We start from the raw sequence: 72089 nt of genomic DNA, 5'->3' as shown, positions 1-72089 counted from the left end.
AAATTAATTAACTTAATAATAAAATGCCCAGCCAGACTAATCTCTTCTGCCTGCACAATGCCCATATCCTTCATGTACCTATCCGGGATCCTCTTGATTGCCTCCACTGTGTTTGTCTTCAGCACCCTGGTATTTCTCACTTATTGTTGTGTGTTGTGTGTGTTTGGATGGCTGTATCTATTAAGTTGCTTTGTTTATCCTGTAACACTATATCAGGGCAGTTATTCTCGACACCCCAATCTGTAATCATGAGACGGTTGTGATATACTTTGTAGAACACTGATTCTAAAACTCAATCTAGTTTTCATTTACCGTAAGGTATGGTGTCAGCCCCCCCCCCCCCCCACCAGCCCGGTGACGGATTTGGGAAAGCTCTGTAAATATATATGAGGAGGTGGGGAATAAAAATTCCACCGGCGCATTGAAACGGAAACAAATCCAAGCACATCTGTACCCAGATTGTGTGGTGCTCTGGTCAGCGTCTGTCTTCCATGTTAGGGCTGGCTGAAACTGAAACCTGGCTGTAGGTACGAAAGGCAATAACCCTTTGCTTTAGCAATGGAGGGACATCCACGGAACACAGTGATATGGCCACTGCCAGGGTGTGCCTGGAGCTAGCGCTGGGCAGGGCAGTAAGCGAATCACTGATGAACAGTCAATGTTCAAAGTAGCCCACCGATACCACAGGCTGTGGCTGCTGCAGGTGTCTCTCAGGGGAGCAGTCCACTTACAACAGAGACCACTCAAGCAGCTAAGAGAAGAAAGACAAGCAGGAACTGGTTGTCAGAAGTAAACACGTTGATAATTCGTGTGTATTATCGAGTACCCAGAACTTGAGACTGATGTGACGGAGTACAGGGACAAACTTCAGCAGTTTATAGCGCGGTATCCCTCCATGCAAGTGAATGCTCAACAAATCACAGACCAATGTAGAGTGATAGTAACAAATAACTTAATCCCTATAGACATGCAGGGAATAAAACATGAAATTGCACAAGAGCTTGAAAGAAACTGACCTAACGACTACAACAATGGAAAACAAGAAAGTAATAAAGGTACCACTCCTGGAAGTGCTGATGAAAATAGAATCAGTTCAACCACTGCTCAACAACACATATGTTCAAAGTTTAAAAACTTAAAAAGTTTCAAGGTAAATTTATTCTCACATATGTCACCATATACAACCCTGAGATTCATTTTCTTGTGGGCATACTCAATAAACTATTGAATAAATACTGTAAATACTTTATTGTCACCAAACGATTGATACTAGAGCGTACAATCATCACAGCAATATTTGATTCTGCGCTTCACGCTCCCTGAAGTACAAATCAAAGTAAATATAATAAAAATTTAAATAATAAATCATAATTAGAAAAATAGAAAAGGGAAAGTAAACACAAGGAAATCTGCAGATGCTGGAAATTCAAACAACGACACACACAAAATGCTGGTGGAACACAGCAGGCCAGGCAGCATCTACAGGGAGAAGCGCTGTCGACGTTTCGGACCGAGACCCTTCGTCAGGACTAACTGAAAGGAAAGATAGTAAGAGATTTGAAAGTAGTGGGGGGAGGGGGAAATGCGAAATGATAGGAGAAGACTGGAGGGGGTGGGATGAAGCTAAGAGCTGGAAAGGTGATTGGTGAAAGTGATACAGAGCTGGAGAAGGGAAAGGATCATGGGACAGGAGGCCTCAGGAGAAAGAAAGGGGTGGAGGGCACCAGAGGGAGATGGAGAACAGGCAAACAACTAAATATGTCAGGGATGGGGTAAGAAGGGGAGGAGGGGCATTAACGGAAGTTAGAGAAGTCAATGTTCATGCCATCAGGTTGGAGGCTACCCAGCCGGTATATAAGGTGTTGTTCCTCCAACCTGAGTTTGGATTCATTTTGACAATAGAGGAGGCCATGGATAGACATATCAGAATGGGAATGGGACGTGGAATTAAAATGTGTGGCCACTGGGAGATCCTGCTTTTTCTGGCAGACCGAGTGTAGGTGTTCAGCGAAACGGTCTCCCAGTCTGCGTCGGGTCTCACCAATATATAAAAGCCCACACTGGGAGCACCGGACGCAGTATACCGCACCAGCCGACTCACAGGTGAAGTGTCGCCTCACCTGGAAGAACTGTCTGGGGTCCTGAATGGTGGTGAGGGAGGAAGGGTAAGGTAGTGCAAGTCAGGTCTGGATATTTGGAAGGTACGGCCCAGATCTGGGTCAGCAGTCTTATCACAGTTGGAAAGAAGCTGTTTCCAAATCCGGCCGTACGAATAATAATGTGGCAACCCACTTTCTGCGCAAGCGAACCAGCTCACAAATAGCCAGTGTGTGGGGGCAGACTTTGGTGACGCGCCTCTGACGTCAAATAAACTCATCTCGAAACGACTTACCGACTGTGTCTAGCACATCGCTACAATAATAACTATAACAGAATCAATAAAAGACTGGCCAACTAGGACGCTCAACCAGAATGCAGAAGACAACAAACAGTGCAAATACAAACAATAGAAACAAATAATAATAAATAAATAAGCAATAAATTTTTTACTGGGTAAGTTTTTCACGCAGAGTGGTGAGTGTGTGGAATGGGCTGCCGGCAATGGTGGTGGAGGCGGATATGATAGGGTCTTTTGAGAGGCTTTTCGATAAGTACATGGATCTTAGTAAAATAGAGGGCTATAGGTAAGCCTAGTGATTTTTAAGCTAGGGACATGTTCAGCACAATTTTGTGGGCTGAAGGGCCTGTATTGTGCTGTAAGTGTTCTACGTTCCTGTGTTTCTATGTTAAATATTGGGACCATGAGATGAAGAGTCCTTGAAAGTGAGCCCATTGGTCATGGGAACATTTCAATGATGGGGCAAGGGAAGTTGAGCAAAATTAACCCCTTTGACCCAATAGAGGTGTATGGCCTGATAGAGGTGTAAAAGATGATGCGGGGCATTGATTGTGTGGATGGCCAGAGGCTTTTTCCCAGGGCTAAAATGGCTAACACAAGGGGGCATAGTTTTAAGGTGGTTGGAAGCAGGTACAGAGGGGATGTCAGGGGTAAGTTTTTCACACAGAGAGTGGTGGGTGCATGGAATGCACTGACAGTGATGGTGGTGGATACAACAGAGTCTTTTAAGAGCGTCTTAGGTAGGTACATGGAGCTTAGAAAAATAGAGGGCTATGTGCTAGGGAAATTTTAGGCAGTGTCTAGCAGAATTCTGGGAAATTCTAGGTAGATCACATGGTGGCACAACATCATGCATTGAAGGGCCTGTAATGTGCTGTAAATTTCTATGTTCTATGCCCTTTTGTTTAAGAGCCTGATGGTTGAGGGGTAGTAACTGTTCCTGAGTCTGGTGGTGTGTGTCCTGAGGCTCCTGTACCTCCTTCCTGATGGCAGCAGCAAGGGAGAGAGCATGGTCTGTGTCCTGGGGGTCCCTGATGATGGATGCTGCTTCCCTATGACAACGTTTCTAGCAAGATGGTGGTGTGTATACATGCAGTGGCCTCTTGGGGGTTAACCAAAGGAGCTTCTTTCCTTGTTAAATTTGTTTTTCCAATAGTAAGGCTATTCTTGACGCCAGTAACTACCTGTACAGCAGGTCCACTGCATCAGTGACGTCTCTTTCATGACCCTAAGTCCCTGTTGGACATTGATTGCTGCAGGCCTGCTTCCTGATGCACCATCAATAACTCACACTGAGACGTAGGCGAGATATCGGCTTTTATTGACTGGAAGAAGGAACCAGGAGTGAGTGTCTATCATACAAGGTCCTGGAGACTGAGGCCGAGCATCAGGCCGCAGGTCTCCTTTATACAGGGGCCTGTGGGAGGAGCCACAGGAGCAGTCAGCAGGGGCGTGTCCCGACAGGCACATAGTTCACCACACTTCCCTTGTTTGGAGATGAGGCAGCATTGTTGCCTCGGAAGTAGCTAGGACTAGGCCTCAGTACTTGGGCTCGCATTGTAGCGTGGCATCCTGGCTCAGGTGGAGGTGGCCATTCCTACTGGTGCTGCCCTCCAGAGTTGGATCAGTGGAATTACAGGTTGGACTGCCGGAAACCATTTGTGTGACTTGTCACTCAGGGACTTGGACTAAAAATTAGTTTTCTTTCATGACTATGTCCTGTCTTTTCTTTCCTGTTATTTTGGATGTGTGTGTGTATGTTTTTTGCACTTGGCCTCAGAGGTACGCCACCTCATTTGACTGTATCCACGTATGGTTTGAATGACAATTAAACTTGATTTTATTTAATTTGTTTCAAGTAGATATGGTCAATGGTTGGGAGGGCTTTATGCATGGTGGACTTTCTGTAGGGTTTTTCATTCAAGTGCATTGGTGTTTCCATGCTGGGTTGTAATGCAGCTGGAGAAGACTGTCGCATTCCACAGGGAGACTCCTTACAGGAGGGGACCGGGTTTGAGCTTCGAACTCCCTGATTCCCTGAGCTGTAATAGCGTTGCGCTACCGTGGTGCCTCCAAGCCGTGCGGGTGTGCAAGCACGCAGAAACCAAAATGCTCCTGCGCTCACGGCCTTGGTTGCTGCACAGCTGGAACAAAGGCAGACAAGAAAAGGCTCGTGAAACATGATAGGTTTTCTTTGTTGTGCCATATTTCATTGACTTATTGTAGGTCCCATGACCTTGATTGTTCGTGGCAAATTTTTCTACAGAAGTACCTTGCCATTGCCGCCTTCTGGGCAGTGTCTTCACAAGACGGGTGACCCCAGCCATTATCAATACCCTTCAGAGTTTGTCTGATTGTCGTCAGTGGTCACATAACCAGGACTTGTGATGTGCACTGGCTGCCCGTACGACCATCCACCACCCGCTCCCATGGCTTTACCAGACCTTGATCGGGAGGGCTCAGCAGGTGCTACACCTTGCCCAAGGGTGACCCGCAGACTAGTGGAGAGAAGGAGCACCTTTCACCTTCTTTGGTAGAGATGTATCTCCACTCCGCTACTTTGTTGTATCTCATTGACACTGTAGATAACCACGATGGTGACTGTATTTCATTATACCCTTCAATCAAAAATTAAAAGCAAAAATATGTGATTTTCAGCCCACAATGCTGTGCTAAACATGTACTTACTTTAGAAATGACCTAAGGTTACCCATAGCCCTCTATTTTTCTAAGCTCCATGTACCTGTCCAGGAGTCTCTTAAAAGACCCTATTGTATGCGCCTCCACCACCATCGCCGGCAGCCCATTCCATGCATTCACCACTCTCTGGGTAAAAAACTTACCCCTGACATCTCTTATGTACCTTCTTTCAAGCACCTTAAATCTGTTTCCTCTCTTGTTAGCCATTTCAGCCCTATCCACGTGAATATTAAAGAGAGGAGTTGAATACAACACAACCGATGGATGACTATGAAACATGTAAGTATTTGGGATATCAAAAAGCATAGGAAATAGATCATAGTGTGATAAAGGGAAAACTTCCAGCAGAATACACTTCAAGGCTTAAGAAATTCTGCCAAACAGGGCTTAATAGTAAAAATATAATAAAGGCAACAAACACTTTCGCAATATCCATATTAATATATCCTTTTGGCTTAGTATCCTGGCCCAAAACCGATCTGGAACATATCCAAAAAAAAGAATTGAAATGACAAATTTTAGAAAACACTCTGTAAACTCGAATGCGTTTAGTTAACTACCTAGGACAGAAGGAGAAAGGGGAATTACAGAGGAAAAAAAATTACACAATAGTTATATAAAACTTCTAAGGATGTATTTCCATCAACAAAAACAGCATTCAGCACTCCAGGCAAGCAAATGCAATTCTGATAAGAGGAACGCACCACTAAATGTAAATGAAAGCACAACAGAGGAAAATGAAGAATTTATCAATACACAGGGAAAAGTTAACCGATGGAAGCTCATGACCCTCCATGGAAGACAATCCCACGATCTAAGCAGACCATATGTTGACAAGGATGCGTCAAACTTTTTGGAGACCTCTTCCCAGAAACAGAGGGGCTCCTTGTGGCAATACAGAGCCAGGTAGTTAACACAAAGATTGCCAAGAAAACCCGGACTGGGCTGTACCCACATGCATCACAAACAGCAGGTCCCAGTGCGATTCCCTGCGGAACTCCATAGTCACAGTCCTCCAGTTGGGATAAATCCTAGTGACGACTACCATCTTGTCTTACAGTTACAACCCCGACAGGACATGATTGGCAACTAACATCACAATCACCAATGATTGATGGCTGGTTACAGAAATGCCTACTGATAATGAATCATCATAGAGTTACAGATCTACATAATTTATTATTGTATCGAAATTTGTCCTCTACTGTGCCTGTTCTTGTCAATTAATTAGTTAATTATTGTACCGCCCTGCACTGTTTTGTGCACTTGTAGTCTGGTGTAGGTCTGTAGTCTAGGGTAGTTTCTGTGTTGTTTTACGTAGTCTAGTGTAGCCTTGAGTTGTCTCTCTTAGTCTAGTGTAGTTTTGTGTTGTTTCATGTAGCGCCAGGGTCCTGGAGGAATGTTGTTTCATTTTAACCGTTTATGGTTGAAATGACAATAAAAAGTGACATGACTTGACTTAGATAATCATTCTGGAGTGGTTTCAATATTAAGATGGATAAAACGGGGGTGGATGTGCACGTACTCGATGGATGAATGCCTGCATAAAAGGTGTCTTGTTTCAGGATGCAGTAGCATTAATTGAAAATAGATTCACGGTAAGTGGAAGTCATATAGATTGATGTGACTGATTATGAATGGAGGAAGATGATGGTCCTATTATCACTCAGGAAGAGAGGGTGTTACATTGAGTGAGTGGACTGGAAGTGCCAAACAGAATTTAAACAGATGGGGCACACAACTCAAATAGTGAAGAGGGGTGTGAGTGTTTTAGATAGTGGCCTGTGTATTCTAGCAGGTGCGTGACTAGAATTATCGATGTTCCGTGGAGAGCTTTCTAAATGGCTGCATCACTGTTGGGTATGGGGCACGTTGGGGTGCAAAGCTTCTGCACAGGATCGAAATAAGCTGGGGAGAGATGTAAGCTTAGCTGGGTCCTTCATGGGCACTGGCCTCCGTACTATCCAAGGCATCTCCAAGGAGCGATACCTCAAAAGGTGGAGTCCATCATTAAGGACCCCCATCACCCAGGCCATGCCGTCTTCTCATTGCTCATTGAAGGAGATACAGAAGCCTGAAGGCACACACTTAATGATTTAGGAACAGCTTCTTTTCCTCTGCCATCTGATTTCTGAATGGGCATTGAAACCATGAACACTAGCTCACTACTTCTTATAAAATTTCTAATTTTTTGCACTACTGATTTAATTTAACTATTTAAGATATATAGATTTACTGCATGAGGGGTGATTGATAAGTTTGTGGCCTAAGGTAGAAGGAGTCAGTTTTAGAAAACCTAACGCATTTATTTTTCCTGCATTTACACACTTAGTCCAGCGGTCGTGGAGCATACGGATCCCTTCTTTGTAGAAGTCGGCGTCTTGGACCTTCAGAAGTGGTCCACAGCATGGGGTGATTGATAAGTTCATGGCCTAAGGTAGAAGGGGATGAGTTATTAACTTCAAACTTTCTGTATAATCGAGTTGAACTACATGTGCATATAACAAGAGCTGTATAACTCATCTCCTTCTACCTTAGGCCATGAACTTACCAATCACCCCTGCTGTGGACCACTTCTACAAAGAAGGGATCCGTATGCTCCATGACGCTGGACTAAGTGTGTACATGTAGGAAAAATAACTGTGCTAGGTTTTCTAAAATTGACTCCTTCTACCCTAGGTCACGAACTTATCAATCACCCCTTGTAATTCACAGTTTTTTCCTCTACTACCATGTACTGCGTTGTACCACTGCTGCATGCGCTGGTGATATTAAACCTGATTCTGATTCGAAGCCCATGTCACATTGCTGTGTCATGGTAATGTAACACTTTGCAGTGTCAGCATCCTGGTTACAATCCTGCTGCTGTCTGTAAGGAGTTTATACCTTCTCCCCATGGCAGGTTATCCTGTTTCGTCCCACTCCAAAGACATATGGGGTAGGATTAACAAGTTGTGGGCATGCTGCGTTGGCGCTAGAAGCCTGGCGACGCTTGCAGGCTGCCCTCCACAGCACGTCTCTGGACCGCGTTGGTTTGTTGACGCAAATGACACATTTCACTGTGTGCTCGATGTCTCAGTGTGCACTTAACTAATAAAGATAGCTGAACTTTCTTTTAAGCATGCTCATTTACTTCCTGTTCTGCTGCTGGCGTTTCGGGCAGCAATGGAGGTCCCCCATCTCTATCTGTATAGAAGGATTCTCCATTGCTGTTTCCATAGCAATTTTCTTTGATCAGTCAGGTTGTTTAGCCCCGAGCTGAAACCTCAAACCTGGAGGACCGGTGGACCACCCTCATTCTGGCCTCTACCCTTTGACCTGTTTGGCATGGGTGACCCTACCAAGAGCCAAAGCACAAAGCCCTGACCCCAGCCAACATAGCTCAGGTCATTGAGGCACGCAAGCCTCCAAGTTTATTGGAAAAGTTTATTTAAATTATTACAATATCGTGCCAATGCACCATTACACGATATACAGGACCTCATAAAACACACCACTTATGGTTTCAAATTAAAACACAGTTGGATCTGTCCACAACACGCTCACACCTCTGAGGAGCCTCTTTCTGCCTTTCTATAACATAATTCACTCATTACGTGCCAAGTCAGATGACATGAACGATCATGAACTTCCATCTGCTGAGCATGTACTTGGTCAACCATAGTGGAAGCAGCTTTCAAGAGGGGACTGTTTTGTTGAGCAGTTTGTCTCTATCCCAGTAGCCAGCCAAAGATTTTGGTTCCCATTCCCATTCTGACATGTTGGTCCACGGTCTCACCTTGGCACTCTCGGAAAGGAGGAGCAGCTTCTTATACTTTGCCTGGGTAACCTCCAACCTGATGGCATGAATTTCGACTTCTCCTTCTAGTAAAGATATTCCCTCCCCCCTTCCTGTATTCCCCACTCTGACCTTTTACTTCTTCTCACCTGCCTATCACCTTCCCCCGGGGCCCCTCCTCCTTTCCTTTCTCTATGGTCAACTCTCCTCTCCTATCAGATTCCTTCTTCTCTAGCCCTTGACCTTTCACACCCACCTGGCTTCACCAATCACCTTCCAGCTAGCCTCTTTCCCCTACCCACCCCCCACCTTTTTATTCTGGGGTCGTCCCCCTTCCTTTCCAGTCCTGAAGAAGGGTCTCGGCCTGAAACTTTGACTGTTTACTCTTTTCCATAGATGCTGCCTGACCTGCTGAGTTCCTCCAGCGTTTTGTGTGTGTTGCTCTGGATTTCCAGCAACTGCAGACCTTCTCGTGTTTCATTTTAAAGTGTTGTAGTAGGATGAGGTCCACAGGAAAAGCCTGATAATCATCTTAATTGGGTTAAGAGGGGTAAAGTCCGGTACTTAGCCCATGAAAGGGGAACCAGTTCAAAGTTTCAGTGATAAAAATTAAAAATCGTGACGCAAGTTAATTTCTCAATGAGGAATGCTTTAAATACACAGGAGTTTCCAAAGGAGTCAAAATAAATAATTATAATTGCAAATAATAATTTTTACAATGATTAGATGTATGAGGAAAGGAACCACAATCAGAACCAGAATGAGGTTGAATATCACCGGCATATGGCGGGAAATTTGTTGTCTTTGCAGCAGCAGTACATTACAATACATGATAATAGAGAAAGCCTGTGGATTACAGTTAGTATACATATATAAAGTAGTTAAATTCAATAAGTAGTGCAAAAATAAAAATGTGAAAATGTGAGGTAGTGCTCATAGGTTCAATATCCATTCAGAAATTGGACGGCAGAGGGGAAGAAACTATTCCTGAATAATTGAGTGTGTGCCTTCAGGCTCCTGTACTTCCTTCCTGATGGTAACAGTGAGAAGAGGGCACGTCCTGGGTAGTGGAGGTTCTTAATGATGGACACTGCCTTTCTGAGGTACCGTTCCTCGAAGATGCCCTGGATACTATGGAAGCTGGTGCCCATGATGGACCTGACTGAGTTTACAACTCTCTGCAGCTTATTTCGATCTTGTGTAGTGCACCCCCCCCCCCAAAACACCTCACACTAGACGGTGGTGCAGCCAGTTAGAAAGCTCTCCGCGGTACATCTGTAGAAATTTGCGAGAGTCTTTGGTGACATACCAAATCTCCTCAAACCCTTAATGAAATATAGCCAGTGCCAATAAGAAATGGAAAATAAATAAACAGTCTAACTTACAACTAGCTGGAACCTGAGTTTGAATGTTAAGTAACTGTACATGATTTGGCCTGCCCTCAGCATCCCGTGTTGTAAACTTTAGATTTTAAAAACAAACACACTCATCGGCGTTCAGAACAGGGCTGGGAGTGTTGCTAGCTCAATCCGTGTGAGCCTTGAAGTTCCTTGCATGAAATTTTCTTCTCAGGCAGACTTGGGACCCTCTACACCCTTGAACTGTTCCTCATTCAGCTCTGACGCATGGCGGCTCGACTACCTGCGGCACTTCCCCCACGCCTGATCCAACTCAAAGACAGAGCTCTGCCTGCCCTCGGATGGAAACTGAAAGTCACTTTCTCTTCAGCAGATATCAAAGAGGAACCAAGCCCTCCCTCCTTCGCAGGGCGGATTCATTTTGCTCTCTGTCAGTCGGCATGGCAATAGGCATTGAACTCGGGCCAATGATTACAAACTCATAAATATTGACTAAATATTGTGAAGGTATTTCCCAAATAGCAGTTGGTTACATGTCTGTCCAGGTTTAAGTCAGTGGTGTTCCCCCACCCCCACACACAGCTCTTTTATGTTGCCGTTCATTTCAGAGTGCATTGCAGCAGCTGAAACCGATGCTTGGATGACAGATTAAGTGCCGGGCTGAATTGGGAAGGTCAGGTACAGGCCGAATCGGGAAGGTCGCGTACAGGCCAAATCAGGGCGATGGGGTCCGGGCCCCAGAACATACTGAGATGACTGAACCCGATGTTTGGATGGTGATTTAGGCACCGGGCTGGGCCAGCTGAAAAGGTCAGGGTGTCGGACCTGAGGTGATGGTTGGACATGTTCAGACTGCAGCTCCACTCTGCTCTGCATTGAACTACATATCTGTGGGAAAACTCTCTGTGGACTTCAGTTCAAAACGCTACTTGCTTGCATTTATTGTTTGCACAATTTGATTTTTTTTTTCTTTTCTGTACGTTGGGTGTTTGATGGTCTTTTAAAAATATTTTTATTTGGGTTTCTTTGTTTCGTGGTTGCCTGTTAGGAAACAAATCTCAAGGTTGTGTAATGCATGCATATTTCAATAATAAATAAACACACTTCAAACTTTGAACAATGGAAAGCTGAGCCTAATCATTCCTTATTGAAGAAAGAAAGCATTGAAACAGCTGTGGCTGATTAAGGTACGCTGGCGCACCATAGGTTTCCTTCATCCATTGTCCCAATGAAGGTCTCGGCCTGAAACGTCAACTGTTTATTCCTCCCTCCCCCCCCCGCCCAGCAAACCACCGATTTAACCCTGCCTAGCCCATTCACAGGACCATTTACAATGACTAACTGACCCATGGACCTGTACGCCTTGAGACTGTGGGAGGGAACTGGAGCACCTGGAGAAAAACCATGCGGTTCATGGGGAGAACATACAGACTCCTTACAGGGGATGCTGGAGCTGAACTCTGTACTCCGACATCCCAAGCCATAATAGCGTTGTGCTAGACACCATGCTACTGCACACCCCCTGCTGAGTTCCTCTAGCAGTAAGAAACATTGAAAACCTACAGCACAATACAGGCCCTTCGGCCCACAATGTTGTGCCGAACATGTACTTACTTTAGAAATTGCCTAGGATTACCCATAGTCCTCTATTTTTCTAAGATCCATTTACCTATCCAGGAGTCTCTTAAAAGACCCTATGGTGTCTGCCTCCAGCACCAGTACGACAAGTGGGGTCTGACCAGGGTCTTGTAAAGCTGTAACATTATCTCTCAGCTCTTAAACTCAATCCCACGGTTGATGAAGGCCAATGCACCGTATGCCTTCTTAACCACAGAGTCAAACTGGACAGCAGTAGGTGTCCTATGGACTTGTACCCCAGATCACTCTGATCTTCCGCACTGCCAAGAATATATTCTGTCATCATTTCTGACCTACCAAAATGAACTACCTCACACTTACCTGGGTTGAGCTCCATCTGCCACTTCTCAGCCCAGTTTTGCATCCTATCGATGTCCCGCAGTAACCTCTGACAGCCCTCCATGTTGTAATGTGAGCATTGTTTAAAGTAAGTTAATACTAACCGGGAAGCTGTTGTTAAAACGAGGCTGGTTCTGGGGTCAGCGCGGTTTCACTTCCGCTCTTTTCACTCCCGGTGTGCATTGTGCATAGTTCCACCACCCATGCCGCACGAGGTACCTGAAAGCCTCTGTAATGTAAGTATCGTTTGCTGTCCCAGATTAAGATGTTCTTTTGGCCATGAAGTTGTTGAGTGGTCCTTTTTTTAAAGTAGAAGTTACCACACTCCACACTACTCACAACACCCCCAACCTTTGTGTCATCAACAAATTTACTGACCCATCCCTGCACTTCCTCATCCAGGTAATTTATAAAAATCACGAAGAGTAGACCAGTACACCACTGGTCACTGACCTCCATGCAGAATAAGACCCATCTACAAGCACTCTGCTTTCTATGGGCAAGCCAATCCACAAAGCAATGTCACCTTGGATCCCATGCCTCCTTATTTCTCAATAAGCCTTGCAATGGGTACCTTATCAAATGTCTTGCTGAAATCCATGTACAGTACACCTACTGTTCTACCTTCATCAATGTGTTTAGTCACATCCTCAAAAAATTCAATCAGGCTTGTAAGGCATGACCTGCCTTTGACAAAGCCATGTGATAATTCCTAATCATATTATACCTCTCCAAATGTTCATAAATCCTGCCTCTCAGGATCTTCTCCATCAACTTACCAACCACTGAAGTAAGACTCACTGGCCTATAATTTCCTGGGCTATCTCTACTCCCTTTCTTGAATAAAGGAACAACATCCACAACCCTCCAATCCTCTGGAACCTCTCCCGTCCCCATTGATGATGCAAAGATCATTGCTAGAGGCTCAGCATTCTCCTCCCTTGCTTCCCACAGTAGCCTGGAGTACATCTCGTCCGGTCCCAGATACTTATTCAACTTGATGCTTTCCAAATTTATGTGTGTTCCTTGTCTATTTGGTGGCATTGTAGCATAGTGGTTAGTATTGGAGTATAAAAATATTATGGAGTATAAAACTTGTATTATTTGCTGTGTAACCAAAACTATGTAGTCAGTTTGCTATGCATGTAACTAATATGAAATCCTAGGAATGTAGAAGACAATGGTGTAGCTAAGAGATGTAGTCAGCTTTGAAGTTTGCTATTTGCGATGCATGTATCCAATTGAATGTAGACAATGGTGTGTTAATATATGTTAATGAGAGGTAGCAAAGAGATGTTTTGCTTTGAACTTGTTTGCTGTGTAACCAAAACTATGTAGTCAGCCTTGATGTAGATTATGTAGTTTGAACTTGCTATTTGCTATGCATGTACCCAATTTAGTAGAATGAAATCTTAAGAATGTAGAAGACAACGGTGTGTTGGTGAGAGATGGCTGGGAGATGTGGATTGGAACATGATTAAGTCAATGGGACGTATGTGTGAAACTAGACCAGGATTTTGCTATAAAAAATGCCGTGTCCGAGGATCGGTGGGCAATCAGTGACTAGCTCACTGACTGTCTCAGCTTTGATTTGCAAATTAAAGTTTAACCCTTCTTGAAGAATCTTCTGCGTCTCCTGGTCATTTGTGAGGGACGAAAAACCACGACATTAGCTCAACACTTTACCGTAACAGTGATCCAGGTTCAATTCCTGCTGCTGCCTGTAAGGAGTTTGGATGTTCTCTCCATGACCACACCGGTTTCCTCTGGGTGCTCCGGGTTCCTCCCACAATCTAAAGATGTATTGGTTGGTAGGTTAATTGGTCATTGTAAATTGTTCCGTGATCCTTGGTGTCCACATTTCTGAGGATCTCACCTGGTCCCTGAACTCCTCCATCCTGATCAATAAGATGCAACAGTGCCTTTATTTCCTGCGGAGCAACAAGAAAGCTCACCTCTGTCGCAGGATACTGACGGACTTTTACCGCTGTATCATTGAGAGCATACTCACCAACTGCATCTCAGTGTGGTGTGGCAATTGTCCCGTACCAGACCACAAAGCACTCCAGCGTGTGGTGAAAACTGCCCAGCGGGTTATCGGCACCCAATTGCCCTCCATTGAGAACATCTACCATAAATGCTGCCTGGGCAGGGTGAAAAGCATCATCAAGGATGCATCTCACCCTAACCATGGACTTTTTACTCTCCTCCCATCCGGTAGGCACTACAGGCGCCTCCGCTCCCGCACCAGCAGGCACAGGAAGAGCTTCTTCCCTGAGGCTGTGACCCCGCTGACCCTCACATCACAGCACTAAGTAGTATTGCATCCATATTGTACTGTCTCAGTACTCTTCTATTTGTGTGTGGTAGCACTTACATTTTATTCGCAGTTATTTTGTAAATAACACTATTCTTTGCTTTTCAGGTTAGATGCTTACAGCATTTCACTGGCTTTGTATCTGTACTTGGCACAATGACAATGAAATTGAATCAGGCTTGGGTTTCGGCAGTTGGTGTAGCTCGAGGGCCTGTTCCACACTGTATCTCAATAAACAAATCTGCTCTGTTTTCTCATTAGAAGTTTCCTCAGGTTAACGAGGGCCATGGAGAGGATGAATGTTGCTGCTAATGTTATTCTTGGCAGCTTGAGTACACATACATGTTTTGTCACTTTTGAATTAGATCACAATCATTTCTCCTATTATTGGCAAACCTACTCAAAGTAAGATAAATCATTTCGTTAACAAGAGAAAGTCTGCAGAAGCTGAAAATCCAAGCAGCGCCCGCAAAATGCTGGAGGAAGGGTTCAGATGCGCTGGACCTAACTCCTGACGCTGTACCAGGACTCCCGATGAAGGGTCTTGGCCCCTAACATTGACTGTTTACCCATTTCCATAGATACTGCCTGGCCTGCTGAGTGCCTCCAGCATTTTGTTTGTATATGGCTGAGATCACTTCATTGTTGCTCAGCTGTTGTTTAGATAAACGCAGCATTCTGCCAGGGATAGGAAAGATGAAAGAGCAGGCAACTCATTTCCATAAGCATTGAATGTAGAAGAAACAGGGATTTACACTAGGAAAAATAACCCTGAAGGGAAGTAGATGGTGGTGTGGGACTTCAGCAGGCTTCTCTCCCTCCTGCCTGAAGGTAGCTGAGAAAAGATGGCATGGCCTGGATCGTGGGGATCTTTTGACAGACGGCTTAGAAGTTTGTGCCGATTCATCGTCACGGACTGGTATAGAAAGACCAATGTCCAAGAACAGAAATTCCTACAAAAAGTGGAGACGCAGCCCAGTCTGTCACAGGAAAAGCCTTCACCACCACTGAGCACAGCTACAAGGAGCGCTGCCGTAAGAAAGCAGCAAACATCATCAAGGACCCCCACTATCCTGGCCACCCTCTCTTCTTGCCGTTACCATAAGATTTAAGGAGCAGAATTAGATCATTTGGCCCATTGAGTTTGTTCCGCTACTTCTTTGTTAGTGATCTGTTTCCCTCTCAGCCCCAGTCTTCCACCTTCTCCCTGTATCCCTTCATGCCCAGAACAATCAAGAACCTATCAACCTCTGCCTTAAATATACCCAGCCTCCACAACCCCCTGTAGCAATGAATTCCAGAGATTTACCACTCTCTGGCTAAAGATCTCACTCCTCATCTCCGTTCTAAATGGACGTCCCTCTATACTGAGGCTGTGTCCTCTGGTCTTAGACTCTCCCACCATAGGAAACATCCCTTCTCCACATCCATTCTATCGAGACCTTTCAACATTCTGTAAGTTTCAATGAGATTTCCACCCCATTCTCTGAATTCCAGTGAGTGCGAGCCCAGAGCCATCAGTCACTTCTTATATGATAAACCTTTTAATCCCGGTTGTAAGCCTACCATCAGAATGGAGATACAGGACCCCCTTAGGACATATCCTCTGAGGAAATACTGGGAGACTATTTCGCTGAACTCCAGTGTTCTGTCTACCAGAGAAAGCAGGATCTCCCAGTGGCCACACATTTTAATTCCACGTCCCATTCCCATTCTGATATGTCTATCCATGGCCTCCTCTACTGTCAAGATGAAGCCACACTCAGGTTGGAGGAACAACACCTTATATACCTGTTGAGTAGCCTCCAACCTGATGGCCCTCCTCCCCTTCTTACCCCATCCCTGATATATTTAGTTTTTTTTCCCCCTCCTCTTTTTTTTCTCTCTCTCTGCCCATCACTCTGCCCATTCTCCATCTGCCTCTGGTGCTCCCCTCCCCCTTTCTTTCTCCCTAGGCCTCCCGTCCCATGATCCTTTCCCTTCTCCAGCTCTGTATCCCTTTTGCCAATCACTTTTCCAGCTCTCAGCTTCACCCCACCCCCTCCGGTCTTCTCCTATCATTTCGCATTTCCCCCTCCCCCTCCTACTTTCAAATCTCATTACTATCTTTCTTTCCAGTTAGTCCTGATGAAGGGTCTCAGCCCAAAACGTCGACAGTGCTTCTTCCTATAGATGCTGCTTGGCCTGCTGTGTTCCACCAGCACTTTGTGTGTGTTGCTTGAATTTCCAGCATCTGCAGATTTCCTCATGTTGGAACTTTAAAATTATCGACTCTCTCCACCTCCGGTCCCCTCATGAGGCTGGCTCATGGACCTCTGGTCAACAATTATTTCATGACATTGAATGAGAGCCAGAGTTTTAATCTCCTTCCTATTCATCACCAGCTTTAATTCGGCCAATGACAGGGGAGTGTCATCAGCAAACTTAAACATGGCTTTGGAGTTGTACTTAGTCACGCTCAATTAGTGATGCTGGAGGGGAGCAGATGTAAGACAGATGTGGGAGGCCAGTTCTGGGAAGGATACTCTACAATCCATCTTGATTGACTAAGTTGAAGACTTTAGTTGTCAGAGAAAACAACCTCTTGTCTGGCAGTGGTTGCCACTTTCTTTGTTTCTCTTTGGGCATTGAGCCAGAGCTTATTGTTGTGCAGCAGAGCCTGTTTCTACTAATCAATGATTCAGCCTATTCCCTTTCAGGCTAAATCACTAGATTAATAATCAAAAAGAGCCAGTGATAGGGGCAAGAGCTGGAATCCCGAGCAGTTGCTGCGGAGTTAAAAAATATGGAATTGAAAACAAACTGTAGTTAGATTGTGCTGAAGGGAATGAAATCCGTTCTCCTTTCTTAGTGACTGAAGCATGATTACAGCTTGGTCTTCCCTGTTTCTCCAGTTCGGGGTGTGTGTGTGTGTGTCTTTTTTCCCAGGTGTCCCTTTTCCTCCCACAGTCCAAAGATTTATCGCTTAGTATGTTAATTGGTCACTGTAAATTGTCCTGTGATTAGGTCAGTGTTAAATCGTGGGTTGCTGTGTGCCGGCGTGGCTTAAAATGCCGGGCTCTATCTTCAAATAAAATAAAATCCAGCATGTAAGCACTGTGACTGCATGGGTTCACTCTGAGTGCCCCGGTTTCCAGTCACATCCCAAAGACTTACGGTCGGCAGCTGATTCGGCTACCAATATGTAGGTGACTGTTTGGATCTGGGAGGAATTGACAATAATTCGGTGAGAATAAAAGTAGATTGAGTACAGGGTGATGGAGGTGGTGCCTGATGATCTGCAGAGACTTTCCGTGCGTTACAATTAGTAAACAAGATTTTCGCTGACCGCCAGTATTGGTAATCGGACCTTCGGGTTAAATTACGCCCAGATAACTAATTAACCCACTAACCCAATCCAGAAACCAACCCAACGCCCTGAGTGGGTGGGGTCTTTACGTAAAAATCTCCCTCTCTGGAATAATCACAGCTTGCTCCGCCTGTGACTGCAAAAGAACTGCCGAGAGTTGAGCGCACCTCACAGAAACCAGCCTCTCCTCCACGGACTCTGTGTACACTTCCTGCCGCCTTGGTAAAGGAGCAAGGATAATTAATGACCCTGCCCATTCGGGACATCTCCCATCGGGCAGAAGGTATAAAAGTATCAAGCGCGCCCCACAGGCTCACGGACAGCTTCTGTTATAAGACCATTGAATGGTTCCCTTGGTAATCAAGTGGACTTCTGGCCTCACAGTCTACTTTGTTATAACCTTGCACCTTATTGTCTACCCGCATGTAACCTTCTCTGTAGTTGTGCTCTCTTTATTCTGCAGCATGGTAGCCAAGTGATTAGCACAACGCTTTACAGTCCAGGTGACCCAGGTTCAATTCCCACCACCGCCTGTAAGGAGTTTATCTGTTCTGCCCGTGACTGTGTGGGTTTCCTCCCACAGGTCCAAAGACATACTGGTCGGTGGGTTAATTGGTCATTATAAATTGTCTCGTGATTAGGCCAGGGTTAAATCGGGGCGATTTCATCTCGAAGGGATGGAAGGGACTATTCCATGCTGTAGCTCAATAAATAAACAAACAAACAACACCTACACAGTACTTTCTCTGCAACTAGAACACCTTATGCTGCATTCTGCTGCCTGCCGTTGGGATTGGAGGGGAGCCTGTGTGACCTGCCACTGTGCCCAGACCTTCTTGCTGAGGTTTTCCTGCCTTTTGCATGTAAACATGAATATGGATTTGGACTATGGACTTTTTTCAGTCTTAAGGTTTTTTTTTCTAATATTCCGTGTTTTCGTCCAATTTTTCTCCTTTTTTTGTGCGGGCGAGGGGGGATTTGGGGGTTGATGATTGTGTTGCCGTTCTCTTTTCTTTCTTGATTTCGTGGCTATCTGGAGAAGAAGATTTTCAGAGTTGCATACTTTGATAATAAGTGAACGTTTGACCCTTTGTTTTATCTTTGTTCTACCTCAATGCACTGTGCGATGATTTGATCTATATGAACAGTTCGCAAAGCATGTTTTTCACCGTCCCTTTGTGTATGTGTCGCTAATAGATTAATTTATGTTAAATATGTTTGTATAGGATGACTTCTGTGTGTAAAACCATTATTTTGCAAAGCTACAAAGGAACATGTATAGTGTAAAAGTATAATTTGCTCTATTAAGCCATGGGCATGTGCAATGGCTTATTTAGGCAAAATGTGACCTTCAGAAGGCTAAAACCAGCAAGCATCTGCTCAGTGCTGGCTGTTTAAGTCATATCGTTCATTCCAGGGGTGTTTGGCTAAGAACATTTAGCACAAGAACATTAACTGCTTTATTATCCTGGGGACTCAGAGACAAGATTAGGGAGAGGGCAGACGAACATCTCAGGGATGGGGTGTGGTTTTGAGAACTGCCAGAGAGTTTTTAAAATTAAGCTCGATACCAGACCTCAAGTGAGGGATCTTTTAGTTTAGTATGGTATCATGGAGCGGTCGGGGTGGGATTCTGAGGGACAATGGGAAAGTTTTTGTTTATGCGTAGTAATGGACAAGCAAGACAAAGAGTTGAATTGTGGCTCATCCCTCAGCCCATAACTTGTGCAGCCATGTAAGGAGAGCCAGTGCCTAGTCTTATGCAGATTGGCAATTTAATTAAAACAAAATACAGGATGTCCCAAGGACATAAAGCTTTTAACCCTACTTTCAGAATTTTCTTCCACAAGAGTATTTTCTGTTCTAGCCAGATGTAGGGTGTTGAGTGCAAGAGAGGGAGTTTAAAATTGTTACCTGTTCACTAGCAAACCCATGTATGTTTCATTGGTATCTGATCACCATCGTTGCCTTTGTTTCAAATGTGTTGAAATCAGTGCTGCCTGACAATCTGACAGATGTTAGACAGAAATTTTCCCTTGCTCGTTTATGTAAGCTGAATAAAGACTTGTTGCACTTTGTCCTCATCTCTGAACCGTGATTGACTGACAGCAAGAAAGGAATTTATTAATAACACAATTTCAGGGAAATGATCATGTACAATGGAGAGGCGAGAGGGTGGAAGGCAGAGTCAAGGGTCGAGGTAATTGAACGTGGGGCAGAGTCGAGGGTCGAGGTGATTGAACATGGGGCAGAGCCGAGGGTAGAGGTGAGAGGGTGTGAGGCAGAGTCAAGTGGAGTGGAGGTGAGCGGATACGAGGACCATCTACCAAAACCAAAAGACTTGATTGACGTTTGCTGGTGTGTGCGTGTGTGCGTGTGCGTGTGCGTGTGCGTGTGCGTGTGCGTGTGTGTGTGTGTGTGTGTGTGTGTGTGGACCAGTCATTGCTCTGGAAAAGTGTGTATGGAAGCGGAGGAGATAGCTGAGCTACTTAATGAATACTCTGCTTCAGTATTCACTACAGAAAAGGACCTTGGTGATTGTAGGGATGACTTACAGTGGACTGAAAAGCTTGAGCATATAGACATTAAGAAAGAGGAGGTGCTGGAGCTTTTGGAAAGCATCAAGTTGGATAAGTCACCGGGACTGGACAAGATGTACCCCAGGCTACTGTGGGAGGCAGGGGAGGAGATAGCGGAGCCTTTGGCGACGATCTTTGCATCATCAATGGGGATGGGAGAGGTTCCGGAGGATTGGAGGGTTGCAGATGGAGTTGAGATAGCCCAGGAAATTATAGACCAGTGAGTCTTACTTCAGTGGTTGGTAAGTTGATGGAGAAGATCCTGAGAGGCAGGATTTATGAACATTTGGAGAGGTATAATATGATTAGGAATAGTCAACATGACCTTACAAGCCTGATTGAATATTTTGAGGATGTGACTAAATTAATTGATGAAGGTAGAGCAGTAAATATAGTGTATATGGATTTCAGCAAGGCATTTGACAAGGTACCCCATGCAAGGCTTTTTGAGAAAGTAAGGAGGCATGGAATCCAAGGGGACATTGCTTTGTGTATCCAGAACTGGCTTGCCCACAGAAGGAAAAGAGTGGTTGTAGACAGGTCATATTCTGCAGGGAGGTTGGTGACCAGTGGAGTGCCTCAGGGATCTGTTCTGGGACTCTTACTCTTTGTGATTTTTATAAATGACCTGGATGAGGAAGTGGAGGGATGGGTTAGTAAGTTTTCTGATGACACAAAGGTTGGGGGTGTTGTGGATAGTGTGGAGGGCTGTCAGAGGTTACAACGGGACATTGATAGGATGCAAAACTGGGCTGAGAAGTGGCAAATGGAGTTCAACCCAGATAAGTGTGAAGTGGTTCATTTTGGTAGGTCAAATATGATAGCAGAATACAGTATTAATGGTAAGACTCTTGGCAATGTGGAGGATCAGAGGGATTTTGGGGTCCAAGTCCAAAGGACACTCAAAACAGCTGCGCAGGTTGACTATGGTTAAGAAGGCATACGGTGTGTTGGCTGTCATCAACCGTGGGATTGAGTTTAGGAGCCAAGAGGTAATGTTGCGGCGATATAGGACCCTGGTTGGAGCACTGTGCTCAGTTCTGGACACCTCACTACAGGAAGAATGTGGAAACTTTCAAAAGGGTGCAGAGAAGATCTACAAGGATGTTGCCTGGATTGGGGAGCATGCCCTATGAGAATAGGCTGAGTGAACTTGGCCTTTTCTCCTTGGAGTGACGGAGGATGAGAGGTGTATAAGATGATGAAAGGTATTGATCGTGTGGATAGTCAGAGGATTTTACCCAGGACTGAAATGGCTAACAGGAGAGGGCACAGTTTTAAGGTGCTTTGAAGAAGGTACAGAGGAGATATCAGGGGTAAGTTTTTTACTCAGAAAGTGATGAGTGCATAAAATGGGCTGCTGGTGGCAGAGGTGGAGGCGGATACGATAGGGTCTTTTAAGAGACCCCTAGATAGGTACCTAGAGCTTAGAAAATAGAGGGCTGTGGTTAAGCCTAGGTAATTTCTAAATTAAGTATGTGGTCGGCATGGTATTGTGGGCCGAAGGGCCTGTATTGTGCTGTAGTTTTTCAATGTTTCTATGACATTTTTACACAGCCTAAAAACTGCACAGGACTTTAAATTTTTGTTTGTATTATGAATACAATGAATATTGAGAATGAAAATTGAAAAATCACATACTTTTGATTTTAGTTTTTAATTGAAGGATATAATGAAATACAGTTACCATCGTGGTTATCTACAGTGTCAATGAAATACAACAAAGTAGCGGAGTGGAGATACGTCTCTACCAAAGGAGGTGTAAGGCGCTCCTTCCCTCCTCAAGCCTGCAGGTCACCCCTGGGCAAGGTGCAGCACCTGCCTAGCCCCGATCAGGGTCAGGTGAAGCCACGGGAGCAGGTGGTGGATGGTCGTATGAGCAGCCGGTGCAGATCACAAGTCCTGGTTATGCGACCACTGATGCCAGGCAGACAATCTCTGAAGGGTATTGATAATGGCTGGGCTCACCCGTCTTGTAAAGACACTGCCCAGAAGAAGGCAATGACAAACCAGTTTGGTCAAAAAAATTTGCCATGAACAATCAAGGTCATGGGACCTACAATCAGTCAATGAAATATGGCACAACAAAGAAAACCTTTCACGTTTCATGAGCCTTTTCTTGTCTGCCTTTGTTCCAGCTGTGCAGCAACCAAGGCCATGAGCGCAGGAGCATTTTGGTTTCTGCGTGCTTGCACACCCGCACGGCTTGGAAGCGCTGCAGTAGCTCGACGCTGTTACAGCTCAGGGAGTCAAGGAGTTCGAAGCTCAATCCCGGTCCCCTCCTGTAAGGAGTCTCCCTGTGGAATGCGACAGCCTTCTCTGGGTCTTTGGGCTGTGGGACGAAACTGGAGGACTGGTCTTTGTAAATTGTCCCATGATTAGGTTAGCCTATGCTGCACTGTGTCGATAAATAAGTAAATGAATTAAATAAAGAGTATGCCTGAGTGTGAATTGATCTAATCCCTTTGTACTTTTATTTCTATGATGCCATCACATTTCTGATAATTGAAGGATTTAAATTAGCATTGTAATAACTACACAGTTCCAAATCTCTGTGAATATTTCCTCATCTAATTACGGAAGAGTGAAGGATTTAATATAAACAAAAAAAACTCTTTAGGTGTTGTGTAATTGTATAAGGAGGACTGATTTCAATATGAAAATTTTACAGTAACAGCAGGACCAGATCATGATGTCACAGAGGTGCTATGATGTCACAGAGGTTGCTATGACATCACTGAGATTGCTATGATATGGCAATACTGAGGGTAATAGCTAGATCACTTTTAATGGCAGCGCAGTGCAGAAACCTTGATTCATGGTTAACCTGAAAGAGATCTTGACTGACAGTAAAATTAGTGTTTGTTGGCAAATCCAGTTTGATGATAAGTAATTGTCAAGTAGTTATCAACCTGTGCATAAAACAGTGCCTATAGCATACATTGATATTTGACAGGATCGAGTCTTTAATCGCTCATTTTTTGACCTGGAGTTTCACTAACAATCCATTATTGATGTATAACTTCATTCAGGAACTGGTAAGTTACCTGTCAATAGCAGATATGTTTAGTTTTACTTATTTGTATTATTTTTATTGAGCATGGAGTAGGCCCTGCCGGCCCTTCACCTTCCCCTCCGCCCCCGCCCCCCCCCCCCCCCAATTTAGTCAGAGCCTAACCATGGGACAATTTATAAAGACCAATTAAACTACTAACCGGTACCTCTTTGGACTGTGGGAGGAAGCCCAGGCAGTCATGGGGAGAACGTAAAACTCCTTACAGGCAGAGGTGGGAATTGGACCCTTGTCTCTGGTACCGTAGAGTGCTGTGCTAACCACAATGCTACCATGCCTCCCTGTGAATTGATAACCAGTTGTGTCCTTCATCAGATGGACAGTTGAGAGAGATATTGCGATCTTACAAATTACTGATCAATAATTAATTTCTCAATCAATAATTAATTTAGAGTCAGCTCAAGATAATTAAGTAATTACTTCATCTGATAAAACTACTTTTATATCATCATTATCATTATGATCCATATTTCTTGATTTGGGCAATCATGGTGTAATCATGCCCATGATCATTCTTGACAAATATTTCTTCTGGGCAGTGCCTTCACAACACACACAAAATTCTGGAGGAACTTGGCAGCAGGTCAGACAGTATCTATGGAAAAACGTAACCAGTCATCAGGAAGCCTCTCGGAGGAAGACGTCGACTGATAACTCTTTTCCATAGACACTGCCTCACCTGCTGAGTTCCTCCAGCATTTTGTGTGTGTTGCTTTGGATTTCCAGCATCTGTAGATTTAATTGTGTTAGTGTCTTTACAAGCCGGGGTGACTCCAGCCATTATCAATACTCTTCAGAGATTGTCCACCTGGTGTCAGTGGTTGCATAACCAGGACTTGTGATATGCACCAACTACTCATACGACCATCCACCACCCGGTCCCATGGCTTCATGTGACTCTGATCAGGAGCTAAGCAGGTGCTACATCTTGCCCAAGGGTGTCTTGCAGGCTAGCGGAGTGAAGGAACATCTCACACCTCCCTTGGTAGAGACGTATCTCCACCCAGCCACCAAAACTTTTATGTACAAGTCAACAATGGAGAAGGGTACTCCAGAAACTCACTTCACACATCAAGTTACAGACTAGAGCCTGCCATTACATGATAGAAAGTGGTAATGGGGACAAGCTCCCACTACCTATTAAATGCTCCCAATGGCGTGCATCTCAAATAGCCTCTGACAGCCAAGTCTGGCTCCTGGCCTTCACCAGTGGCTACTAAGTCTGGCGGAACCGTTTCCACTGCCAGGAGAAGGGGCAAAGGCAGGTTACTGGTGCCTTAAAACCAGTTGCTTTGGGTAGATGGGGCTCATCAGCTGTAGTTGGCAGCTCATCTATGAGAAGGAAATCTCTGATCTCAAGCCTCTGCTGCCTTGTGTCTACACCCATTCATGGGGAAGGCTTCAGGAGTAAACCCCGAGGGAAAAGTCCGGTGCTGCGGTCCCTAAGGCAGCCCAACACAGACTGGCAACTCCTGTGACACTGCTGGTGCCAAAATGTATTGGTCTTTGTCGTTCCTTTGGGCTCCTCAGATGCATGGTGGAGGAGAGCTTGCTACATGGACAACAGCTTGCTCTCCATGCTGTGCTGTCCAGGCCTGCATATGTAGACAGCCAGGATGCAAAGTTTGTGGTTGACCCTGATCAGCTGGAGGCCTCACTTGGAGGAAACCTAGGTTGTCATGGAGACTAATTGGAAAGAGAGGTATAATGGGAAAAAAGGCATTAAAACCTTTGGATGCTCGCACAAACATAAAAGTACTTGTGTTTACGTAATCTCTTCTGACCCTTTGAGTTGTGCCGCCAGCAACTCTCAATTTAACCCTAGTCTGATTACAGGACGATTTACAATGACCAGTTAACCTACCAACTGGTATGTCTTTGGACTGTGGGAGGAAACCGGAGCACCCGGAGGAAACCCATGTGGCCACAGGGGGAATGACCAGGCAGTGGGCAGGAACTGAACCCGTGCCACTGGTGCTGTACAGCATTGAGCTAACCACAACGTTACTGCGACGCCCTTTCATAGCTTCCAAGCAGAGAGATTGGTATTGGAGAAAGGAGGTGAGGGAAACTCTGAAGAGCTGAGAAAGTGTAGTGGAAGTGCAGATCAGCCAGTCTTTTTTTTAAAGTAACATGGTTTTGAATGGCAGGGCAGGTGGGCTGCAATACTCAGATGCCACGGAAATATATGGGACCGATACTAGAAAGATTCATTTAAGTATTTCTTGTAAAAGTATTGTTACGAAACCCCGTAACTGGGTCACTTACCAGCAAAGATAGAGAGGTCCGTTGAAGTCTGATGGTACTATTTTAAAAAGTATTTATTGATAAAGGGGCACAAAAATAAGATTAATGCAAACATACAGATAATATACGTCGTCAATACTAAATCTAAAAGCGCGGGTATAATAATAATCAATAAGAAATAGCTCTATCATTGTCTGGGGGATAATGTATTGTCCAATGGAAATATAAAAGTCACTGTTAGTTCGTTCAAGCTGCAGCGTTTTGGGTTTTAGAGAGAGACGGGTTAAACTTGCCCAGGTCTTTTATGATGCCAATCTTTTGAGTCGTGGGGAGTTGGTTTCCCTGTTGTTAGCTAAAAGCCATTTTCCGTGGTACAAGCCACCAGTTCTGGGCAAACGGAACCGAACGCACCTGGCCTCCTTCCAATGGCTTCCGTTATTACGGGATTGCTAGCGTTTCTTCTGGTGCGTCTGAGGGGCTGTTCCTACAAACCCTCTTTTATCCTGACTCACAGGGTCTCAGATGGCAATCAGGTTGGGGTGATGCAATCCCTCCCTCAACCAGCCCACTTTGCCTGAGGGCTTCCACGTAGCCCAGTATGGCAATACACAAGTTCGGCTTCCAAAGACAATGGCCGTGTCCCGTAGCTTTATATCGCCAGGGGAACGAGACATTCCGCACGTCTCTCTCTCATTTCCTGGGTCTCCTGATCCAACCCAATAGTGGTCTTGCGATTCTCACAAAGGAGGAGTCTGCAGGCGTAACAGTATAAATGACTATGTAAAGACGATGTGGAACGTCACACAAAGCTTGAATATATCAGACATGCTGTGACGTGCAGTGGAAATTCAGGCATTAAAAATAGCACTTTGACTCAGGAATAAGATTCACTTGAAAGTTTCAAATGCAGTGTGTGTCATGCATAAATTCATTTAGAATTAAGCAATTGTTACCTGTCTGACACTTAGTGTAGCAATTAATAATCCAGGTATGTCGTGACTTTTCTCTGTTTAACTTCCAGCCTTGACAGTGTCATAATTAATAATCGGGTCATACCTGATACTTCATTGGTTCTTTTTCTAGCCTCAAGCTATTGACTAAACTTTGTGCTTATAATTACTGTTACCCTCAGGTTTCAACATGACTGAAGGGATGGAGATACCCCACGATCAGTCTGCAGATGCAAGAAATTGGAGTGAACTGCCAGAATTATCCCTGAGACAGGTGTTCCGGTGGCTTGGAGATCAGGACCGAGTCCGGGCAGCACTGGTGTGTAAATGCTGGAACCAAGTGATGCATTCGCCAGCTCTCTGGCGATCCAGGACCTTCACCTTCAGCGGGAGACCGTCCAAATATCGGCGGATTGAGTACGAGTCGGCCATCTGGTATGCCAAGAAGTTTGGAAGGTACCTGGTGAACTGCGAGATCAGGTTCATGAATCCGTACAACTCCCTGCTGACCCGGAGATTCCAGGTTACAATGAGGAGCTTCTTGGCACGTCTAGGGAATGAGAACAATCGGCTAAAGTCCTTCACCATGCAACATTTGGAGTTGGACCGACTGGTGTGGAGGCCTTCTGTCAGGAACGCCTTCCTAAAGGTACCACCTCAAGGGAGGAATACACATTTCAATCTGCTGATTTACGCTTTCCAATAGTTTTGTTCATAATCTGACAGTATAATGACTCGGTTGTGCTCAACCTTTTCGGGGGTGGGGGGTTGAATGAATCTACAGCTCCTCAGTCCCAGTTCCCTTCCTTCACGATGTCACAGGTATCCCGTGCCTCTGACCCGCACAGCCTAGTTTCCCCACACACGCGACATTCTAATTCTTCTGGTTTGCAAATGTATCACCTTCCTCTGACACCTTCTCATCTTTCAGCCTCTTCTGATTCTCTTCCTACCCTGCACCTCCTTTGCCGTGCCTTTGTTGACCTCCGGGACAGTCTGTGGTGTGTCCTTCTGTACCTGAGCCCTAGCACACCATTCCTCTTCTCCTCTCTGTCTCTTCTGCCCAGGGATTCCCACACCTCACCATCTTTGGCTCAGTATCAGTTTTATTTTGGAACTGTTAAGAACATTAATGTGATATAAATACAAATAATATTCTTTATTTATTGAGATACAGCCCGGAATAGGCCCCTCTGACTCTTTGAGCTGTGATACCCAGCAACCCCCAATTTAACCCTAGCATAATTTATAATGACCAATTAATGCGCTAACCAGTGCAGCTTTGGACTGTGGGAAGAGAACAGAGCATCTGGAGGAAACCCACACAGTCTTGTGGAGAGCTTACAAACTCCTTACAGATAGCATCGGGAATTGAACCCGGGGCACTGCTACTGTAAAGAGATCGGCTTGTTGTGACTGTGATCAAAGTCACCAGAGAGACACTGAAGCTGGTGATATAGGAGTCTTTAATCAGCACATAAGTAGGCATTGTAGCGGTGTGCTACACGCAGCGCTAAAATTACGACACGGAGTCAGTAACTGCAGTCGAAGGAAAAAACTTTATTCGAAATCTTCAGCCTCACTTTTAAGCCTCCCTCAACCTGCCCCCCATGGCGCAGAGGCTCCAAAGCTCTGTGCTCGCAAACCCCCGTAGGCTATCTAATTGTGAGTCGGTTTGGATGTGCCAGGAAATGGGTCGCCACAGCATCATACTTGACACACTCTTAGAAGAGGCTCCTTGACCCAATATTACATGACATTTTTGTATGCTAAAGATCAAAGGTAACAGCAAGACAATTCTATAGTCACAATGTATCTACAATGCTTCCTTTGAATTACATATAGTTTTCACACATGCCCAAATCTTCAGACACCAAAAGTGAATGTTAATCACCATTGCCTCTAAGCTGCCTTCATGCATATGCAGACATTGCAGGTCAATGGGGGGGGGGGGGTGTTTCTTGGTTTGCAACTAACCCCAGTCTGTAGCTCCAAGAGTACCATTGTTCTGAGTTGTATTCTAAATTCAATCTACAGTCCACATTCAGACCTGAAGACTGGTTGCTGTTGGAATTAATATTTGCTATATTCCATAACTCCAGAATACCTCGAAGTGCTGCTAACCATTAAGCTACTGTGCTGGCCACTTCAGCTGTTACCATAGCAGTAGTGAGGTTACACATTTGTAGGCTATCCCAGCCTGGGGTGGTTCCTTAAGAGCTTACCAGAACGATTCTCTGTTCTCTGATATGTAGCATTCTCTATTCATCTTCTGGTTTACATCGAGCTGGAAGAAAAATTGCTTCAGGTGTGCGGATGCAATAAGCAAATTAATTAAAGCTGACAGCCACAAGAATCCATCTATTTATTTTATTTATGCCATATAACGTGTCCACGGTTACATTTAATGTCAAAACCCTCACTCACAAGCCTGTTTTCTTGAAAAGACCAAACGTTTACAAACAAGGAACATAAGCAATGTTTTGAAGATGCAGTCCAATAGCTTTATAGAGCAAAAGAAATAATTTTCCATTTGCTTTTCTTTAATGAACATAGTAAGGAGTGTTGCCACTCTTGTGTTTTGAAATACATAATACGGTGGTTGAAACTGATTCATCACTTACCTATAGTCCATTTATTTATGAGAGTAAGTTGTACATAATTCTTTAGAATGTTAATTATAGAAAATCAAGTGTCACTTTTGGCAAATACTTGTTCCAGAAATTTGCATGTTTACTTTTTAAAAGACGGATTATATTACTTTAGACCAAATGAACAGTCCGTACATGTTGTTAATTAGGTAACAAAAGCAAGATAATCTTCACTACACCATAGAAAAGGCACTTGAAATGTGTAGTGGTGATTCATTATGACCATTAAACAGTAGCCGATTTTTCAAAAGGAACTTGTGAAGTTTTCTTCTGTATCAGTTCTATTCATACAGTCCTTTAAGCAACCACTATACTTCTCAGCAGCCGAAAGGTAAATCATTCTGATGTACTAAAGCTATAACAATTCATATTTACATGCTAATTAGTCATACCAAGAACACAGCCCAACAAAGAGTATAATTAACCCAGCGAGCTACAAGGTAACATAATTAACTATGATCAAACATGTAGACATTAGGTGATGTCTTCGTTATCTCATAAATTACAAAAGTTTGTCTACGTTTATAAATCCAGAGCCATATAAATAAACATGTTTCAGGATTTAATAGTGGCTGGGCCAATAGAAAAGGTCTATAAATTGGAACATCCGGAGGTTTTGTTAGTTTAAGATGCCATGCATTTTCTCTGTGATCTCTATTGCTGAGAGAGTGGCTATTGGTCATTTCCATTTCCTCATTTCTATCCAATGCTAATCGCAACTCTCGCTGTAACCTTTTTTCTGCTTTAAGTTCATCCTCTATTTTTTCAGAGTTTTCTGATGCTGTTTTATACCTATGTAACTGCCCTTCAAGTCTGGCAACATTTTGTTCCACAGTGGCTATGTCCTGTTCAGCTTTAGAAAGTTTAAACTTATATTCACTCAACTGCCGATTTGCATCTCTCTGCATTTCAAGAATTTGTAGATCTGTGCCATTTTCTAATCGATCAGAATCTGTGAGCACATTCTCAATCTTAGAGTTTTTCTGTCGTTCCTCTTCCAATTGCAATTTCAGTTTTCTGATCTGTGCAAGTAATTCTTCCTTTTCATCAGCCAGTTTCTTTAGCTGCACATCCAGTGGCCCATCGCCAGCACTTTCAAGTACTTGTGCAGCCTCTTGAGACCCAACTGTAATTGCACCAACAATAGGTTCATGGTTTACATCACCATTTGGTGTACTTACTGGGATAATCACGAAACCATGTTTCCCAATTTTTTTGTCTTTCCAGTTGATAGTTTCCTGCAGATCAAACACTTCCCTCATGAGGGTGTAGACACTTGTTTTCCTCTATCAGTTCATCTCTTTGCCGAATACCTTCTTTTAATTCTTCTATTTTATGTTGTGACATGTTACACATATGTTTCTGTCAGTCCAGTTCCTTCGATTTTTCCTCATTCTCTCTATATAGCTCTGCCATCTGCTCCTCTATCTCCTCAATAACGTCTTTTAGGGTGTCCACTTGATAGACAAGATTTGATTTCTCATTGTCAAGTTGTGCATTGGAAACTGTTGCTTTTTTATATTTCCCTTCTACTTCCGATAAGGAATCCCGCATTTCACTAAGTGAAACATCTGGATCCAGAATACTACTCATCTCCCCACTGCCTCGTCGTGAGGAAGCTCCTCCAAGGGAGGACAGTGTGGCTGCGGACAATCCTGAAACTGCATTTCGAGATGCTGGTCGAGAAAATAATTCCGTCTTCTCAACCAACTCCTTCTGCTGCCGCTCCAGTTCTTTCATACGAATATCTCTTGCCTCTGCTCGGGCCGCACGTTTCGCTGCAAGCCTGGCCTCTGCCTCTCTGGCATTATGGCTCAGTGCGTCATCTTCCGCTGAGAACCTATCTTTGATTGGTGTCCGTTTTCTTCCAGCACCTGGTGTCCCCATTTTCTCCAAATGATTAAATCCAATGTCTCCTAGGACATTCAGGACCGCAGAACCAAATATAATTTGAACAGGTGCTCCCTTCCATGGTTGTGAGCTCGGACATTGCCCGCGAACCACAACCAGTGCTCTTTTCTTCGCTGCTTTGACAGTCGGCTGTCCGAAGTCGACGTCACCTCCCTCACACCCCTATGTGCGTGCACTCGACTTCCGGCGCCGGGAACCAGCCACAAGAATTATTGACATCAGATTTTTAGCCTGACTTCATCTTCTAAGTACTGTTGCCCACTAATTTACTTCAGTGAAATTATTAATTGATTTCTCTGGACCTTAGAATCGGAATTATGTTTAATATCACCGCCATATGTCATGAAATTTGTTGTCTTTGTGGCAGCAGCACAATGCAATATGTAATAATAAAAACTATACAATAAGTATATTAAAAAAATTAAATTAATTAAGTAGTGCAAAAAGAAAGGAGAAATGCTGAGGTAGTGTTCAGGGATTCATTGACCACTCGGAGATCAGATGATGGAGGGGAAGAAGCTGTTCCTGAAACGCTGAATGTGTGTCTTCAGGCCCCTGTACCTCCTCTTCGAAGAGGAAAAGATGAATTCTGGGTCTGTGGTGAACTACATATACCTGTCTGGTCATGCCTCTGCTGACTGCTCCTGTAGCTCCTCCCACAGACCCCGGTATAAAGGCGATTGAGGTCTGAGCCCGGCCTCTCAGTCTCCGGGATGTAGTGTGGTGGTCACTCACTGCTTGTTCTTTCTTCCAGTCAATAAAAGCCGATACCTCGCCTTTACGTCTCAGAGTGAGTTATTGATGGTGCATCAGGGTCATAGAGCCATAAATGATGGACGCCGCCTTTTTGAGGCATCGCCGTTTGAAGGTGTGCTGGGTGCTGGGGAGGCTAGTGCCCATGATGGAGCAGACTGAGCTTACAAGTTTCTGCAGCTTTTTCCGATCCTGTGCTGCGGCCTCCCCCACCCCTGAGGTGCAACCACGTGGTACATCTGTAGAAATCTGCAAATGTCTTGCCTTCGGCTCTGTGAATCTAGATGGAAAACTGTCAGAAAGGTGAAATGAGAGTAATGGTTGAACAGGTTCTGTGGGTTTTGTTTTGTAGCTGCTTGGGGAAGATGAATTTCAGTACCCTACATCCATTCTTTGATAATAAATGCACTTTGAATGCTTGAATATATACTTCCATGCCCTTATTATTTGCCTATTCATATTAGATGACCGAGGTCACACACTAGGTATTAATAGAAGATCAGCACATTTATTTACATTTGTTATTGAATAAAGAGTACAGCACAGGAACAGTGCCTTCAGCCAAGAACTACGTAAACTCTTCTGCTGTTCATGATCCAGTCCCCTCCATTCTCTGCACATTCATGTGTCTCTCTAAAAGCCTCTTAAATGCTTCCACCATCACTGACTTACTTACTTACTGTCTGCTCTGCTGCTGGCATTTCGGACAGCAATGAAGGTCCTCCATCTCTGGCGGTGCTCAGGGCTTCCTTCATTGTGTGGGTACCTTCATCTTGGTTTTTGCTACCGTCAGTCATGCAAGTCCTAGGTGGGGATTCGGGAATACCGTTGCACACAGATTCTTCATTGCTGTTTCTGTAACAGTTTTGTTTTACCCCTCAGGGTTGTTACCTTTGAGCTGAGCCCCGAAACCCTGGAGGACAGAACCCTGTGGCAAATCAAAGTGATAGGGTTCATCATGACTTTCTGGGGTTCTGCACTCCTGTTTTCAAATGCAGTGCCTTGTATTAACTGGTGTCCACTTTTAACAAACTGTGCTCATGTCCCCACAGTTATTCCATTCTTTTAACCCTTTTCAGAGTTCTGCCCTCTAGTTTAGATGACCTCTTCTCATTTTTCCTATCCAAGTGCAACACTTCCCATCTCTTCGTTAAAGGTCATCTTTCTCCCATCCCACTAGCCTGGGTATCTCTGAGCCTCGGCACCATGGTTGGCCTCCAGGGCCACAGTAACACAGTGGTTAGTGCAATTCTGTTATAGCTCGGGATGTCAGAGTTCAGAGTTCAATTCCCACGTCATCTGTAAGAAGTCTTATACATCGGGGGTTTTCTCCGGGTGCTCCAGTTTTCTCCCCCAGTCCAAAGACCTACTGGCTAGTCGGTTAATTGGTCATCGTAAATTGTCTGAAGCTCAAAGTTAAAAGTAAACTTTATGATCAAAGGACATGTATGTTACCATATGCAACTCTGAGATTCACTTTTCTGTGGGTAACTATAACAGGATCAATGAAAGATTAACCAGAGTGCAGACGATACCAAACTGTGCAAATGCAAATATAAATAAATAACGAGAGCATGAAATACTAAGACAAAGTGTCCTTAAAGTGAAGCCATTGCTTGTGTGTATATCTCAATGAAGGGGTAAGTGAGTGTAGTTATCCCCTTTTTACTGAAACTTCTTGAACCTGCTGGTGTGAGTCCTGAGGCTCCTGTACCTTCTACCTGATGGCAGCAGAGAGAAGAGAGCACGGCCTGGGTGGTGGGAGTCCTGAGGCTCCTGTACCTTCTACCTGATGGCAGCAGTGAGAAGAGAGCACGGCCTGGGTGGTGCGAGTCCTGAGGCTCCTGTACCTTCTACCTGACGGCAGCAGTGAGAAGAGAGCACGGCCTGGATGCTGGGGGTCCCTGATGATGGATACTGTTTTATATCAGTGTTTCATGTAGATGTGCTAAGCTGTAAAGTCGCGAGCAGATTAGATTTAAGTCAGGGGTTGCTAGGCAGTGAGGCTTGAAGGTAATCACTGTATCTCAAAACAAAGTAAATGTCTACTCTGATTAGAAGTTCATGTGCAATCAGAATGGACAATAAATACCAGCCATTCCAATGATGGGCACGCCTTGCACATCCTGTACAAAACTGGATAATCTCACTTTAGGTATTTGCAAACACACTATTAAAGTCATATAAAGTGGTTTTGCATAACAACAAAACATAGTGATGACTTAATGCACAATACTGATGATTCTCAGTTTGGGGTAATTACCAATAAAGACAAAACTTGGATCAAAAGCCTCCAAGAGGACCGTAACCTTGTTGTAGGGTTTGGAGGCTTGCGTGCCTCAATGACCCGGGGAGCTCTGCTGCCTGAAGTCAGGGCTTTACGCTTTGGCTCTTGGTCGGGTCACCCATGCCAAACAGGTCGAAGGGTAGAAGCCGGACTAGGAGTGGTCCACCTGGTTTGGGGGTTCAGTTCAGGGCTAACTGATCAAAAAATTGTTACTGAAACTGAAATACAGAATCCTTTTATATCTGTGTGTGATAGTACAGTCAGACAGGGATGGAGGGTCTTCATTGTTGACCTAAATGCCAGAGGCCTAACAGGCAGTAAGTTAGATCACAGGCCAAGTTTGGGAATTTGCAAAGTTTTCATTGTAGGATTTATCATACTGTTATGCCGTTGAAGAATCTATATGCTGTAATCGAGATTTCCTTCTGTTAAAGAGCCTGAACTTTTTCCTTCGTCGCGAGTGCAGCCACCTTCAGTCGTTCAACCTGAGAGGAGCTCGGCTGGATATGGAGCAGGGCTTTACCATCTTGAACTCGCTGATCCACCAGAGGACCAGGAGCTCCGTTTCTGAGCTCAACATCGAAGACTTCTTCAGCCATCACCTAGCCATCTATGCGAACCCCACCTTCCCAAAAATCATTCGCAACTTCTGTGAGCTTACGCACATTTCGATCAATTACAATTGTATCTCAGACGACCTCCTGGACACCCTGTGTGAAAGTTGCTGTCAGAGCCTGCGGACCATGAACATCAAGTGCCATATCCATGACCCTCACAACCAAGTTATATGGGGGCTCTCCTGGTCTAAACTTGCCAAGCGCGCTAGCAGCCTGAAAGTCAACTTTTATTTTGAGCTCATAATGAAGAATGATCGCCTGACTCGAATCCTGGTGCCAGAAATCCCAGTGAGGAGCTTAAACTTCAGGAGCTGTTACTTCAGTGACCCAGACTGGGCCATGAAACCCACCCTGTCCAATCTGATTCCACACTACAAGAGTACCCTCCAGGTAGGAACTTGTTTGTGGGTGCGATAAAGATTAGTGTTGGGATATTGCAATGTGATGTTGACAAACTAGGAACTCTCCATCCTCAACAAGGAAGATTTTCCAGTGGCCAGCTATTTTAATTCCAGTCCCCATTCCCATTCCGACACGTTGGTCCATGGCCACCTCTACGGCCGTGATGAGGCCATTTTCAGGTTGGAGGATCAACACCTTGCATTTCATCCAATCTGATGGCATACCCTTTGCCATGTCTAAATTCTGTTAAATGTTGCCCTTCCTCCTCCCCACTCTGGTCCCCCTCCTACCTCTTCTCACCTATCACCCCCCACCATGGTGACCCTCCTCTTTCCCTTTCTCCCATGGTCCAATCTTCTCCCTCATCAGATTCCTTCTTCTCCAGCCCTTTACTGTTGCTACCCATCACCTCCTGCCCACCTGGCTTCACCTATCACCTTCTAACTTGTCCTCCTTCCGCTCCACCCACCTTCTTATTCTGGATTCATCCCCACCCCCCTTTCCAGTCCTGATGAAACTTTGACTGTTTATTCCTTCCTATAGATGCTCCCTGACCTGCTGAGGTTCCCAGTGTTTTGAGTGTGTGGATCTGATGAACATCAATGGGAGTAAGCAGATCCCATTCAGATGCACCATAAAGTTTAGTCCTGATGAAGGGTCCTGACCTGGCATGTTGACTGTCTATTCCTCTCCACTGATCTGCTTTCCTCCAGTACTTCATGTGCGTGTTACACTGGATTCCCAGCATCTGCACAATCTCTTAATATGTTTACTATATAAAGTTTGTTGTATATGTTAAGTTTGGGAAAACGCTGAGAATATTTCTGTTTATTTATTTCGAGAGTGTGGAATAGTCCCTCCTGGCCCTCTGAGTCACAACGCCCTAGTAATCACCAACAACCTTGACTTAACCCGATCCTAATTACAGGATAATTTACAATGACCTATTAACCTAACTGGTACGTCTTTGGACTGTAGGAGGAAACCTGAGGAAAAGGCACACTTTCTTCGGCGAGGACGTGCAGAGACTCCTCATAGAGGGCGCTGGAATTGAACTCTGAACTCCTGACGCCCCGAGTGGTAATAGTGTCCTAGTAATATCTATGCTACCCTGCTGGCCCACATTCATGAAGTTTACAATAACCTTCACATTGGGGCTGGCGCGTGAGCTGGCAGAAGTGATGAGCCGGCCACATCAGAAAGCCAGCCTGGGCTAGTGACCCTGGCCTTGAACTGACAGGAGAGAAACCAGGGCTCTTGCTGTTGATTACAATTGAGTCACCTCTCATGGGCAGTGAGCATGAGATGATACTGGGTGCCCACTCGGATGCCAGATCCTCTCCAGTGAAATTCTTTACAAGTACTGTACTGCTCCACATGTGACTGGCCACATAGAAAGTGCCCAGCAGAGAGACTATCCTTTAAAAAAAAATAAAATCTTGGAAATATTACGCAACGTGATTTTCATTGAGAAGAATATGTTTTGATGGAAGCTTTATTTGCGAAGACCATAGTCTTCTAATACACAAAAATTGATTAAATGCCATGCCACAAAGTTAATTAAAGATTGCTAAGTAATACAGTACTATGCAAAAGTCTTGGGCGTGTACATGTATACATGCACGCACACACGCACGCACACATGCACACACACACGCGCACACACACACACACGCACACACACACTCTGTCCCTGTCCTCCATAGCAGTTTGTAAAGCTTTCTTTTAAAATATAAATTTTCAAGACTTGAGTGTCACTAGCATGAGAACACAACTAAACAGGAGCAAGAAAAGACTCAGCATTCAATGTGACCTTGGTTGAACTATACTGGCCTCTATTCTTCTTCCTTTTCTAGTTCCCTGTAACCCTCAATTCCTCAATCTTCAAAATATTTTTCTATCCTCCTTATTTTATAGCTTTGTCTCTCACTGGTGAAATCATATCAACTTTTACCCTGTCTTGGTCTGCTCTTGGTATTCCTACAGCTGGCTCACTTGTTTCTGGGCAACAGTGCTCCCTTGGGTGTTAGTCAGGAGGTCTTGATGATATTTGAGTCCAGAGAAGGGAGTCAGAACCTTCATTTAAAGATGGTTATTTGTGGGGAAATGTTGTACGTGCTTGGACTAATGTTGGAGAAAACGTTGCTGGTGAAACCCCACAAGGCCACTGGGGACCAGCTCATGGGGTGGGGGAAATCTACTGACTTTGTCTCCATTTCCTTTCTGAACATTGATGGGATTGATTAAAAAGGCCCAAAGGAGGAGGTTCAGGGACCACCTTCCCTCTGTGCAACGCAGGGAGTGGTTGCAGAGGCTCTGATTCAGTGAAGGAATGAGTTTTGCACATTCGGAAACTCTTTAGGTTTGACCACAAGTTGTGTATGTAAGTTGCCTGGGGTCCTCCTTGCAAATTCTGGCTCAGTTTGACCAGCGCATGCACAGCCTAAATGCTGAAATCACTATGACACTCTCAGTGCTGGGAGCCAACTTGGAGATCGCATCCTGTTGTCTTCAGCGCTATTTCCCTGGAAGTATTTCTTAATGTGGAGCTGAGTCACTTACAAGGCTTTGTGAACACCAGGGTTGTTCCTATCTGCGCCTTGTGACACCCTGGGCAGCAATCTTTCCTTTTCCTTAGCATTTGTCTGTTTTTTACAAGCGAGATCAATGCTCAACCCAGCACAGGTGGAAAGTTCAAGGAGCTGGCCAGATTTGAACCTGGGACCATTTGCCTCAAAGTCCGGTGCTGATTTCATTACACCATCAACTGGCTGTAAACACCACGCTGACTGCTTTTATAAAGGTGACTGGGTGCCCAAGTTTCTGTTTTTATTTGAAGGGGCAGGGGAAATTTTTCCAAGCAGACACAAGAAGCCTTGATGTCAGGCTCTGGAGGCGAGGGAAACTCTCTTCTAAAGGCAGAGGTAGTCCTTTCCCGTTCTCTGGAGCACATTCACAAAAACACTGCAGGCCGATGGCAACTAGACTCGCCTCGCTTCGGGTTTCCCCAGCCCAAGTGAGAATCAGAAGTCCCACCTGAGGCACCGTGCTCTCGCAGCGGTTAGCACAATGCTGTTACAGCTTGGGGCGTTGCAGTTTGAGGTTCAATCCCTGCGTCCTCTGTCAGTAAGTTTGTATGTTCTTCCCGTGTTTGTGTGGGTGTCCTCTGGGTGCCCCTGTCTCCTCCCCCAGTCCAAAGTCCTATCGGTTGGTAGGTTAATTGGTCATTGTAAATTGTCCCGTGATTAGGCCAGGATTTAATTAGGGGGTTAACCACATAGAACATGGACCAGTATAGCCTAGACAGGCCCTTCGGCCCACAATGTCGTGCTAACCAGCTAACAAACAAATAAAAAAAAACCCCAATACTAATCTTTCCTACCTACACCAAGTCTATCTCCCTCCATCTTCCTTACATCCATGTGCCTATCCAAATGTCTCTTAAAAGTTTCTAAAATATTTTCCTTTACCACCATATCAGGCAGTGCATTCCAGGCATCCACTACTCTGAGTGAACAATTTACCCCTCACTTCCCCCTTGAACCCACCCCCTCTCACCTTCAATGAATGCCCTCTGGTATTAGATGTTTCAACCCTGGGAAACAGATATTCCCTGTCCACTCTACCCGTGCCTCTCATAATCTTATAAACCTCTATCAGATCTCCCCTCAGCTTCCACCGCTCCAGAGAAAACAACACGTTTATCCAGCCTCTTGTGATACACATGCCCTCTAAACCAGGCAGTATCCTGGTACACCTCTTCTGTCCCCTCTCCAAAGCCTCAACATCCTCTCTATAGTGGGGCGACTAGAACTCTGAGTAATAATTATGTAAATTAATAAAAATCCGGAACTGCCCTCAATCAGAAGGGGCTGATCTATGACTGATTTGACCATTTACAGACGGTACCAGGGATCTCTCTGGTGCCATCAGCTTATGACATAAGCACACAAAACATTAGAAAGATTTGGTAGGCAATGTCTGTGGAGAGAGTAACAGAATTTTCACTTCAGGTTCAGAACCCTTTGAAGGAACTGGGAAAGAAAGAAATCAAAGTGATTTTGCCTCTTCTATCTTCTCTTTCCCAGTTCTGAGGAAGGGTCTTCACTGTGGAAAGGTCACTGTTTCTCTTTCCACAGTTGCTGCCGTGAACTATTTGCAGTACTTCAGAGGCATAAGAGATTCTGCAGATGCTGGAAATATGGAACAATGCACACAGAATAAAAGCCGGCAGGTGGTATAGTGGCATCTGCACTGGACTTTGAGGCGAGTGGTCCTGGGTTCGAATCCGGTCAGCTCCTTGCCCGCTTTCCATCTGTGCTGGGCTGAGTGTCGAGCTCACAACTTAGCCTCGTAAAAAACAGACAAAAATGCTAAAGAAATGGCAAGGTTTCTGCCTGATGCTGAAAGGAACAGCAACACACACAAAATGATGGAGGAACTCAGCAGGTCAGGCAGCAATAAATAGTTGACGTTTTGGGCCAAGACCCTTTTTCAGGACTGGACAAGACGTACACAGACAATTATCACTACCCTGCAGAACCTTTTCCATTTTGTGCTAAATTAATTTGACTTCATATGGCTACAGAGGATACTGGTAATTGGGACACCTTTGGACCAGTACATTTTAGCCCAATTAAGCACCTGCCCCCATCAGCCCGAGTTTATGGAAATAGTTAAAAAGGTATAAAAAAGACAAACTGAGTAACAAATGCAAATACAAAGAAATCTGCAGATGCTGGAAATTCAAACAACACACACAAAATGCTAGTGGAACACAGCAGGCCAGGCAGCATCTATAGGGAGAAGCACTGTCGACGTTTCGGCCCAAAACCTCAACAGTGCTTCTCCTTATAGATGCTGCCTGGCCTGCTGTGTTCCACTAGCATTTTGTGTGTGTTGCCTAAGTAACAAATTATGTATTTAAATAAGATACAGAACAAATTAGAACGCTATAAACTCAAGAGATTCTGCAGATACTGGAAATCCACACACAAAAGGTTGGAGGATATCAGCAGGTCAGGCAGCACCCAAGGAAATGGACAGTCAATGTTTTTAACCAAACAGCTGTTTTTTTTTCTGAGTTTAGATTTTTTTCTATAATAAAATCATCTCTTTTCAATATTATGTTTAAATTTATATGGATATGGGATAATGAGACTATATTTGTGATTCCAATATATTGTAATTGATATATATTATATATTCTACTGTACTCTGTTTTCTTTTATGTAAGAAATCAATAAAAATATTGAAAAAGAAATGTTCAGGAGGGATGCAGCCCACCTCCAGAAGATATATGAAGATGTTTCGTCAAATGTTAGTAGGGAAACTAGAAATTCATAGTGTAGGGTAATGTAATGAGAGTCAGGAGACAGAGATTGAATGGGCCCTCACTGAGAAATGTAATTTGTAATGTAGTTTGCCACAGAGTGGGTTCTGGGCTACAGCTGTCCATAATTTAAGTGAATGACGTGATCTAAGTTTTGTGCTGTGTTTGGTAAACAAATAGCTCAAGGGTAACGTTTGAAAGTGAAGTCATTCAACTATACACAAATACACAAGGAGCCGGCCGGTGGTGTATTGGCATCAGCACCAGACTCTGAGGCGAGTGGGCCACAGTTCGAATCCGGCCGGCTCCTTGCACGCTTTCCATCCGTGTTGAGTGTCGAGCTAGCAACTTGGCTTCATTAAAAAGAAGTCAAATGCTACAGAAATGGCAAAAAATGTCGCCTGATGCGACACAAGGTACGAAAAGGAACAACTACTTCTAACTACACATGAATTAATCCAGGGCCAAGGCACAAACCACAGTACAACACTATGGTGTAACATAGTCATAGTTTCAACAGTTCAATTTAATGTCAGGGGAATATATGCAATATATATCCTGAAATCCTTTCCCTTCACAGACAGCCACCTTTCACAGCGAGAGGGGAGACGTAAAACGACTCACTGATTTACAGTGTTAAAAGTCTGTTGTGCTGCTTTTCTCTTTGACCCGAGAATTGGCAACAATCTCTCACGGGAGCAATTATCGACTTTGCGGGAAGAGCTAATACAAGAAACATGTTATTTGCATGGCAATGGGTTGGCGGGCTTTGAGAAGCAGAGATAGCTAGGTGGCCTCGTGCACAATTGCAAATGACTAGTTTGCAATTGTTTTGAAGAATAAGGACATCTGGCAGAGTAAGCACAAGAGATTGTGCAGATGCTGGAACTCTTGAGCCAGCCCATGCAAAGTTCTGGAGGAACTCAGCTGGTCAGGAATCATCTATGGAGGGGAATAAACAGTTGACATTTTGGGGCTGAAACCCTTCTTCAGGACAATAAATACAAACACACAAGATTGCTCAAATATTACTGAAGTATTAAATACAGAATAGTGTGGCAGGGGGGAGGGGAAGGAGCACAAGCTAGCAGGTGACGTAGGTGAGTCCAGGTGAGGGGGAAAGGCTTCTGGCTTCTGCTCCCATTCCAGTCCTGATGAAAGGTCTCAGCACAAAACGTCGACTGTTTATCCCCTTCCAGAGATTGCTGTCTGACTTACTGAGCTCCTCCAGCACCTTGTGAGTGAAAATCTAAAAGAATGTTTGCACCTCTTCCGAGGGGAACTGGGCACAAAATTACAGCACATTATAAAATTGAGATCACATCTGCGTTACTAGATCCGGTACTTGTCATTTTTGAGGAAAAAAATGTAAATATACTGTAGGCGGTTCTGAGACATTTTACTAGTCTCTTCCTTGAATAAGTTTCGTGAGATAGTTAGACAAGCTAAGGCTTGTATTAACTGGGGATTAGAAGACTGAAAGGAGAAAAGGAAAGATTACAACATAAACAGTCCTGAGGGGTTTTAAACAAAGTCAGCACGGAGAGGGTATTCCCTCATTTGGAAGAATCTAAAAACAGACATTAGTTTAAAATTAAAACATCATCAACTTAAGGCAGAGACGGTGCATTTTAAAAAAAATTCTGAGAGGCCTGTGAGTTTTTGGAACGCAGAAGGGTGAGGAGAGTAAGATGAATATTTGTATGCTGGAATATTGCCGGAACTCCATGGGCACTTTATTAGGTAGAGGAATGGAATCCGGTGTGGTCTTTTGCTACTGTAGCCCATCCGCTTCAATGTGTTCCGCATTCAGAGATGCTCTTCCAGACACTGCCGTTGTCACGTCAAGTCAAGTCACTTTTTATTGTCGTTTCGACCATAACTGCTGGTACAGCACACAGTAAAAACGAGACAATGTTTTTCAGGACCATGGTGCTACATGAAACAATACAAAAACTACACTGAACTACGTAAAAACAACACAGAAAAAAACTACACTAGACTGCAGACCTACCCAGGACTGGATAAAGTGCACAAAACAGTGCAGGTATTACAATAAATAATAAAGAAGGCAGTAGGCACAGTAGAGGGTAGTGAGTTGGTGTCAGTCCAGGCTCTGGGTATTGAGGAGTCTGACAGCTTGGGGGAAGAAACTGTTACATAGTCTGGTCATGAGAACCTGAATGCTCTGATGCCTTTTGCCAGATGGCAGGAGGGAGAAGAGTTTGTGTGAGGGGTGCGCGGGGTCCTTCAATATGTTGTTTGCTTTGCAGATGCAGCGTGTAGTGTAAATGCCCGTAATGGTGGGAAGAGAGACCCCGATGATCTTCTCAGCTGACCTCACTATCCGCTGCAGGGTCTTGCGATCCGAGATGGTGCAATTTCCAAACCAGGCAGTGATGCAGCTGCTCAGGATGCTCTCAATACAACCCCTGTAGAATGTGATGAGGATGGGGGGTGGGAGATGGACTTTCCTCAGCCTTCGTAGAAAGTAGTGATGTTGCTGGGCTTTCTTTGCTATGGAGCTGGTGTTGACCAGGTGAGATTCTCTGCCAGGTGAACACCATGAAATTTGGTGCTCTTAGCGATCTCTACAAAGAATAACATGTGGTTATTTGAGTTATTGTCACCTTCAGGTCAGCCTGAACCAGTCTGGCCATTCTCCTCTGATCTCTCTCATTAGCAAGGAGTTTTCACCCAGAGAACTTCCACTCACTGGACGTTTTGTTTCTCGCACTGGTCTCCGGAATCTCCAGAGCCTGGAAATAATTTGGAAAATGTGTAGCTCGGGTGGTTGACGAGTTGGGTTGAGTTATTCTCCAGTCTTGGCAATTTCCTTCTAAGTGTTCCATCACCATATGAGGAGGCATCACCAGTTCACTGTTGATCGTGGTGAGACCTCTATTTCCAAGTGCTCAGAGGACACAGCACAATTTAACAGTGCACTGATGATGCCTCCTTGTATGGCAATGAAACTTTTACATGTAAGTTGCCAAGATCGATGAACAGCTCAACCCATGACTAGAGACTGTTGGGCGTGAAAATCCGACGAGATCAGGAGTTTCTGAGATAATCAAACCACTTCGTCTAGCATAAACAATCAAAGTGACTGAGATCACATTTCTTTCCCAGTCTGATCAACAACTGAACCTCTTGACCACGTCTATATGCTTTTAAGTATTGAGTTGCTGACACATGAATGGCTGATTAGATATTTACATTAACGAGCACATGTGCCAGTGTAACTAATAAAGTGGCCACTGAGTGTAGTTCTGATTCAGTAGAAATTACAATGTTCTGGTTGCCAAGTTGATAGCCCTTTCACCCTGCAATGAACATGAGAAGCAAGGAAAAATGTTGGTGGCCTTAAGCCAAAAATTTACACCATTAGCCAACTAAATTTTGAGACAGATGCCAATTTTACATCTGCAACACTAAATGTGAATGAATTTGTTGGTTTCGGTATGTCTGGTTTCCTTTTGGTCTTGTAATTCGTTAGAAAAACTGCTGATAATCTCAATCACATACTAACGACTTCTTTTGTTCATATGTAACATGCAGATTTGTGTATAAGTGCCCGCCCCTAATGTGATGTGTGATTTTTCTCACCAGAAGCTGACACTGGAATTTAATAATAGTCATGAACGAATTGACGATGAACTATTGCAGTTGGTGTTAACCTGTGAGCGGCTGTACTACATGAGGATCTGGGCTTTCCTTAGCATTAAATTTATTGAGAACCTTCTACAGTATCGTCTGGAGGGAAAATCCAAATTCCGCACTCTCAAGGTAGGAGCGACTAATAGGATTATAATATAGTAGGCTCTGTTAGTTTCTTGTGTGCGAGAGAGTAGGTCAGGGGTTTGATGTTAACGTTGCGTTTATTCTTTCTCTGTGTGAGCGATATGCTAGTTTTTGTGAGGGCGGGGTTGTGGGTTTGAGGTTCCCGAGTTCTTGTTTCTTTTTCTTTTTTTGTGTTAGGGAGGAGTTATTTTTTCTTTGTTTCATGGCTATCTGGAGAAGACAGTTCTCAGAGTTCTATCCTGCATACATGCTCTGATTATGCATTGAACCTTTACACCTCTATAAACACAAAAGAGTTTCTGCAATGTTGGAGATCCAGAATAACACCCACAAGATGTTTTAGGAACTCAACAGGTCAGGCAGCATCCATGAAAAGGAAGAAAAAGTTGATGTTTCAGGCCAACACAGTGTCTGTTAAAGAATAGGATTGTTAGGTTAATTAAAAATGGGTGGAAATCAGATCACTGAGAAAATACCTTCTTGCCAAAGTACTATACAAATCGTGATATACTTTAGATTTCGCATTGAACTCTATCAGCTGATGGTGTAGAGGCATCCACACCAGACAAGGCAAATGGTCCCGGGTTCAACTCCAGCCAGCTCCTTTGCACGCTTTTCATCAGTGCTCAAGAAACAGCAAGATTGTTGCCTGATGCGCCATAAGGTGGAACAACAACCTCTCTTTCATGGTATCAACCTACTCCCACTCTTGGGATCATTGGCTTCACCTCAGTCATCTATGGCTTTCTCTCAGTTATTTATTCTTAAGTCTTGCTGTCTGTCCAGACAGATTCAGACCTCAGACTCACCTATTTCTGCAGCGATCCCTGTGAGTTATGCTAATCGTTTCTCTGCTCTATAGCAATAAGCTTCAGAACACCAAGAAAAGTATATTGAAGAAGATAAATGACAGTTCCCAAGGTGAAACATTACACATAGTTGATTGGCACAACCCACCGTTGAAAATATATAAAGAAAGCAGCATCAATGATCTCCACCACCTGGCCGTGCTCTCTTCTCACTGCTCCCATCAGGAAGAAGGTACAGGAACCTCAGGACCCACACCATCAGGTTCAGGGAGTTACTACCCCTCAACGATCAGGCTCTTATCCCCAGAGGGGATAACTTCACTCAACTTCACATGTCCTATCACCAAACTGTTTCTACAACCTTTGAACTCTCTTTCAAGAACTCTTCATCCCATTTTCTCTATATTTATTGCCTATTTATTTATTACTACTATTATTATTTTTTGTACTTGCACTGTGGTTGTTTGTCCACCTTGTTGGCGTGGTCTTTCATTGATTCTATAGTGGTTTTTGGATTTATTGAGTATGCTCACAAGAAAACGAATCTCTGAGCTGTATATCATCTCGCATATTTACTTTGATAATAAATTTAATTTGAATCTTGAACTTTAATCTAAATGCTTAAAAAAAGGTAGATATTAAGATAGCAAGTACTGATCCCTGGCTGTTGTATTTAATTGGGCTTAGTAGCTAATATCCCTTGAAGCCACGTGTGGACTGCAAAAGATTTCACTTACACTCATCTTTCTTCCGCTTTCAAAAAAAGTGAAACCTTGCTTTATGACGGGCAAGCCTTTGTGTGCATGAAGGTATTTTTAACAAGCTACCTGAGTCAGTCCACACATACAGTGCTTACAGCAATGCTTATTTAAAAAAAATTCTGCAGATCTGATGAAACTTGTTAGAAAGATTGTGAAAGACCCATGCAAAGGGGGTACTCATGTTCGAGGATGAGAAATACCTATCTAGCGAATGAAAACAGTGTGTCAGTTCCTAAATTCACCTACTAAACTATAGTAGGTGTATTTATGCTAGAGCAGGTTGTATTTTTCTAAGTGTGAGGAAAAATTAATTGCAGTAGTTATGCACGGATAAATAATGCCAAGCAATTATCTTCTATTTAAAGTGTTCCAAAGTGTAGATAAACAGGACAGGGTTTCTGTGGTGAACTACATATACCTGTCTGGACACGCCCCCTGCTGACTGCTCCTGTGGCTCCTCCCACAGACCCCTGTATAAAGGCGGTTGAGGCCTGAGCCCGGTCTCTCAGTCTCCAGGATGTAGTATGGTGGTCAACCACTGCTTGTTCCTTCTTCCAGTCAATAAAAGCCGATATCTCGCCTTTATGTCTCAGAGTGAGTTATTGATGGTGTATCAGTTTCACCATTGCAACCTATGCGCAGAGGAAGAGAGAATTTTAAAGAAGAGAACGGGGGCAGTTGACCCATTTTGCGCAGCATGGATCCCAAGGAGACATTGGCTTGTACAAAGGGGGACAGAGAATTTAAAAGGAACGTGTGGGGGCAGTCAGCACATTTTGCACCCAAGTAACCGCACCACAGCTCCCAAGTGGTTATTGGACTGTGCATTAGTAGATACTTGGTAAGATCCAATAAAAAGAAGTCAGAGACAAGAAAATCTGCAGATGCTGGAAATCCAAGCAAAGATAGGTACTTCTCATCGTCAAACATGAGTACCCCTTTTGCATGGCTCTCTTGCAATCTTTCTGGAGGAACTCATCAGGTCAAGCAGCATTTATAGAAAATAATAAACACAAGATGTTTTGCGCCGTCTTTTCATCAGGACTGGAAAAAGAAGATGAGAATTTAGAGCAAGAAGGTGGGGAAGGAAAAGAATATGTACGAGGTGGTAGGTGATTAGGGAAACTGGGAGGGGGGAGGAGTGAAGTAAAGAGCTGGGAGGCTGATGGGTGAAAGAGATAAAGGGCTGGAGAAAGGTGAATCCGATAAGAGAGGGTAGAAGGCCAAGGGAAGCGGGAGGAGCACCAGAGAGAGGCGATGGGCAGGTAAGGACAAAAGGTGAGAGAGGGAAATGAGAATGGGAATGCTGAAGGTGGGTGGGGGGGGGCAATTACTGGAATTTAGAGAAATTAATGTTCATGCCATCAGGTTGGAGCCTACCCAGACAGAATATAAGGTGTTGCTCCTCCAAACTCGGTGCAGCCTCATCACAGCAGTCGAGGAGACCATGGACTGACATGTTGGAATGGGAATGGGAAGTAGAATTGAAATGGTGACCTCCAGGAGATCCTTCTTCTTCTGGCGGACAGAGTGTAGGTGCTTGGTGAAGTGGTCTCCCAATCTATGTCGGGTCTGTTACAAAACTCCGTAACTGGGTCACTTACCAGCAAAGGTAGAGAGGTCCGTTGAAGTCTGATGGTACTATGTTTAACAATATTTATTGATAAGGGGGCACAAAAATAAGATCAATGTAAACATACAGATAATACACGTTGTCAACACTAAATCTAAATGCGCTAGTATAATAATAATCAATAAGAAATAGCTCTATCGCTGTCTAGGGGATAATGTATTGTCCGATGGAAATATAAAAGTCACTGTTAGTTCGTTCAAGCTGCAGTGTTTTTGGGTTTTAGAGAGAGATGGTTTAAACTTGCCCAGGTCTTTTATGATGCCAATCCTTTGAGTCGTGGGGAGTTGGTTTCCCCGTTGTTAGCTAAAAGCCGTTTTCCGTGGTAAAAGCCACCGGTTCTGGGCAAACGGAACCAAACGCAAGTGGCCTCCTTCCAATGGCTTCCGCTATTACGGGATCGCTAGCGTTTCTTCTGGTGCGTCTGAGGGGCTGTTTCCACAGACCCTCTTTTATCCTGACTCACAGGGTCGCAGATGTCAATCAGGTTGGGGGTGATGCAGTCCCTCCCTCAACCAGCCCACTTTGCCTGAGGGCTTCCACGTAGCCCAGTATGGCAATACACAAGTTCGGCTTCCAGAGACAATGGCCGTGTCCCGTAGCTTTATATCGCCAGGGGAATGAGACATTCCGCACGCCTCTCTCTCATTTCCTGGGTCTCCTGATCCAACTCAATAGTGATCTTGCGATTCTCACAAAGGAGGGGGCTGCAAGCGTAACAGTATAAATGAGTATGTACATTCATAATACCCCCTTTCTTCAACGCGTTTTCACCAGCAGTTAAAACGAAGTAGTACAGAATCTGACAGGATTTTTGAATCTAACACAATACAAAAACTTTTCCTTTTCACTACAGAGTAATACAGTTATACATTCAATTCAGCATCCAAACAGTTAACGATTACAGTGTCACTTCCTTTAATATCTTAACATCTTGTACCTTACTAAAGTCTTGTAGCATCAGGCTTCAATTTAATAACCACCTATTTTTATTTCTTTCCTTCAGCAAACAAAACTAAGGAGTTGTGATCTTAGCTTATGTGTATCTACAAGAGTTCATGCAAATACTAATCTTTCTGTTGTTTTCAAACTTAACAGGCAGGCTTCCATGGAGTTGTCTTTATTATTCACATGCTTTGTCGAAATCCCGTACAACCGGCTTTTGCTATTTAAAACTGGTGTCCCCATTAACCATCGCCTCTTTTCCGGTTAGTTCCCATGGGGGGAGCTTGGGTACCTTGGCGAAATAAACACTCGCCCGCCTCTTTCATAGGGGTTATTTTATCAACACCGTGTCCCGTGCTTAGACCATCTTCTGAATTTCCACCCAATTCTTTAATTTTACACAGGTTGCTAGCCCTCTCTTCAGGACCCTTCAGGCTATGTGTTTTCAGTTCGAACTCTTTGTTCAAGCAGGATTTCAAATTCTGCCTATTCACACCACACTCTGGAATAACAATAGCACGGGGGCCCCCTGCCATCTCCCGCTTAATCTGTAAGCGATCCGCATGGTTTAAAATTTCTTCATTCAATTTGGGAACTACATATTTCCTGTTTCCTTCAATAATAATATTTATCTCCCCATTTTTGAGCTCCGCATTAACTTTTAACACACTTTCGAGCATAAACACCTGGGAACTCTCACTTCCCACTATTACCAAAGTTAACCCTTTCTTCACTGATCCAAGTCTATCTGACCCACAAGGATGGCCGTCCCCTTCAACTGAATCAAATACCCCAGACTTTTTCTGAGCTCCATTACTAGGTTCAGTACCACGTGCATCCCCATCTTGGACACACTCAAACGGGACATTGGCCTCTTTCAGGCTTTCAATACCCGTACCCGGTCCAAGTTCTAAATTCCCCTGATTCTCCCAGCTACTCTCTGGGCAACTCCCTTCCGGAGTAAACTCAACCCCGCGGGCTGAAACAACCTCATCTGCCAACCCAGCAGACTTCTTCAAGGTAAGGGCACCCTTTTCATCTAGGACTGCCCTCAGTTCATGATCAGGAACACATCTAGCATTTTCAACTTCTTCAAACAGTCCTGCCAACCCAGACAGATCATCCAGGTCCAACCCTGAACCTTTTAACAGCTCTAGCTGTGTCTCATCTGCCTCTGAAACTTTTCTCCTCGCTAAGGGCGGGTCTACCTCCTCTCCCTTACCCTCTTTCACTTTACTACTCTTCATTTTACCACCCTCTAAACCCTCGTGGTACAGGGTCGGTAAAAACGTCTCGGCCAAATCGGAACTGGCCGGATTTAAACTGCTCCCGTTCTCAGTTGCCTCTCTTGACATGCTGTGAGTGATCGCGCATGCGGGGTAGATCTGGGAATCTAGGGGCGGGGCCACTGCACTCACCGGTCGGCTTGCCATCGTCATGGCTGCCCAAACCTTACCACCTGCTAAATCGTTACCGAGAAGGACGTCCGCGTCAGTTCTCGGGAAGTCTGATCGCACCCCTATTTCAACTGGTCCAGACACCAACTCACAATCCATAATGACCTTATGTAAGGACACCATTTCTGTCCCTTTGCTTATTCCTTTCACAGCTACCACTTTCGTCTTGCGACCAAACTCTAGTACCTTACTGCTGATCAACGACATCTCAGCCCCCGTGTCTCTCCAGATCCATACGGGAACTGGTGGGTCTCCCTCTCTCACAGACACGGTTCCATTTGACATACAAGTCTCAGACCCTTCTCGTACTCTGTCTACCCGGGGCTCTCTTGTCGATTTACTGATTACCACGGCACATCCGATAGGGACTGCTGCTTTCCCTTTTCCTGTCTCTTTTCTTGGAGCAAAGCACCGAGATGCAATATGTCCCCACTTTCCACAATTAAAACAGGTCAAGCCCGGAAATCTCTGGCTGTCTGGCCTTTCCCCCTTAACCTTACCACTAGCTCCCAGCGGGACCTCTGCCTCAGCCAGTGGACTTTCTCGATCGTTCCCACGGTCTCTCTGGGAACTTTTATTCGAGGAAAACTTTGTCTTGTGGGTTAGGGCATATTCATCTGCGAACTTAGCAAATTCTGAGATGGACTTATTCGGCTTCTCATTCAAATACATCCGGATGTCCTCCAAAACACAACCTTTAAATTCCTCAATCAGAATTAACTCCCTGAGACGCCAATAATCCTCTTCCACTATCCCTGCTGTGCACCAACAGTCCAAGAGCACACCCTTCTCATAGGCAAACTCGGTATACGTCTGATTCCACCCTTTCTTTAAATTTCTGAACTTTTGTTGATACGCTTCCGGTACTAACTCATAACTCTGGAGAATGGCCACCTTTACTTTGTCATAACTCTCCCCCTCTTCCTCCTCCATGGACAACGCCATATATGCCCACTGTGCCTTCCCTTTTAACACACTTTGTAACAACGCCACCCACTGATCGTTGGGCCACTTCTGATTCACTGCCACCTTTTCAAAAAGCAAGAAATAACTATCAACATCCATCTCCTTGAACGGAGGTACTAACCTCAACTCTCGACTAACATTGAACCGCTCCTCTCGGTCTGACCCCTGAACTCGTGGCTCCTGCCATAACTTCTCCATCTCCAAGTCATGTTTCCTCTGTTTCTCTGCCTCCCCATACTCTCTCTCTCCTTCTCAGCTCTTTCTTTCTCTTTCTCAGCTGCTTCCAGCTGTTTTAACCGAAGTTCATGCTCTCTTTGTTTCTCAGCTCATTCCTGCTCCCGTTTCACCTCTAACTCCTTTTGCTGGAGCGCATACTCCCTCTTTCTCTCGGCTCTTTCCCTCTCTTTCTCGGCTCGTTCCCTCTCTTTCTCGGCTCGTTCATTCTGCTTCTCAGCTGCCTCCAGCTGCTTTAACTTAATTGCATGTTCCAACTTTAATTTCTCCAACTCTAACTGAGCCGTCCCACTGGCTGGTACCTTTTCAGGGATATTTTCCAATACCTCAGCTGCAGACACATTCTTCCCAATATAATACTGTGTTATTGCCCTTCGCACCTCACACTTTTTAATTGACAACCTCACCTCTGCGAGGTTTAACCCCTTCGCCAAACTTATCAAGTCTGATTTGGTGGCCGCCTCTAGCGCTTCCAGAGTCGGGTTTTCTATAAATTCACCCATGTCCATCTTTGCTGGTTTCCCGTCTGGCTACTCGTGTAACCAGATCCAAGTTTGGACTTACGAGCCCGGTTCACTGGCCCCCCCAACTTGGTGTCAAATCTCGAGACGAGAACCCCAATTTTGTTACGAAACCCCATAACTGGGTCACTTACCAGCAAAGATAGAGAGGTCCGTTGAAGTCTGATGGTACTATGTTTAACAGTATTTATTGATAAGGGGGCACAAAAATAAGATCATTGCAAACATACAGATAATACACGTCGTCAACACTAAATCTAAAAGCGCGGGTATAATAATAATCAATAAGAAATAGCTCTATCGTTGTCTAGGGGATAATGTATTGTCCGATGGAAATATAAAAGTCACTGTTAGTTCGTTCAAGCTGCAGCGTTTTTGGGTTTGAGAGGAAGACGGGTTAAACTTGCCCAGGTCTTTTATGATGTCAATCCTTTGAGTCGTGGGGAGTTGGTTTCCCCGTTGTTAGCTAAAAGCCATTTTCCGTGGTACAAGCCACCAGTTCTGGGCAAACGGAGCTGAATGCACGTGGCCTCCTTCCAATGGCTTCCACTATTACGGGATTGCTAGCGTTTCTTCTGATGCGTCTGAGGGGCTGTTCCCACAGACCCTCTTTTATCCTGACTCACAGGGTCTCAGATGTCAATCAGGTTGGGGGTGATGCAATCCCTCCCTCAATCAGCCCACTTTGCCTGAGGGCTTCCACGTAGCCCAGTATGGCAATACACAAGTTCGGCATCCAGAGACAATGGCCGTTTCCCATAGCTTTATATCACCGGGGGAGCGAGACATTCCGCACGTCCCTCTCTCATTTCCTGGGTCTCCTGACCCAACCCAATAGTGATCTTGCGATTCTCACAAAGGAGGGGGCTGCAGGCATAACAGGTCTCACCGATATACAGGAGGCCACACTGGGAGCACCGGGTACAGTGGATGATTCACAGGTGAAGTTTTGCCTCAGCTGGGAGGACTGTTTGGAGCCCTGGAAGGTAGTGAGGGAGGAGGTGTAGGGGCAGGTATGGCACTTGTTCCGTTTGCAAGGATAAGTACCAGGAGGGAGATCAGTGGGGAGGGACGAGTGGAGAAGGGCGTCATGTAAGAAGTGATCCTTGCGGAAAGCGTAACGATCTTGCTTGATGATGGGATCCTGTTGGAGATGGCGGCAGTTACAGCGAATTATATGCTGGATGTGGACGCTACTGGGATGTAGGTGAGGACAAGAGGAACACTATCCCTGGTGTGGTGGAGGGAGGATGGGTTGAAGGTAGATGTGCGCAAAATGTAAGAGGTGTGGGTGAGGGCAGTGTTAATGGTGGAGGAAGGATAGCCCCTTTTTTGAAGAAGGACATCTCATTAGTTCTAGAATGAAAAGCCTCATCCTGAGAACAGATGCAGTTAAGACAGAGGAACTGAGAGAGGAGGAGGACAAGTGACGGGGTAGGAAGATGTTTAGTCCAGGCCGCTGTGAGAATTAGTGTGTTTATAAAAGATATCCATGGATAAACTGTCTCCAGAGATAGAAACAGAGAGATTGAGAAAGGGGAGGGAGATGTCAGAAATGGACCAGGTAAATTTGAGGGCTAGGTGGAAGTTGGAGGCAAAGTTGATGAAGTCTTTGAGCTCAGCATGGGTGCAGGAAGCAGCCCCAATGTAGTCATCGATGTAGTGTAGGAAAAGTTGGGGAGTGATACCAGCGTAGACTTGGAACGTAAACTCTTCCACGTAGCCAACAAAAAGGCAGGCATAGCTGGGACACATGTGCATGCCCGTGACTACGCCTTTGTTTTGGAGGAAGTGGGAGGAGCAGAAAGAGAAATTGTTGAGAGTGAGGACCAATTTCACCAGATTGAGAAGAGTGGTGGTGGAGGGGAACAGGTTGGTTCTGTTATCTAGAAAGAAACGGAGAGAATTAAGGCCCCCTGTTGGGGGATGGAAGTGTACAGGGACTGGACATCTGTGATGAAAATGAAACCATTGGGGCCAGGGAACTTGAAGTTGTTAAAAAGATCCGGATCACATGAAGTGTCACAGATGTAGGTAGAAGGGACTGAAACGGGGGATAAAACTGAGTTGAGGTATGCAGATTTAAGTTTGGAGGGGCAGGAACAAGCAGAGACAATGGGTCTACCTGGACAGGCAGGTTTGTGGATCCTGGCTAGGAGGTAGAAATGGGAGGTGTGGGGTAAGGGAACTATAAGGTTGTTGGCAGTGGATGGGAGATCCCCAGAGTTAGTAAGGTGCAGATGACCATGGCCTGGTGCTCATTGGTGGGCTCCTGTTTGAGGGGTGAACTCATCTGGGAGTGAAGCATCACAGCTATTCATGCTGTTAGGTTTTGCTTTGTAGGATGTAACGGCCTGCAAGCTCTGCCAGAGCTGATGTGCATCTGATTCCATCTCTTACCTCAACTGGAATTGTTCTCTGCTCTTAAAATAGCCTTCCATAGTTTGTACCTGGACTTCTTGTATAGTTTTGGATCACCGGTCTTAATACCACAGATCTAGCCCTCAGCAGACTATGAATCCCTTGGCTCATTGATGGCTTTTGGTTTGGGTATGTCAGTATGTTCTTGAAGGCTCTCTCTTCCATACAGGTCCTGATGAAGTCGGTGACAATTATGGAATATTCATTCAGATTTGAAGATGAATCCCTGAAGATTGTCCAGTCAACCAACTCAAAACAGTCCTGTAAGCGCTCCACCATCTCCATTGACCATACCTTCTTGGTCTTCAACACTGCTGCTGCAGTCTTCATTCTCTGCCTATACACTGGGATAGAGGTACAGCCAGGAGATCTGACTTTCCAAGGTGTTGGCGTGGGATGGCATGGCAGGCGTTCTTTATGGTGGCATAACAGTTGTCAAGTGTTTTGGCTCCCCTGGTTCCACAGGTGGTATGTTGGTGGTAGTTGTTCAGAGGCTTCCTTAAGCTAGCCTGGTTGAAATCCCCTGCAATAACAGAGAAGGCATCTGGGTGCGCTGTTTTGTGACTGCTGATCATGGTGCTTAGCTCCTCCAGTGCTTGCCTGATGTTGGCCTGAGGTGGAAGGTACTCTGCTACCAGGATGATGGCCATTCGATCGCCAGGCGTTCCAGGTTAGGTGAGAGGTGAGCGGGATTGAAACAGAACCCACCACATCTATGCACCACGATAAGCTAATCATGAAGTATACTCCACCTCCTCTACCTTCCAAATCTGAGCTGTCCTGTCTTTGCGGAGAATGGTGGTGTCCTTGCATCTAAAGTGGCAATGGTGAGCCACGTTTCCATGAAGCAAAATCCACAACAGTCCCAGATGTCTCTCTGGTACGGCAATTTTCCAGAGACTGTATATTGGAGGAAACATCCCTTTTGTCATCCTTTCCAAAGCCTCCAAATCCTGAGGAAACGGTGTAACTAGTAAACACAGCAATGATATCTATGATGGATCAGATTGTCAAAATTTGCATATAAGGTAAACGTCAATTCACAGATGAGGAATTTCTCAATACAGTAAATGTTTGTGAAGGTGTGACAAAATGACTCAGTGGAGAGAAGGGAAGAGACAGAAGGGGAACAAAAGGGAACAAAAACATTTTATATTAAGGAAGGCAAAATATACTTTGTTCATACTCAGGCATTATGTTTTACACTAATGTTACGTTAATGCATATTTTACTCTAATGTTGCAGATTATTTTGATAGGAAAGTATAGTAACCATGCCCTGATGAGGAGTCTCGGCCCAAAACGTTGACTGTTTTCTCATTTCCATGGAGGCGGCCTGACCTGAGTTCCTCTAGCGTTTTGTGTGTGTTGCTAAGGATTTCCTGCACCTGCAGAATCACTTGTGTTTATCATATTATCCATCCGTCCATGAAGGTGAAATATGATTTTCAGAAGTGACGCCTGGAATATTTCAGACTGTGTGCTGTGCTGGTGGTTGCCCGCCGTGTCCGGAAAACCGTGCGGGAGAGTCTTTAAAGGGGAAAAGCCGTTGCACTGGGGCAGTTCCACTCTCTTGACCTCAGAAATCCAGGGCCAGTGGTAGGAGCAAACTGGGATCTTCCTTGGCTGCAGTGGATAACCATGATGTCTTCTGTGCTTTCTCACACCCTTCACACTCTACGGAGCGTTACAGTAATGCCTTCCTAGCCATTGTATCTCACTGCAGGTCTCATCTGCCCAGACTGCGGGAGCTGACTTTGCATGCTAGGACAGGTATGTTCCTATCTCACTGGGGTGCGAGGCCCTCCAGCTACCCGCAGCTAGTTTGGCTCACCTGTCAAAGCAGCGTACCAAGTTGTGGCTGCACATCAGTCCAGTCTCTTAAAGCGAAACCCCAACTCAATGTCGGTGGTTGTGAATTAGGTCCATTTCTCCCAATTACGTTACCCTACACTGTGCCCCCTCCCACCCAGAATTCACTGAAAACAGCCTGTCTGGAGCTCAGACTAGCCACCCAGGGTGAAGGAACAACAGGTACCTCTGGCTCGTCCAGGGGTGCATTGACACGCTCATGGTCATGTTGTGACACCAGGGGCATGGCAGCGGAATACTGCAAATCTTGATGGGATGCGATCCACTGACATATATTCTGGCTTACCCCTCTTATCTATGATAAAAGTATTTTATCCCCATTCCAATACGTAGAATGGGCTATCGTGAGGGGGCCCAAGGGGATGTTGGTGTGTCATGGTGGACAAAAGCAAATGAGGCTGAATGCTGGCCCAAGAGTGCTCTACACCATGATGAGAAGTAGGAATAGGAATTGTATTTTCTGAGGGGAGTGGAAACCTGTTGTGAGATCAATCAGGTGGCTGTGGCACCAGGAATTAAATCACGGGGCACTCGTAATGGCTGCCGTATACCAACTCAGCCTCGGACGACTGCAGGTCCTCGTTTGAAGCTGTTCTGAGCCCCAGCAGGACCCACTGGAGCTGATCACGGCAACATTCACTGGTTAGGGAAGCCCACGAGCAGCCTTTAGGGAGCAGTGAAACCGCCATTGAACTGAGGGTGTTACACCATGGTGTGATGTAGCCTAATGCCGAGGTTCTGGGCCGTCACAGCCCAGAGGTCTGAAATGAAACGGGGACTGCGGGTTAGAGGGAATATCAGATGGGGCACCAAGCCACGCAGACACAGATGCTGATGAGTGCCCGAGTCACATCTGCTGCCATTGTTGATAGAGTGACGGCCTCTGTCCAGCTGGTGGTGGTGTCCACCCTGGGAAGAAGGTGCAAAAAACCACGGGAGGAGAGAAGAGGACCAATTAGGTCCATATTGACATGGTCAAACTGTTGCTCAGGGATCTCAAAAGGTTCCCAATTGCACCAGAACACAATGGTTAACTTTTGCCCACTGGCACTCCACACAAGCAGCATTCTAATCTCGCACATCCTTCCAGGCGCCGTGCCAATCAAACTTTAGTTCAACTGGTTTCTGTGAGGCCTTCCAGCCTGGATACAAGAAGCCACGTATGAAGTCAAAAAGCCACGTATGGAGGGGAAGAAGCTGTTTCTGAATGGTTGAGTGTGTGCCTTCAGGCTCCTGCACCTCTTTCCTGATGGTAGCAATGAGAAGAGGGCATGTCCTGGGTAAAGGAGGGTCCATAATGAGCGTTGTTGCCTTTCTGTGGAACCTCTCTTTGAAGATGGCCTGGATACTATGGAGGTTAGTGCCCATGATGGAACTTATGGCACATTTAGAGCCTTGCAGGACAGTGGATTTCTCCTCTTGTGGGTTGTGGGAAGGCAGGGAGACCTTTAGCATCCTGCAATGTGAGTTTAGGGAGTTAGGTGCTAATTTGAAGGACAGGTCCTCCAGGGTTGTGATGCTAGGGTTGCTACCCCTGCCATTTACTGGTGAGGCCAGAAATAGGCAGATCATACCAGTTATCATGTGGTTTTGGTGCAGGAGAGAGGGCTGCAGAGATTTGAATCATTGGGCTCTCTTCCAGGGAAGGTGGGACCCATGCAGGAGGGACGGTTTGCACCTGGATCAGAGTGGAGGGGGTCTAATGCGCTAGTGGGAATGTTTGCTAGTGCTGCACGAGGGGGGGTGGGGTGTTAAACTAGAATTGAGGGGGATGGGAACTGGAGTGCCAGAACAGTTAGTGGAGAGGTTGTTGGAGACAGATGTTGTTTAATACCATCATTCCCACAATCCTGATTGAGAAGTTGCAGAACCTGGGCCTCTGTACTTCCTTCTGCAATTGGATCCTCGACTTCCTAACCGGAAGACCACAATCTATGCGGATTGGTGATAACATAACCTCCTCCCTGAGCAGCAACACTGGTGCACCTCAGGGGTGTGTGCTTAGCCCACTGCTCTACTCTCTCTATACACATGACTGTGTGGCTTGGCATAGCTCAAATACCATCTATAAATTTGATGATGATACAACCATTGTTGGTAGAATCTCAGGTGGTGACAAGAGGGTGTACGGGAGTGAGATAGTGGAGTGGTGCTGCAGCAACAACCTGGCACTCAACATCAGTAAGACGAAAGAGCTGATTGTGGACTTCAGGAAGGGTAAGACAAAGGAACACATACCATTCCTCATAGAGGGATCAGAAGTAGAGAGAATAAGCAGCTTCAAGTCCCTGGGTGTCAAGATCTCTGAGGGTCTAACCTGGTCCCAACACATCAATGTAGTTATAAAGAAGGCAAGACAGTCCTGATGAAGGGTCTTGGCCCGAAACGTCGACAGTGCTTCTCCCTATAGATACTGCCTGGTCTGCTGTGTTCCACCAGCATTTTGTGTGTGTTGTTGTAGTGTTACGTACCCCGTAACTGGGTCACTTACCAACAAAGATAGGCCTGTTGAAGTCTGATGGTACTATTTTTAACAGTATTTATTGATAAAGATACACAAAAATAATATCAATGCAAACATACAGATAATATACGTTATCAATACTAAATCTAAAAGTGCGGGTATAATAGTGTGGTGAACTATGTGCCTATCGGGACACGCCCCTGCTGACTGCTCCTGTGGCTCCTCCCACAGGCCCCTGTATAAAGGAGACCTGCGGCCTGAAGATCGGCCTCAGTCTCCAGGACCTTGTATGATAGACACTCACTCCTGGTTCCTTCTTCCAGTCAATAAAAGCCGATATCTCGCCTACGTCTCAGTGTGAGTTATTGATGGTGCATCAAATAGTAATCGACAAGGAATGGGTCTATCGTTGTCTAGGGGATAATGTATTGTCCGCTGGAAATATAAAAGTCACTTTAGTTCATTCAAGCTGCAGTTTTCTGGTTGGAGAGAAAGACGGGTTAAAACTTGCCCATTCCTTTTATGATGTCAATCCTTCGAGAGTCGTTGGGGAGTTGATTTCCCCGTTGTTAGTTAAAAGCCGTTCTTCCGTGGTAAAGGCCCACCGATTCCGGGGCAAATGGAAACGGACGCACGTGGCCTTCCCACCGGCTTTCGCTATTACGGGATCGCTAGCGTTTCTTCTGGTGCGTCTGAGGGGCTGTTCCCACAGACCCTCTTTTATCCTGACTCACAGGGTCTCAGATGTCAATCAGGTTGGGATGATGCAATCCCTCCACCAACCCCCCCCCCCCTTCGGTTCATTGCCTGGGGGCTTCGATGCATCGTACAGGATTCAATACACAAGTCCGTCTCCAAGAGACAATAGCCGGTATCAATGGCTCCGCCTTTCGGAGGCCAGGACACATTTCACATTGTGGATTCTGCATGTCTTTCTCTCATTTCCTGGGTCTCCTGAACTGACCCAATAGTGATCTTGCGATTCTCACAAAGGAGGAGGCTGCCCCACACCCTTCGGCCCCTCAGAGCTGTGGCACATTCGTAACAGTAGCTATACTTTATTAGGAGTTTGAAGAGATTTGGCATGTCAACAAATACAGTCAAAAACTTCTATAGTTGTACCGTGGAGAGCATTCTGACAGGCTGCATCACTGTCTGGTATGGAGGAGCTACTGCACAGGACTGAAAGAAACTGCAGAAGGTTGTAAATCTAGTCAGCTCCATCTTGGGCACTACCCTACAAAGTACCCAGGACACCTTCAGGGAGCCGTGTCTCAGAAAGGCAACGTCCATTATTAAGGACCTCCAGCACCCAGGGCATGCACTTTTCTCACTGTTACCATCAGGTAGGAGGTACAGGAGGCTGAAGGCACACACTCAGCGATTCAGGAACAGCTTCTTCCCCTTTGCCATCGGATTCCTAAATGGACAGTGAATCTTTGGACACTACCTCACTTTTTAAAAAATATACAGTATTGCAGTTTTTGCATTAAAAAAATCTATTCAATATATGTAATTGATTTACTTTTCTATTTATTATTATTTTAATTTTATTTATTATTATTTTCTCTGCTAGATTATGTATTGCATGGAACAGCTGTTGATAAGTTAACAAATTAAACGTCACGTGCAATGATAATAAACCTGATGCTGATTAAGACCTCAGACAAAGTCAAGAAGCAAAAGGTTGAGTATGGTGTGACTAATGTTCTGAGTGGCAATATTTCAATGCAAGGAGTATTGTGGGAAAGGCAGATAAGATGAAGGCATGAATGGGCATGTGGAATTATGACTTTGTCGTCATCAGGAAGGGCAGAGCTTGCAAATCAATATTCCAGTGCAACGTTGTTTGAGGTGTGATAGGATGGGAGGGATTGAAGGAGGAAAGGTGGTGTTGCTAGTCTATGAAAACGTCACGGCAGTGCTCATTCAGGACAGACTGGAGAACTCGAATAGTGAGGCTTTGTGTGTGGAACTGAGGAATAAGAAAGGCATGACCACATTAATGGGGCTATATTGTAGACCACACAACAGTCTGTGGGATTTAGAGGTCCACGTTTGTAGAGAGATCGCAGACAATTGCAAGAAACATAATGTTATGATAGTAACTTTTGAACTTTGGATTTTAACTTTCCACACATTGAATGAGACTCCCATACTGTAAAAGGACTAGATGGGACAGTTTGTCAAATGTGTTCAGTAAAGTTTCCTTAATCAGTACGTAAAAGTCCCAACGAGAGAGTGTGCGATACTTGATCTCCTATTAGGGAATGAGACAGGGCAGGTGACAGAAGTTTGTGCAGGGGAACACTTTGTATCGAGTGATCATAATGCCAATAGTTTCAATATAATTATGGACAAGGCGGGGTCTGTTCTTTGGATTGAGATTCTAAAGTGGAGAAAGGTTTGATGGTATCAGAAAGGATCTGACAAGTGTGGATTGGGACAGGCTGTTTTCTGGCAAAGGTGTACTTGGGAAGTGGGAGGCCTTCAAAAGTGAAATTTTGAGAGTACAAAGTTTGTAAGTGTGTGTCAGAGTAAAAGGCAAGGATAACAGGTTTAGAGAACCTTGCTTTTCAAGAGATATTGAGGCCCTGGTGTAAGACAAAAAAAGATGCAGAGCAGGCATAAACAGATAGGAAAAATGAGGTACTTGAGGAGTATAAGAAATGCAAGAGAACTCTTAAGAAAAAAATAAGGAGGGCTGAAAGAAGGCATGAGGTAGCCCTATACAACAAGGTGAAGGAGAATCCTAAGGGATCCTTCTGATACACTCAGAACAAAAGGATTGCAAAGGACAAAATTGGTCCTCTGGAAAATCAGAATGGTTTTCCGCATGTGGAATCAAAAGACATGGGCGAGATCTTACATGGACTTTTGCATCTGTATTTAATTGGGAGGCAGACACAGAGTCTATAGAAGTGAGGCAGAGCCAGCAGCAAGGTCATGGACCCTGTACAGATTACAGAAGAGGAGATGACTGCTGTCTTGAGGCAAATTGAGGTGGACAAATTCCCAGGGGCCTGATATGCTGTTCCTTTGGACTCTAAGGGAGGCAAGTGTAGACCTATCAGGTGCCCTAGCAGTGATATGTAAATTATCCTTAGTGGAGGATTGGAAGATAGCCAATGGTGTTCCTCTGTTTAAGAAAGGCCTAAAAATAGATCAGGAAATGATAGGTTGGTAAGCCTGCTATCAGCAGCAGGTAAGGTATTGGAAGGTATTCTAAAAGTCCTGACATATGAGTATTTGGAAAGATGGGGATTGATTAGAGATTTGGTTTTGTGCATGGTAGGTCACGTCTAACCAATCTTATAGAGTTTTTAGAGTATCTTACCAGGAAAGTTGATGAAGGCAAGGCAGTGGAGGATGTCTGTCTGGACATGGCAAGGCATTTGACAAGGTCCCACAGGGGAGGCTGGCCAAGAAAGTTCAGTCACTTTGCATTCAAGATGATGTAGCAAATAGGATTAGACATTGGCTTTGCATGAGAAGCCAGAGAGAGGTAGTAGATGGGTCGTCTCTCTGACTGGTGATGTGCCACAGGGATCGGTGCTGGGTCCATTACTGTTAGTCATCTGTGTCGAGGATCTGGATGATAATGTGGTTCACTGGACCAGCAAACTTGCAGATGACACCAAGGTTCCGGATGTAGTGCACAGTGAGGAAGACTGTCAGAGCTTGCAGTGGGACTTGGATCTGCTGGAAAAATGAGCTGTAAAATGGCAGATGGAATTTAATGCAGATATGTGTGAGGTGTTGCTCTTTAGGAGTACTGACCAGGGTGGGTCTTACACAGTGAGTGGTGGGGAACTGAGGAGTGTGGTAGAACAAAGGGATCTGGGAATACAGGGACATAACTTGTTGGATAGTGTAGATAGTGTTGTTAAGAAATCTTTTGGCACACTAGCCTTCAAAGATCGAAGTATTGAGTACAGGAGATGTAATGTTGAAGTTTTATAAGACATTAGTGAGGCCCAATTTGGAATATTGGTCACCAACCTACAGGAAAGATGTACTGTAAGTAAGATTGAAATTGTACAGGGAAAATTTACGAGGATGTTTCTGGGGCTGGAGGACCTGGGTTATCAGGAAAGATTGGACAGGTTAGGACATTATTGCTTAGAATGTAGAAGTTTGAGGAGAGATGTGATAAAGATCTACAAAATTATGAGGGATATAGACAGAGTAAATGCAAGCAGGCTCTTTCCATTGAGGTTGGGTGAGAGGTCATAGGTCAAGTGTGAAAGTTGAAATGTCCAAGGGCAACATGAGGGGAAATTTCTTCACTTAGAGGATGGTGAGAGTGTGGAACAAGTCAATATGATTTGGGAGGAGTAGGGAGGGCTTTGGTCCCGGTGCAGACCAATGGGATGGAGGCAGCTTAAGTGGTTCAGCATGAACTGGTTGTCTATAGGACCTGTGTCTGTCCTGTAGTCTATGACTCTACGAGTCCCCTTCCTTCCTGAAGTCCACAACCTTTCTGACTTCAAGGTTGTTTGTGGGACACCACTTAACCAGCTGATCTACTTCCCTCTTTTATGCCTCCTCATCATCACCCGAAATTCTGTTAACAATAGTTGTATCATTCTGAAATTTCTGGATGCTATTGGAGCTGTGCCTAGCCGAACAGTAATGAATATAGAGAGAGAGGAGAGCAGAGGGCTAAGCATGCATCCCTGAGGTCAATAAGGTAGAGATTTGCACTGAGTGTGGTCTCCCAATGAGAAAGTCAAGGGCACTGTGGCAAAGAGGAGGTACAGAGGCACAGGCTTGGAGCTTGTTAATTAGAGCTGAGGGTATGATTGTGCTGAAAGCTGAGCTGTAATCAGTAAACAGCAGCCCGATGTACTGTAGGTGTTGCAATTGTCCAAGGGACCCAAGACCGAATGGAGAACCAGTGAGATTGCATCCACCATAGACATATTGTGGTGGCAGGCAAATTGCAGTGGGACCAGCAATAATATCCATGACAGGTCAGATTGCCAAAATCTGCACATAAATGTTAATTCACAAATCAGGAGTTTCACAATACAGTAGATGTTTGGGAAGGAGTAACTGAAAATGACTCAGTGGAGAGAAGGGAAGAGACAGAAGGGGAACAAAAGGAAACAAAAACATTTTATATTAAGGAAGACAAAGTATACACATACTTCATTTGTACTCAGGCATTATTTAATATATGTTTCACTCTAATGTTGCAGACTATTTTGATAGGAAAGTATATCAACCATGCCCTGATGAGGAGTCTCGGCCCAAAACGTTGACTGTTTTCTCACTTCCATGGAGGCGGCCTGACCTGCTGAGTTCCTCTAGCGTTTTGTGTGTGTTGCTAAGGATTTCCTGCACCTGCAGAATCACTTGTGTTTATCATATTATCCATCCGTCCATGAAGGTGAAATATGATTTTCAGAAGTGACGCCTGGAATATTTCAGACTGTGTGCTGTGCTGGTGGTTGCCCGCCGTGTCCGGAAAACCGTGCGGGAGAGTCTTTAAAGGGGAAAAGCCGTTGCACTGGGGCAGTTCCACTCTCTTGACCTCAGAAATCCAGGGCCAGTGGTAGGAGCAAACTGGGATCTTCCTTGGCTGCAGTGGATAACCATGATGTCTTCTGTGCTTTCTCACGCCCTTCACACTCTACGGAGCGTTACAGTAATGCCTTCCTAGCCATTGTATCTCACTGCAGGTCTCATCTGCCCAGACTGCGGGAGCTGACTTTGCATGCTAGGACAGGTATGTTCCTATCTCACTGGGGTGCGAGGCCCTCCAGCTACCCGCACCTAGCTTGGCTCACCTGTCAAAGCAGCGTACCAAGGTGTGGCTGCTGTCACATTTAAATGGCTACTTGGAGCCACAGGTGACAGCTGAGTGTGATGCACCACTCTGAGACGTGAAGGCGAGATGTTGGCTTTTAGCAGTGAGTGACCACCATACTACATCCTGGAGACTGAGAGGCCGGGCTCAGGCCTCAATCGCCTTTATACCGGGGTCTGTGGGAGGAGCCACAGGAGCAGTCAGCAGGGGGCGTGTCCAGACAGGTATATGTAGTTCACCACAGAGAGTCCAGTGGGGACTAAAGGTGAGTGAGCTGCCCCAGAATGGACACGACAAGCTAACTATATACTTCCAACTGCACACTTTGCTTAAAATGGTTTGCCTTCACTTTACTTTAATTCTAATTCAGGAATCAACAAGCCTGTCTCGGTTGCACTCAAAAATGATGTCTAACGACATTATCCTGCCTGCCGCCGCCCGTAAGGAGTTTGTACTTCCCCCTCGTGACCGTGTGGGTTTCCTCCGGGTGCTCCAGTTTTCCCTCGTAGTCCAAAGACGAACCGGTCGGTAGTTAAATTGCTTAGACCCACAGGTTCATAAGACACAGGAGCAGAATTAGGCCATTCAGCCCATCGAGTCTGCTCCGCCATTCCATCATGGCTGAGAAATAGAGAAAATTGTACAGGGTTCATTAACTTCCTTGGTGAAAAGGGATTGAATTTACTGAGGACGGGGGATGCTTTTGAGAGGCCGAGCAGGCAGTGGTGGCATCAGGAATGAAATCACCTGGCACTTGAAATGGTTGTTCGTGTACCAACTCAGACACAGGTGACTGTATACCCTCCTTTGGAGCAGTTCTGAGCCCCAGGAGGACCCACTGGAGCTGATCTCACCAACACTCACCAGTTAGAGCTGCCTTTAAGAAGCAGTGAAACCGCTTGCATAGGCCATTGGACTACGGATGATATGCTGTGGTGTGATGTAGCCTAAGTCGAGGCCTGAGCCTTTGTACTACAGAGGTCTGAAATGAATTGGGGACCGCAGTCAGAAGGAATATCAGATGGGGCGCCAAACTGAGCAGGCCAGGTGCTGATGAATGCCCGAGCCACGTCTGCTGCCATTGTTGATGCGAGAGGGATGACCTCTGGCCACCTGGGGGTGCGGTCCACCATGGGAAGAAGGTGTGTGAAACCGTGGGAGGAGGGGAAGAGGACCAACAGTGTCCACATTGACATGGTCAACCCGTTGCTCAGGGACCTCAAAAGCTGCCAGCGGCGCCTGAACACGACGGTTAACTTTTGCCCGCCGGCACTCCACCCAGGCTGCAGTCCTGGTTGCAGCACGTCCACGCACGTCCGTTCTGAGGCTGTGAAAAACAAACTCCAGTGGAGTCAGTTTCTGCGAGGCCTTCCGGCCCGGACGCGGGAGGCCATGTATGGAGTTGAAAACAATGCCTCCAGTTTGAGGGCACAATGGAGCGAGGGTGACCGGTTGAGACGTTGTACAGGAGGGAAACCCCAGTTTCCCTGGATTAATGTCAGCCAGCTGCAGGCCTGTGACTGGTGCTTGGTAAGCCTGGGCCTCTGGGTCAGTAACTTGGTCACTGCCATGCCAGCATAACCAACCCCTTTGTCTACAGCCTCATTGGCTGGCCGTGGGCGGCAATCAGCCACAGCAATACTTTTCCCCTTGATAGGTTGTATATCTGTTGTGAACTCTAATATGTAGACCAGTTGCTGCCGTGCAGACTAAGGCCATCGTGTGCACAAGGGGTTTGTGGTCAATGAACACTGTGAAATGGTGACCGTCTAGAAGAGAACAAAAATGGTGGACAGCCAGATAGAGCCCGAGAAGCTCACAGTCAAATGTGCCGGTACGTCCTCTCGGGAGGAACGGAGCTGCCGGCTGACAAATGGCTTTGACAGGCTGTTCGTGCTCAGCATCCACAGCGTAGTCTGAAGCCTCAGTTGTAATGGCTTTGGGCGCATTGGGGAGCGGGTGTGCTAGTAGGGTCACGTTAGGAAGAACTCGTTTGGTCCCATCAAATGCCTTGGTCATGTCCACTGACCAGTCAAACCCCCGATTAGTCATGTTGCCTTTAAGCACAAAATACAGGGGAAGCACAAATTCAGCAGCTCGCGGAATGAAATTTACCATGGCTAAAAGCTCCAGTAGTTTTTTAGTAGTGTGGGAGGGTGGGAAATCCATAACAACAGCTACCTTTGATGGGAGGGGTTTTGTCCCTTCTGCGGAGATGCAATGGCCGAGAAAGTCAATGGTTAATAACCCAAACTGGCATTTAGCAGGGTTAATAATCGCCTCATGTTGGGTTAAACAATCGAATAGTGTGCAGAGACGAGACATGTTTGGATTTGGAAGCCTTGTGTCACCCAGGTAAACAGAAAGAAAACCTCAGGCTTTTAATGCAGACTCCATCAGCTGTTGGAAAGTCTGCGCTGCATTTTTCAGTCTAAACGCCATGTGCAGAAACTCAAATAGTCCACAGCCATTTTGGGAATGTCCTTCGAGCACACAGGTAACTAACTAGATTGACTTTGGAAAATAAAAAGTTTCTGGCTGAGTGTGCTGAAAAGTCTTGAGTGTGTGGGACTGGGTAACAAATGGAGGTGGTGGCCTCGTTTGAGGCGTCACCGATCACCACATGGGCAGCAACCACAATGGAACTCAGGGACCACACGCAGTCTTGGAGCCCAAGGGCTACTTGACCGGTGTACGATTCCAAATCTTTCCATGTTGGTTGCCAGCTTTTCTGGATCCAAGCTATGTGCGTGGATACAGACTGGTGGGCCAGTCATGGGAATGTGGTGCTTGACCCCATGTCGTGGAGAACATGGGCTTGGTGAGGTCTGGGAATTCACCCAGCAGTCACATGCGGTGGAGCACGTGCTTGAGAGAGTTGTTGTGAGGAACTGACTGGGGGGAGCAGGGTAACGACCCAAAGTCCTTGTCATCCACAAGCCGGCAGTTCTTAAGTTTGACCAACAGTCCTTGGGCTCACAGGAAATCTGCACTGAGCAGGACGAAGTCTTGTGGGTAACATCACCCACTGAAGCAGGGCATCACCCATCGTGTCCCGTAAGTCTGGATTCTGCTGCCATTGGCGGCCTCCAGCGAGGTTTCGTTGCTCTTTGCCTTCTCATCAATCGGCGATGCTGGCAGCATACTCTCTCGAGCACCCGTGTCAAACAGGAAACGTTGCCCTGAAAGGGTGTCCGTACTGAATAGTGGGTGACCCTGGCAGCTGGAACCTACGATATTCCTCTGATGTCCCCATACGCTGGCACCGTCAAAGCCACAAGGCAGTCGGCACTTCCTAGTGTTCCTACCGAAGTGAACATGGTAAAAGCTCAGGTCCGATGTCATCGGTTTCGCAGGCACGGGCATCCTGACATTGGGGGCCTTGCTGACCGGGCTTGTTGAGGTAGGGAAAGGAGGAGGAATGATGCATGCTGCCTGGCTGAGTGTAGATGGTCAGACATCTTAGCAAGCTCCTTATAGTCCATTAAGGGTGCATTAGCGAGGGCTATGCAAACGGGATCAGGCATTTGCTGCATGAGGAGTTCTTTAAAAATAAAACAAGGATGGTGATTTCCCAGGAGAGACAGCCCGTGGTCAATTAGCTCTGAAGGCCTAACATTGCCCAGACTGGGTAAGGAGAGCAGCTGTTTGGTGCGCTCAGAATCCAGTAATGTAAAAATCTGGTAAAGGTGAGTTTGCAGCAATCGGTATTTATCGTGCTCAGCTGAGTGTTCAAGCTGACTAGTTACCCTCACCGCCGTAGAACTATTGAGCGACCCTACCACGTAGAAACACTTGGTGTTGTCAGCAGAGATTTCTCATAGGGCAAACCGGGCCTTAGCTCATACGAACCAAGCGACAGCATTTTGCTTCCAAAACTCTGGCAGTTTCAAAGCGACAGTGTTGGCTGACGTGTTCAATAACTCTGGAATCGTCTGAGAACATTGAGGCCAGGACTGTAGGTTTCCGTAAATAAAACAAAGTGAGGCGTCTTATGTTTAACGAAACCCATAACACATTTTATTGAACTCCAAAACCTACAGAACATATACGCGCTAATAAACCTTTTACGTAATACCGTCATCACGTCAGACCAGCCACTTGGAGCGAAACCCCAACTCAGTGCTGATGGTTGTGAATTTTGTTCATTTCTCCCAGTTATGTTACCCTACAGTAGGGCGTATTCTGTGCTGTATCTCAATCAATCGTTCAACAAACAAGCAAACACAAGTGATTCTGCAGATGCTGGATGGAAGTCCAGAGGAACACACACAAAGTGCTGAGACCCAAAGTCCTGAAAGGCCAACTCTTTATTCCTCTCTGCAGATGCTGCCTGACCTGCTGACTTCCTCCAGCTCTTTATGTGTGTTACACTACTAGCAATATTCAAACCTTTAAGACTTTTAATGTGACGGATAATCTGTTTAATCTGCAGGTGAGAATTTACATGCACAAGTATGAAACGAATGAAGAAGATAAACAGCTACGAAATTTGTACACAATGTACAGGGATCTAATCGACACAGAACTCAATTATTTTGTAATTACTTACCCCTTGATGTAAAGGAGAGCTCTACTGAATGGACAGCCCAACTTTAATACATTTAAGCAGTTATGGGACCAATAAGTGTATTTGTCTGCCAGTCAAATAAAATCTTCAGAAGTTACGATGTTATCAGATGTAACTAATGCAAAAGATTGAAACACCTTGTTGGACAAGTGATGTGACAGATTAGAACATCGAAACAATGGGCTGTTGGTCTCCCCTATCGTTGCTGCAGATGCGATATTTCTCTCTCTCTCTCTCCCTTGCTAGAGAGAGGGGGAAAGCCTGTCTGAGGTGTCAAAGTGTTGGGGTGGACAGTAGTTTTTGATGGACTCTAGATTATGGTCTCCGGGGGCTTTGCTATTGCTTGCAGGGTGGGTGGTTGTGGTGGTGGTGGTGGTGGTGGTGGTGGTGGGGGGGGGGGGTGTTGATGCTTTTAGTGCTGTTTGTGCACAAGAGGGATCTTTGGGGTTCTAACATTTTCTGTCATTCATTCTTTGGAGGTTTTTCCTGTTTTGTGGATATCTGTGAAGAGTAAGAATTTCAGGTTGTATACTGTATACATTCTCTGACATTAAATGGAGCCTTTGAAAGAGTAACTGGCATGACTTTGTACCATTGTCAGCGGTTGTGCATTGCAGTCTTTCCAAGTTCTAACTGATGATATTGGGAAGCTGGATGGAGTTTCAAGATTCAAATTACATTTATTATCAAAGCATGCATAAATTATACAACCTTCAGATTTGTTTGCTTACAGGCAGCCGCAAAGCGAGAAACCGGAAAGAACGCAATTAAAAAAAGAAAGACCAACACCCAAAGAGAGAAAAAAAACAAATCATGCAAACAATTGAAGCAAGCAAAGTTTAAGGTGGGAAGTACTGATGGCATTGAATTCACTGGCTGTGATGATTGAGCTCATGAGTTAATGTCACAGGTGATTTGTTACTGAGTTACTGAGAACTGTGTAATTCTCAGATCACGGAGGTCAGATTGAAGTTTCACTGATCTTCCTTTCCTTTCCAGTGAAAGGGAGATACTGGCATGTGAAATACAAGCCTCCATTATCTATCATTAGCCCAAAGACAAGCCTATTACCTATCTGCAGACGTTCTTAACGTGCATCGATACCCATATTAACACCTTCAACTGGCTTGTCAGGATACACCTTCAACATTTCAACAGGAAATGATGAGAAAACAGCAACAAATGGCAGTGCTAATCACAAACACGAGAGAAATGCGAAGCAACACACCAATGTGCTGGAGGAACTCAGCAGGTCAGACAGCATCTATGGGAGAGTATAACCAGTCGACGTTTTGGGCTGAGACCCTTCTTCTGGACTGAGAGGGAAGGGGGAAGACACCAGATTAAAAAGGTGGGAGGAGGGAAGAGAGGCTCGCTGGAAGGCGATAGGTGAGCCAGGTGGGCTGGGGAAGAAGGAATCTGATAGGAGAGGAGAGTGGACTATCGGAGAAGGGGACTCGGGGAAATAATAGGCAGGTGAGAAGAAGTAAAAGGTCAGAGTGGGGAGTAGAGGAAGGGAGGTGGAATATGTTTACTGGGGGTTTGAGAAATTGCTATTCATGCCATCAAGTTGGAGGGTACTCAGACGGAATATAAGGTGTTGCTTCTGCACCCTGAGGGTGGCCTCATCTTGGCACAAGAGGAGGCCAAGGACCAACATGCCAGGACAGGAATGGGAATGGGAATTAAAATGCTTGGCCCACAACCAAAACACTGAAGTTACTCGTCAGGTCTGGCAGCATCTACGAAAAAGAATAAACAATCAATAGTTCAGTGCAAATGCCTGATGACAGAATGCCTGTGAAGAGAACTCGGCACTTGAAAACAATGCCTTAATTCTTAAATTCACCAGATGAACTCATGGTTACTTGTCAAGCCAATTAGCTCAAAAAGTGGGATCTCCCGGTGGCCACCCCTTTCAATTCTACTTCCCATTCCCATTCCGACCTGTCAGTTCATGGTCACCTCTACAGTCACGATGAGGCCAAACTCAGGTTGGCGGAGCAACACCTCACATTCTGCCTGGGTAGCCTCCATCCTGATGGCATGAACATGGATTTCTCTAACTTCTGGCAATTCTCTCTTTTTCCATTCCCCTCTTTGGTTATCCTTTCAGCCCTTCTCTTCTCCTCACCTGCCCTTCTCCTCCTTCTGTTGCCCCTCCTCCTTCCATTTCACTCATTGTCCTCTTAAACTCTCCTGTTAGATTCTTTGTCCTTCAGCCCTTCACCACTTCTACCTTTCTGTTCCCGCTTCTTGCTTTGTTGCCTCTGCCCCATCATCCCATTTGCCCCCTCATCAAGACTCACCAGCCGTCTTGTCCTCCTGTCAGAAACGGGGACAGGATTGGACCCAAATGCAGGACACAGACACTGAAGTACTAGGGGTAGGACAAGATGGGGATGCCATGGCATGCAAGGGGTAATGCAGGTGGGGCTGGATCCCGGAGATCAGATGAGGCAGGAGGATCCCAGAGGTCAGACGAGGCAGACAGGAGGATCCCAGAGGTCAGATGAGGCAGACAGGAGGATCCCTCAGGGCGGGCTTATAATAGACAATAGGTGCAGAAGTAGACCATTCGGCCCCTTGAGCCTGCACCGCCATTTTGAGATCATGGCTGATCATCTACTATCAATACCCGGTTCCTGCCTTGTCCCCATATTCCTTGATTCCCCTATCCATAAGATACCTATCTAGCTCCTTCTTGAAAGCATCCAGAGAATTGGCCTCCACTACCTTCCGAGGCAGTGCATTCCAGACCCCCACAACTCTCTGGGAGAAGAAGTTCTTCCTTAACTCTGTCCTAAATGACCTACCCCTTATTCTCAAACCATGCCCTCTGGTACTGGACTCTCCCAGCATATGGAACATATTTCCTGCCTCTATCTTGTCCAATCCCTTAATAATCTTATATGTTTCAATCAGATCCCCTCTCAATCTCCTTAATTCCAGCGTGTACAAGCCCAGTCTCTCTAACCTCTCTGCGTAAGACAGTCCTGACATCCCAGGAATTAACCTTGTGAATCTACGCTGCACTTCCTCTACAGCCAGGATGTCCTTCCTTAACCCTGGAGACCAAAACTGTACACAATACTCCAGGTGTGGTCTCACCAGGGCTCTGTACAAATGCAAGAGGATTTCC

At 45.3% G+C, this 72089-nt stretch overlaps 1 protein-coding gene and 1 pseudogene across 1 annotated transcript; one reads left to right on the top strand and one right to left on the bottom strand.

Moving 5' to 3' along the window:
* The first annotated feature begins 26916 nt into the window (after positions 1–26916).
* On the top strand, positions 26917–68941 carry LOC132383369 (F-box only protein 39-like). The gene is made up of 4 exons (XM_059954258.1): positions 26917–27375; positions 34763–35335; positions 44292–44468; positions 68813–68941. The coding sequence occupies exons 1-4, from the start codon at positions 26917–26919 to the stop codon at positions 68939–68941; spliced, it is 1338 nt and encodes a 445-aa protein (XP_059810241.1).
* LOC132383376 (leucine-rich repeat flightless-interacting protein 2-like) lies at positions 29827–31264 on the bottom strand (annotated as a pseudogene).
* Positions 68942–72089: the final 3148 nt, after the last annotated feature.

Source organism: Hypanus sabinus, chromosome 30, assembly GCF_030144855.1.
Source record: "Hypanus sabinus isolate sHypSab1 chromosome 30, sHypSab1.hap1, whole genome shotgun sequence".
Lineage (NCBI taxonomy): Eukaryota > Metazoa > Chordata > Chondrichthyes > Myliobatiformes > Dasyatidae > Hypanus > Hypanus sabinus.
This window is presented reverse-complemented; position numbering and strand designations above follow the sequence as displayed.

Excerpts from the sequence above, each read along its gene's own strand:
- LOC132383369 (XM_059954258.1), top strand. The coding sequence starts at position 26,917 with ATGACTGAAGGGATGGAGATACCCCACGATCAGTCTGCAGATGCAAGA. Across the intron at positions 27,376-34,762 it reads TCAGGAACGCCTTCCTAAAG|AGCCTGAACTTTTTCCTTCG; the intron begins GTACCACCTCAA and ends CTTCTGTTAAAG. Across the intron at positions 35,336-44,291 it reads ACTACAAGAGTACCCTCCAG|AAGCTGACACTGGAATTTAA; the intron begins GTAGGAACTTGT and ends TTTTCTCACCAG.